This window comes from Procambarus clarkii, chromosome 3, assembly GCF_040958095.1.
Source record: "Procambarus clarkii isolate CNS0578487 chromosome 3, FALCON_Pclarkii_2.0, whole genome shotgun sequence".
Taxonomy (NCBI): domain Eukaryota; kingdom Metazoa; phylum Arthropoda; class Malacostraca; order Decapoda; family Cambaridae; genus Procambarus; species Procambarus clarkii.
The window spans coordinates 13986997-14059085 of record NC_091152.1 but is presented as its reverse complement, the minus strand read 5'-3'; the positions used below and the strand labels follow the sequence as shown (position 1 = coordinate 14059085).

Genomic DNA, 72089 nt, shown 5'->3' with positions numbered 1-72089 from the left:
AAGAGCAGAGCTCAACCCCCGCAAGCACAACTAGGTGAACATAACTAGGTGAATACAGACGCCTGTGTGTGTGTGTGTGTGTGTGTGTGTGTGTGTGTGTGTGTGTGTGTGGGTCCTTCTCACTAGTACTGTACTAAACCTGTTTACTGTATCTGTGTGTAATGATGCCAATTGCTTTATTCACAAAAACAATTCGATCAGTTAAAAAAAAATGATGCACGTACGAATGCGCATTCGGAGACATGCCAATATCTGCTCTGGTACAAATTATGGAAAACTCTACTAAAAGCGTCCAGGATTATATCAAATCCATCTAGATTTACAGCTAGCATGCGAATAGCATTTTCTGACATCCAGACGTAACTAAAATCGTGTAGATTTAGATGCAAAACATCCAAATTGACAACACTGCCAAGATTTCTGATCCACCAGGCTGTTCACACTGCCTCCCCCAAGTCTCCTGATCCACCAGGCTGTTTACACTGCCTCCCCCAAGTCTCCTGATCCACCAGGCTGTTTACACTTCCTCCCTCAAGCCTCCTGATCCACCAGGCTGTTCACACTGCCTCCCCCAAGTCTCCTGATCCACCAGGCTGTTCACACTGCCTCCCCAAGCCTCCTGATCCACCAGGCTGTTCACACTGCCTCCCCCAAGCCTCCTGATCCACCAGGCTGTTCACACTGCCTCCCCCAAGCCTCCTGATCCACCAGGCTGTTCACACTGCCTCCCCCAAGCCTTCTGATCCACCAGGCTGTTCACACTGCCTCCCTCAAGTCTCCTGATCCACCAGGCTGTTTACACTTCCTCCCTCAAGCCTCCTGATCCACCAGGCTGTTTACACTTCCTCCCTCAAGCCTCCTGATCCACCAGGCTGTTCACACTGCCTCCCCCAAGCCTCCTGATCCACCAGGCTGTTCACACTGCCTCCCCCAAGCCTCCTGATCCACCAGGCTGTTCACACTGCCTCCCCCAAGCCTCCTGATCCACCAGGCTGTTCACACTGCCTCCCCCAAGCCTCCTGATCCACCAGGCTGTTCACACTGCCTCCCCCAAGCCTCCTGATCCACCAGGCTGTTCACACTGCCTCCCCCAAGCCTTCTGATCCACCAGGCTGTTCACACTGCCTCCCTCAAGTCTCCTGATCCACCAGGCTGTTTACACTTCCTCCCTCAAGCCTCCTGATCCACCAGGCTGTTTACACTTCCTCCCTCAAGCCTCCTGATCCACCAGGCTGTTCACACTGCCTCCCCCAAGCCTTCTGATCCACCAGGCTGTTCACACTGCCTCCCCCAAGCCTCCTGATCCACCAGGCTGTTCACACTGCCTCCCCCAAGCCTCCTGATCCACCAGGCTGTTCACACTGCCTCCCCCAAGCCTCCTGATCCACCAGGCTGTTCACACTACTCTCCAAAGAAGCCACGCTTCGTTCCTTTGACGCTCTGGGTTGAGGATTAAAACTTGAGTCTCTTCTTAAATTTCCAGGTCGAAAATTTCCAATTCTAATGTGTATAATTGGCCCCTAATCTTATTAGGATGCTAATGTAATGATTCCGGAGGCTGTGGTTCCCATCCTCCCCCCTCTTCCACCCCCTCTTCCATTGTCCCAGAATATGGTTTGTGTTCGTCCCCCTTCCACCTGTCCCATTGCTTCTGGAACAGAGTAGTTATTGATTTCTCTTAGACTTCGTATTTATCACAAATGGAAGCGCTTCGAAGGGTCCTCAAACGCTTTCTGGGTACACAATCCCCTCCAACACAACTCCCTCACAATCCCCTCCTACACAACTCCCTCACAATCCCCTCCAACACAACTCCCTCACAATCCCCTCCAACACAACTCCCTCACAATCCCCTCCAACACAACTCCCTCACAATCCCCTCCAACACAACTCCCTCCAACACAACTCCCTCCAACACAACTCCCTCCAACACAACTCCCTCACAACCTACAACCCAGCTCAACCCCGACACAAATTACACTCGGCCGAGCTTCGTCGCCGCCGACAGAGAATTACCTCAGGAATAGTTTGGAGGAAAACAAGAATTTATCCCGAAGTTTGGAGGGCCTGAAAGTGGGTTTCCCGTCCGTGTTCAGTGGTCCGAGTCTTGACCGGGTTTGGTCGGGGCGCGACTCGTGCGTTCACAGAAAACCAGGGGACGTTCCTGATGGCGTTCCCTGCCGCCGGCGTTCAGGAGAGATCCTTGGTGGACGTTTTTGGTCTCCTGTGGGTTATTCTGTTCCTCTGGGTTGATAAGCACGTCTAGGGCCGGGTACTAGTACTGGTACTCACTGTGTAGCGCCGGGTACCGGTTATCTTGAGGTTATCTTGAGATGATTTCGGGGCTTTTTTAGTGTCCCCGCGGCCCGGTCCTCGACCAGGCCTCCACCCCCAGGAAGCAGCCCGTGGCAGCTGACTAACACCCAGGCACCTATTTTACTGCTAGGTAACAGGGGCATAGGGTGAAAGAAACTCTGCTCATTGTTTCTCGCCGGCGCCTGGGATAGAACCCAGGACCACAGGATCACAAGTCCAGAGTGCTGTCCGCTCGGCCGACCGGCTCCCGACCAGTACCAGTGAGTACCGGTACTGGTACTCACTGTGTATATCTGGGGCCAAGGACTGGTCGCATTCCATCAGTGTTCCATGTTTTTTTAGGCTCGTAATTGTTATTCCGAGCATTGTTTCGGCGGCTTCCAGCCTGAAGGCATGGCACTGGATTTTCTTCAGGGGACCAGAGGGCAGGTAGACCAATCTACCCCCAGCCTTCCCTGGAAGGGTAGATTGCAAAGCCTTGTGGCTGTATTTACTTGGCTTGTGACTCCTGTAGTTCACTTTAGGAGTGAACTACAGGAGTCACTGGTAACTACGTTGTTCCTCCTGTAGAACAACAGGAAAATGTTAGAAATATTGCCTTAACTCTTCAGGAGGAATTAGTACAGTAATTATTAAATAAGGCGTTAATGATGCTAAATATAAATTGGTTTATTTTGTACGTTTTTGGCATTAATAGATTCCGTGCGTAATTTTGGAATAATGTGTTCCGTATCATTTATTAATCCAGACCGTAATTGCTTTTTGCGCGCGCGCGCACACCCACACACACACACACACACACACACACACACACACACACACACACACACACACTATGGGGGCCTGGTAGCCTGGTGGATAGCACGCTGGACTCGTAATCCTGTGGCCTTGGGTTCGATTCCCGGACTAGGCAGAGACAAATGAGCAGAGTTTCTTTCACCCTGAATGCCCCTGTTACCTAGCAGTAAATAGGTACCTGGGAGTTAGTCACGGGCTGCTTCCTGGGGTGTGTGTGTGGTGTGGAAAAAAGTAGTAAACAGTTGATTGACGGTTGAGAGGCGGGCCGAAAGAGCAGAGTTCAACCCCCGCAAGCACAACTAGGTGAATACAACTAAGTGAATAAACCCTCCCACAGGAAGCAGCCCGTAACAGCTGTCTACCTCCCAGGTACCTATTTACTGCTAGGTAACAGGGGCATCAGGGTGAAAGAAACTGCTCATTTGTCTCTGCCTAGTCCGGGAATCGAACCCAAGGCCACAGGATTACGAGTCCCGCGCGCTGTCCACTTGGCTACCAGACCCCCTGTGTGTGTGTGTGTGTGTGTGTACTCACCTAATTGTGCTTGCGGAGGTTGACCTTTGGCTCTTTGATCCCGCCTCTCAACTGTCAATCAACTGTGTGTGTGTGAATGAATGAATGAGAATTCATTCATTCATCCCAGACAAACTCCAGCAAACAGAGGTATGAAAAATGGACATACCTGGGACCAGATAACGGTACTCGTATGATAAGACACCCTCAAGTCTCTCCAAATCTACGGGGAAATAGCCCACAATGGAACGTCTAACGAACGGCCACCAGAGACCCTGTAGGCTGCTCTTCCCACTATGATACCCCACGAAAAATCAATCCATAACACGAGAAAACAAAATCCATGTCGACATCGACTCTGCTAGAAACAGTATTACTCTCCAAGATTTATTTAACCCTTTGGATCATCCCTTTTCCAGTTAACATAATATTAAGAATATATTTGGTTAAGCCCCCAATAAATACTAATAAGAAACGAGAGGCTGCAAATAGGAACCAACTTGTTGACCAGACCACACACTAGAAATTGAAGGGACGACGACGTTTCGGTCCGTCCTGGACCATTCTCAAGTCGATTGTGTTCAATCGATTGTCAGACGCAGCTGACAATCGACTTGAGAATGGTCCAGGACGGACCGAAACGTCGTCGTCCCTTCAATTTCTAGTGTGTGGTCTGGTCAACATACTTCAGCCACGTTATTGTGACTCATCGCCTGCAGGGACCAACTTGTTGCTAAGGGTGAAAATTCCCTTCGTGTTTTCCCGGAGTAATGCAATTTTAAGGAAGATGTTTTGCCGGAAGGAGACAACTTACTCTCCTGCAATGGGGTTTATGCTCCACTTTTAGCACATTTTAAATTGCTATTCACATTTGCACAAGACAGGAAAGTTGTCGAATATGGTAGGACGCGCAGGAGCACCTGCAGACCTCAGACGCAGCTGACGCAGAACAGCTTCAGACCCCAGACGCAGCTGAGGCAGAACAGCTTCAGACCCCAGACGCAGCTGGGGCAGGACAGCTTCAGACTCCAGATGCAGCTGACGCAGAACAGCTTCAGACCCCAGACGCAGCTGGGGCAGAACAGCTTCAGACCCCAGACGCAGCTGGGGCAGAACAGCTTCAGACCCCAGACGCAGCTGACGCAGAACAGCTTCAGACCCCAGACGCAGCTGGGGCAGGACAGCTTCAGACCCCAGACGCAGCTGACGCAGAACAGCTTCAGACCCCAGACGCAGCTGGGGCAGGACAGCTTCAGACCCCAGACAGATGAGGCAGGACAGCTTCAGACCCCAGACGCAGCTGACGCAGAACAGCTTCAGACCCCAGACGCAGCTGGGGCAGGACAGCTTCAGACCCCAGACAGATGAGGCAGGACAGCTTCAGACCCCAGACGCAGCTGCCGCAGCACAGCTTCAGACCAAGACAGATGAGGCAGGAGCACCTGCAGACCCCAGACGCAGCTGACGCAAAACAGCTTCAGACCGCAGACAACTGCTGACAGAGCGTGTGAACCCCCGAGCTAATCTTACACACGACTCTGTTATTAAGTAATATTCTGATACGGTTTCCAGGCTTTAAGACTGACAGATTTATTGATGGTAGTTCATGATGATCGTAAATTCGACGATAACCTTCATTAAGTCTTAAAAACGATCATCTAATCTGAAGACATTTGTGAGGTAATTGTGTTTTTTTTTTTTTTTTTTACTATTTTTGTCTGTTGGATCGGGCTGTTAGCTCTTGGGCCCCGCCTTTCTAACCGTCTGTTGGGTATTATACTGTCTCCAGACCTATTTTTTTTCTATCATATCCACTACGTATATTTCTAAGACACACACACACACACACACACACACACACACACACACACACACACACACACACACACACACACACACTGAATTGAGAGGGTAGATAAAGATAAACTGTTTAACACGGGTGGTACGCGAACAAGGGGACACAGGTGGAAACTGAGTACCCAAATGAGCCGCAGAGACGTTAGAAAGAACTTTTTGCAGTGTCAGAGTAGTTAACAGATGGAATACATTAGGCAGTGATGTGGTGGAGGCTGACTCCATACACAGTTTCAAATGTAGATATGATAGAGCCCAGTAAGGAATCTCTATACCAGCTGATTGACAGTTGAGGGGCGGGACCAAAGAGCTACAACCCCCGCAAGCATAGCAAGGTGACTACATCCTCAAGATGCAGTCCGTAGCACATGAAGACACTCCTTCAGTCGTTTCCTCTGAAAAGAACGCGTGCCAGTGGCATAATTCTCCGTGCAGCAGCTGTTTGGGCAGTCGGGTGTCAGGCGCCCTGACATCGTGGCCTGCCCATCTGCCCTGAGGTTTGTGTAAGAGGTTATCTTATCTTGAGGTTATCTTGAGATGATTTCGGGGCTTTAGTGTCCCCGCGGCCCGGTCCTCGACCAGGCCTCCACCCCCAGGAAGCAGCCCGTGACAGCTGACTAACACCCAGGTACCTATTTTACTGCTAGGTAACAGGGGCATTCAGGGTGAAAGAAACTTTGCCCATTTGTTTCTGCCTCGTGCGGGAATCGAACCCGCGCCACAGAATTACGAGTCCTGCGCGCTATCCACCAGGCTACGAGGCTCCTGTGTGAGGGTGTGAGATGCTGGAAATACGACCCCTTCCAAGACCTCAGTGTCTGGGAACTTGTCCTGCCATCTGAGGTGTGGACGTCTGTGGGGACAGCTCAAGGGGAAAGTGATTGAGGTGCTTGGTGTGTGTGTTGTAGACAGACGTGGGGCTAGATTCACGAAGCAGTTACGCAAACACTTACGTACCTGTACATCTTTTCTCAATCTTTGGCGGCTGTGTTTACAATTATTAAACAGTTAATGAGCTCCGAAGCACCAGGAGGCTGTTCATAACAATAACAACAGTTGATTGGCAAGTTTTCATGCTTGTAAACTGTTTAATAAATGTAACCAAAGCCGTCAAAAATTGAGGAAAGATGTACACGTTCGTAAGTACTTGTGTAACTGCTTCGTGAATGTGGCCCCGGGTCACGCTGGCGTAGAGAAGGGTGGCAAGGACTACTAAACGATAGACCTTGTGTTTGGTGGTAAGACTGAGGCCCCGAACCTCCCAAATATCCTCTCGGAATCTTCCGAAGGCAGTGCTGGCCTTGGCGAACCTCTTGTACATATTTACTGCTTGGTGAACAGGTGCATCAGGTAAAAACAAAAATGCCCATTTGTTTCTGCCTCTGCTGGGAATCGAACCCGGCCCTTAGGGCTACGACACCTGAACGCTATCCGCTCGGCCTCATGCTCTCATACCTAATTGTATTCGCCTAATTGTGCTTGCGGGAGTTGAGTTTCGGCTCATTGGTCTCGCCTCTCAACTGTCAATCAACTGGTGTATAGGTTCCTGAGCCTACTGGGCTCTATCATATCTACATTTGAAACTGTGTATGGAGTCAGCCTCCACCACATCACTGCCTAATGCATTCCATTTGTTAACAACATTCAAACTAAAAAAAAATGCTTGTTACTGTCTCTGTGGGTCATTTGGGTACACAGTCTCCACCTGTGTCCCCTTGTCCCAGTACCTTCCGTGTTAATTAATGTATTTATCTTCCTCTATCAGTTCTTCCTAGAATTTTGTATGTACTAATCATGTCTCCCCTAAGTCATGTGTCTTCTTGCGACGTGAGATGCAGTTCACGCAGCCTTTCCTGGTAACTCAGGCCTCCTGGTTCAGAAAGGAGTTGGGTGACATACCTTTAAACCTTCTCCAGCTTCGTCTTGTGCTTGACTAGGTATAGACCACATGCTGGAGCCGCATACTCCATGATTGGTCTGACATATGTTGTATACAAGGTTTTAAATGAGTCATTTCTCAGGTTTAGACAAGCAGTTATGATGTTAACCAGCCTTACATACGCCATTGATTATTTGTTTTCGTGGACTTCTGGAGGACAGGTTCAGTGTGATGGAGTGACATCAACTCCTAAATCCTTCTCTCTGTTCGTTTCGTATAGGACCATGTCTCCCATTTGGTACATTGTGTCTGGCCGCCTCTCCCCACATAGTTTCATTACTGTACATTTACTTGAGAGAGAGAGAGAGTGTGTGTGTGTGTGTGTGTGTGTGTGTGTGTGTGTGTGTGTGTGTGTGTGTGTGTGTGTGTGTGTGTGTGTGTGTGTGTGTACTTACCGAGTTGAGCTCTGGATCTTTGGTCCCGCCTCACAATGGTCAATCAACTAATGTACAGGTTCCTGAGCCTACTGGGCTCTATCATATCTACACTTGAAGCTGTGTATGGAGTCAGCCTCCACCACATCACTGCCTAATGCATTTCATTTGTCTACTACTCTGACACTGAAACAAATTCTTTCTAACGTACGTGTGTGTGTGTGTGTGTGTGTGTGTGTGTGTGTGTGTGTTTTGATGTTCGGGTACTACATAATGGATTGTAATGGTATTCCCTGAGTTAATCGTGTTACAGAGAAAGGGGATTAACACAGAGCGAGGGGGTCAAGTTGTCGATTGTGGCGAGTAGTTTTAGTAATTGTGGTTGTGGTGGTAGTTAGTTTAAGATTTAAGTTAATTAATCTCTTTATCACTTTTTTCATTAAAGTGTAAAATTGTATTTATCCATTTTTACTGTTTTTTAGTCGCCTAGTTGTGCTTGCGGGGGTTGAGCTCTGGTTCTTTGGTCCCGCCTCTCAACTGCCAATCAACTGGGGTGTATAGATTCCTGAGCCTACTGGGCTCTTATCATATCTATATTTAAAACTGTGTATGGAGTCAGCCTCCACCACATCACTGCCTAATGCATTCCACCTGTTAACTACTCTGACAATGAAAAAGTTCTTTCTAACGTCCCTGTGGTTCATTTAGGTATTCAGTTTCCACCTGTGTCTCCTTGTTCGCGTCTCACCCGTGTTAAACAGTTTATCCTTTTGTGAATTGAGAATTTGAGAATTTTGTAGGTAGTGATTATGTCTCCCCTTACTCTTCTGTCTTCCAGTGTCGGTAGGCGCATTTCTCGCAGCCTTTCCTCGTAACTCATGCCTCTTAGTTCTGGGACTAGCCTTGTGCCATACCTCTGAACTTTTTCCAGCTTCGTCTTGTGTTTGACAAGGTACGGGCTCCATGCTTGGGCTGCATACTCCAGGATTGGTCTTACATGTGTGGTTTACAGGGTTCTGATTGATTCGTTACCCAGGTTCCTAAAGACAGTTCTGTGTGAGGTGGAGAGTGCGCGGAGGGAACCTTTCCCATCATGTTCCTGATCTTCAGTTGTCGAGATGAGTCTGTAACAGTCACACGAATTATAATTAAGTCTTTCCACCAGGTGCCAGAACCGATCGAAATTGTATGCCACCAAGCAACTGCCTGGTGGACCAAGCTTTCTCAAGTCGAGCCTGGCCAGCCGGTCGGCCGAGTGGACAGCACACTGGACTTGTGATCCTGTGGTTCCATGTTCGATCCCGGGCGCCGGCGAGAAACAATGGGCAGAGTTTCTTTCACCCTATGCCCCTGTTACCTAGCAGTAAAATAGGTACCTGGGTGTTAGTCAGCTGTCACGGGCTGCTTCCTGGGGGTGGAGGCCTGATCGAGGACCGGGCCGCGGGGACACTAAAAAGTCCCGAAATCATCTCAAGATAACCTCAAGATAACCTCGGGCCGGGCTTGGGGAGTAGAAGAACTCCCAGAACCCCATCAAGCAGGTATATGTGGGCCTGCGGGCCGCTCCAAGCAACAGCCTGGTGGACCAAACTCACAAGTCAAGCCTGGCCTCGGGGCCGGGCTTGGGGAGTAGAAGAACTCCCAGAACCCCATCAAGCAGGTATATGTGGGCCTGCGGGCCGCTCCAAGCAACAGCCTGGTGGACCAAACTCACAAGTCAAGCCTGGCCTCGGGGCCGGGCTTGGGCAGTAGAAGAACTCCCAGAACCCCATCAAGCAGGTATCAACCTGGTACCTTTCTCTCTCCCCCTTTATATGTGTTCTCATTGTGTCTTGATGTTTCTTGCTGTTTCCTTCCTCACCTCCATGCCATCGTTGATGCAATCTCTCTCAAACCCTCTTCCCCTCCATCATTCAATTCCTAACTTTCCTTTCCCTGTCCCATGCTTTTCCTCTGAATCCTCTCACCCTCTGATGTTGACGGCGTCAGAAATTTCCATATTGACGCGAACGTTCGGTGGGGCTCATCAAGCATGCAGGTGATTCGTCAGAGCTTCGGGGCACACTCAACCATTTTCATCTGTCGGAAAGTTCTAGGGGGACTTCTTGGGGTCACGCTGGGTCAAGGGGGCTCGTTATAGCAGACCTCAACCACCAGCTTGCCTCAATGTTGATCATTTCAGTCCACAGATCCTTTTGAGTCAGCTTTAAACTTTGTAAAGATTGCCATTAACGTGTTGACCAGACCACGCACTAGAAGGTGAAGGGACGACGAAGTTTCGGTCCGTCCTGGACCATTCTAAAGTCGATTGTCTTGAGAATTCACAATCGACTTGAGAATGGTCCAGGACGGACCGAAACGTCGTCGTCGTCCCTTCACCTTCTAGTGTGTGGTCTGGTCAACATACTTCAGCCACGTTATTGTGACTCATCGCCTTAGCGTTTTGGGGTTTGGATGTGATCTGAGGAGGCGCTTGCTGGCTGCAGGTAACTTAGAATCTGGCCAGAATTGAATTTGTTTACGACTGTCGATGAAATAAAGGTGACTGGATAAGTAACTTTTGTTTTACTTGAGCTGATCTTCATGACCTGGGCCACGTGTCCCCCCGACCTGGGCCCACGCGTCCCCCCGACCTGGGCTCACGCGTCCCCCCGACCTGGGCTCACGCGTCCCCCCGACCTGGGCTCACGCGTCCCCCCGACCTGAGCCCACGCGTCCCCCCCGACCTGGGCCCACGCGTCCCCCCGACCTGGGCTCACGCGTCCCCCCGACCTGGGCCCACGTGTCCCCCCGACCTGGGCCCACGTGTCCCCCCGACCTGGGCCCACGCGTCCCCCCGACCTGGGCCCACGTGTCCCCCCGACCTGGGCCCACGTGTCCCCCCGAACTGGGCCACTCAGAGCATGAACCGGGTTGGTGTTTGTCTAGGTAACATGTAAATAAGATTAAGACCTAATTTTAGGTTGCAAATAAAAGTTAAAAACCATTTAGAGCTCAAGTTAGCTGAAGACAGCGTCTGTATCAATCAAAAATAAGATCGAAATCTTTATCGATCTGAAAGGTCTTGAGGAGTGTAGCCTAATGATAAGATTAATCAAATCATATCTACGACTTCACTCATAAATGATTGTACATTTATAATTGGGAAAGTTTGCATAAAAGTAGAGTACAGTCACGATAACAGCACATCTCGTTGATATTGTCATTATCAAGTTGTTGTTGTTCAAGATTCTCTACCTGGAACAAAAAGTTCCAAGCAGCACGGGCTATGGTGATCCCGTTGGAAATTATCAACAACGTTCTTCGTAGTAATTGGAACAAATCATTGCAATACTCAATGACTGAACAGATGTATAACAATCTTAATCAAACTTACAATTTAGACATAAATTATAAGTTTAAGTAACAACTTGAAAGGTGATTAATTGTGAAGACAAAGTTCAGGTTTAATATTAGAGCTTTAAGACATTTTTTGTCGCAATTTATATCACAAAATTTGGATAATGAGACAATTTGAAGTAGAATATAAACAGAACTAATATAAATTAATCATGACTTTGTAGATATGTGTATACCAACAGCATTCTACGTCAGCAGATTATGGGGCATTGTTCAAGCCCCAGAATCCATCGGAATCGGCCCCAGAATCCATCAGAATCGGCCCCCAGAATCCATCGGAATCGGCCCCCAGAATCCATCAAAATCGGCCCCAGAATCCATCAGAATCGGCCCCAGAATCCATCAGAATCGGCCCCAGAATCCATCAGAATCGGCCCCAGAATCCATCAGAATCGCCCCCAGAATCCATCAACGTTAGCCCCAGAATTAGCCCCCAGAATTAGCCCCCAGAATCGCCTCTCAGGAACCTTGTGGGTACCCTGGGCACCTGCCCAGTTTGCCCACACGTTAAGACAGCCCTGCTAACAAGCTCTAGGAAGTTGTAACGAGAACTAATCAAAGTTTTAGGTAAAGTTGGCTCTAAGCTCAAGTACTTTACTTTGGTGGGTATTACCAAGATAATGCACTGTCAGAATTACTATATAACCCTTGGCATGGACATGAGCTGGGATACGAGGACGAGGAGCTGGGATACGAGGACGAGGAGCTGGGATACGAGGACGAGGAGCTGGGATACGAGGACGAGGAGCTGGGATACGAGGACGAGGGGCCGAGATACGAGGACGAGGGGCCGAGATACGAGGACGAGGGGCCGAGATACGAGGACGAGGGGCCGAGATACGAGGACGAGGGGCCGAGATACGAGGACAAGGAGCTAAGATACGAAGACATGAAACTGAGATGTGTTTCCTGGGAGCTAGGCAATAAGCCCAGTGTACAGAAACGACTCCCAACCACCTGGGACCATCGGGGATCGATCGCAGATCCTGCAATCCAATGCAAGCAGAGCTGGCCAGCCTCTGCTGCAAGTGACGCGTCGAACGCCCTATATAGCAGCCACTGGTGCCGAGAAAATAATCTAATATATAAAAAAACCGATTCCCTCAATTTGCGTGTTTTGCGTGTCCCCGGTGAAGGGGAACAGCACTTCGTGAGCGTAATGCGTAATTGTTGTGACGCAAATAGATTCGACAGAATATGAAGAGACGGGGGCGTTTGAGACGATCACAGGTGGAACAGGACGAGATGGTGGTGAATATATTTTTCCAACCTGGCGCGTCTGTCATTGGTGGGATGGGAGGGGGGTGGTGGGGGGGGGGAGAAGTGGGGGTGTTGTGTGGGGAGATGGAAGGGGGAAGGGGAGGAAGGGGTTGTGTGAGAGGGGGGAAGGAAGGTTTAAAAATGGTTCGGGGGTTAGGAAAATGGTTTGTGGGATGGGAATGGAAGGGGGATGTGTGTGTGTGTGTGTGTGTGTAGATTGGGAGTGTAGATTGGGAGTGTGCAAGAGAGAGAGAGAGAGAGAGAGAGAAAGTGGGTGAGAGAGAGAGAGATGGTGAAATGTAGGAGAATGAAAAGTAAATAATGTCGGACAGAGACGGAATAAACGTCTTGGAAAGATTCATAAAAAGACCATTTTCCTCTGTTAGTATATTTGATTTCACACACTTTTTTGTTTAATTTCTACAAAACCCATCAACCTATAACCCTTCCCTTTGAACCCCCCCCCCCAATATACATAGGGGACAGGCCTAGAGGCACGAAAATAAAAGACCACTTTTAGGTCTGTCGTGGACCATGTTGACTTTAATAATGGTCCAGACCGGACCGAAACGTCACACTTCAGATGGCTGGATCGAATATCTAAACTGTCAACCCCGTTATCGTGACTTACAGTCTGTAGTTCTACGGTGGGATTGAACACTCGACCACATAATCTAACTGAACAGCTTATACAATGCAAAACTACAATTGTAACCGGTTTACATGTATACCAGTGTCGTAGGTGATGAGGGGCCAGGCAGCTGCTACAGTTTACAGTGAGTTATTGAGCACTCGTCCACTGAAAGTGATTAAAGTGCTTTTACAAGCTCAAGTTATAATTACATCATATAATTGGGATGGGAATAGGGGTGGAAGGGACGAGGAGACGGTAAGGGGAATAGGTAAGGGTGGCCCTGAGGGTGGTAATATAAGAAGGGGAAAAGTGTGTGTTTTCAGGAATAAATGTAATGGGAGCACGGTAATGTTAAGGGTAGGAGAGGTTAGGGGAGGAGAGGTTAGGGGAGGAGAGGTTAGGGGAGGAGAGGTTAGGGGAGGAGAGGTTAGGGGAGGAGAGGTTACGGGCAGGCAAGTGAGGTAGGGGGGCAGGCAAGTGAGGTAGGGGGGGCAGGCAAGTGAGGTAGAGGGGGCAGGCAAGTGAGGTAGGGGGGCAGGCAAGTGAGGTAGGGGGGCAGGCAAGTGAGGTAGGGGGGCAGGCAAGTGAGGTAGGGGGGGGCAGGCAAGTGAGGTAGGGGGGGCAGGCAAGTGAGGTAGGGGGGGGCAGGCAAGTGAGGTAAGGGGGCAGGCAAGTGAGGTAGGGGGGCAGGCAAGTGAGGTAGGGGGGCAGGCAAGTGAGGTAGGGGGGCAGGCAAGTGAAAGATGGAGGTAAGTAGAGAAGGTAATGCCAAGAGAGAAATATTGAAATAGATGAACAGAGACAAAAATAAAAGCAATAAATTAAAAACATGTAGATGAAAATAAAAGATAGGGAAGAGAGACGGTTAAGAAAGAAGAGAGGAAGAGAGACAAGGAAGAGATTGTGTATCATTATTTTTTCTACCACAGACATGGTCACACATTTACAATGCTAACCAGCAAATATACATTCTCTTCTATCCTCTATAAATACGCTTAGAGATCTGTTAGAAACACACAGTTCAGTGATTAATTGAACAATCAAACCACAGAAGGGGATTGTAGTGCCTTTAAGAGGGTGGAGCTACAATCACAGTGCTTCCGTGACACTGGCGGCCATGTTTAACTAATTTAACCTTCCATAACCTTACCCTAACTAATTAACTCAAAAACTTTTTTTTACCGAAGAGAAAATCCACAGGAGCCGTGATAAGGACTCGAACCTAAGCGTTGGGTATTCCCAGATGCACGCTCTAGAAGGTGACTACGCCACGACATAGTCAAAAGAATCACAACCTGCGGACACTTCTGTACCCTCGAGGGTTGCTGAGGCTTCCACTCAAGCCGCACCGGGGTTTCACTCAATTCCCCGCTGTGCACTCTGGCTCTGTCGTCCGACCTCTTTCAATTCACGGAGACAGACGGGCTCACCATAGCCCGTGCTACTTGGAACTTTTTGTTCCAGGTAGGGAATCTTAAACAACAACAACACGGAGATATCATATGATCACCGTAATGTGATATCTCAGTGTAGTTATCTAACCAAACCTAACCTAACTTTTATATCCGAAGTTTATCATTCTAAACTAATTCAACCAATCAAACCCAACCAATCTCATCTAACCTATCCACCATAGCCAAAACCTTACCAAACTACACCTAACTAATCCAACTTAACCTTCGCTAATCGACCTAACTTTCGCTAATCGGTTTAAATTTCGCTAATCGGCCTAACTTTCGCTAATCGGCCTAACTTTCGCTAATCGGCCTAAATTTCGCTAATCGGCCTAACCTTCGCTAATCGGCCTAACCTTCGCTAATCGGCCTAACCTTCGCTAATCGGCCTAACCTTCGCTAATCGGCCTAACCTTCGCTAATCGGCCTAATTTTCGCTAATCGGCCTAACCTAACCTTCCTCATGCTGTGTTTCAGCCACGAATACTGAACTACATGTGGTGTACAGCGTCACATGGCTCTCTAGGGTGGTGGCGAAGGGAACACCCAGGTGAGAACAGGTGGTGGAAATAATTCCTCATTGACCCAAGGTCTGTTTCTGTCGTGCGCGGCTGGTTCTGTTTGGGGACATGAGCTCGTATAACCCGTTCTCGCACTTTCGTATAGTCAATATTGACTTATTAAATACGTGCTTATGTGACATACTAAACATACTAGTTTACCTTGAAAAGCTTCATAGAAAACACCGACCTTACCTAACCTTCTTAGTATGTTAATATTAACTGTAAAAAAGTGCGAGAACTGGTTGGCTCGTAATTGTGTTTACCTAGTTGTGGGTGTGGGATTGAGAGATGTAGCTCACGGGCCCCGCCTCGTACCTACTGTAGCGGCTACATTTGATCATGAAGACATGTTTTACATCTGACTAATTTGCTTCTCAATTCCATCTGTATACCCTTCTGTTTTCTCATATTTGGGAAAAGATGCGCGGTTATCTTGAGGTTATCTTGAGATGATTTCGGGGTTTTAGTGTCCCCGCGGCCCGGTCCTCGACCAGGCCTCCACCCCCAGGAAGCAGCCCGTGACAGCTGATTAACACCCAGGTACCTATTTTACTGCTAGGTAACAGGGGCATAGGGTGAAAGAAACTCTGCCCATTGTTTCTCGCCGGCGCCTGGGATTGAACCCAGGACCACAGGATCACAAGTCCTGTGTGCTGTCCGCTCGGCCGACCGGCTCTCCTCGGTGGCCACGGTTCTTTTCCAGGATTGGCGTTCGATTCCCGATGGCCCTGAGTGGTTGGGCAGCGTTCCTTTACCGTGTCCTTATACCCCAGCTCGAATCTCAGCTCCTTGTCCACATTTCTTCAAACTGCTACGGTCATACTCTCTTAGCACTTCCTCCTGGTAATTACTTTACCTACCTAGTTTATTCCACGCTGTATCATGTATGTCATGGTCATATCTCCTCTAACCCTTCGTTCCGTCAGAGTCGTTAAATTGATTGAGGTGCTTTAACATGTCCTGATATGAAATATTTAGATTTTTTGTTCTTGCGCTACTCGTGATGAGCGATATCATGCTGGTGCTGCATATTGCAAAAGTGGTCTAGCGTATGTTGTGAACAATATATATATATATATATATATATATATATATATATATATATATATATATATATATATATATATATAATATGTGTGAGGGGGGGGGGGGGTTCCAACCACTCTGAGATCAATATAGATTTTTTTTCCAAGTTCTGCCGAGATCCAGAAAGTTTCCTGACCTCGCTCGTCTAATCTTCCGTGAGCCTTTAAAGCCTTAAGATTAGAGGTCACACGTCAAACTAATGAGGTCAGATGGTGATTATAAGTGACGGATGAAGGGAATCCAACACCTTGGCAGGAAGGTTCTCGTGTCCTTTATTACTCTGCAGCCATTTGAACCTTTCTGAGGGTCAGAGATCACTTAGGTCGAGTAAAGGTCACTAGGTCAGTAGTCGTTTGAGGTTGCTTAAGGTCATGGTCGTTCAGGGGTCATTTAAGGTTACGGTGGTACAGGGGTCACTTAAGGTCATGGTGGTACAGGGGTCACTTAAGGTCACAGTGATTCAGAGGTCACTTAAGGTCACAGTGATTCAGAGGTCACTTAAGGTCACAGTGATTCAGAGGTCACTTAAGGTCACAGTGATTCAGAGGTCACTTAAGGTCACAGGGATTCAGAGGTCACTTAAGGTCACGGTGTGGGGAAGATAAGGGCGTGGCATGGCATGCACCAGCTCTGAGATTGATGAGTCAAACAATCATTCGTTGCTCGTTAGACAGCGAAAATGTACTTACTGTGTGTGTGTGTTTGTCTCTCTTTGTCTTTGTATGTGTCTGTATGTGTGTCTGTGTACACTACTACACAGGATCGCAGGTTCGAATCCTCGTCACGGCCCTTGTGGATTTGTCTGTGGATTTACTATTCAATTTTTTGTCAATTCTGACACATCCTCAGGTTATGCAGCCCGTAGCAGCTATCTAACTCCCAAGTACCTATTTACTGCTAGGTGAACAGGCCCATCAGGGTAAAAGAAGCTGTGTTTCTACCTCGGCCAGGAATTGAACCTGGGCCTTTAGGACTACGACCTCCGAATCGTTTCATCTATGACCTACGGCCAAATGTTGGTGTTTTGAAATTTTATCTTTGCCTGAAATTCATGTTCACAAATCCTCAAAAATATCCGTTTTAATTTTATAACTTTGTAAATACTTTCAGAGTCAATGTGTTTTTATTATTATTATTATTATTATTTTCTACCACAAACGTGGCCAGACATTTACAATGCTAATCAGCATATATACATTTTCTTCTGTCCTCCATAGACAGGGTTAGAGATCAGTTAAACATATAGTTCAGGGATTTATTGAACAATCAACCACAGAAGGTATACAATGTGATATTTGGTGCAAGATAGTCTCCTGGGCTTGGTGCCTTCGTTTGGTAATTATATACTTTCCAATGACCTGTATTTAGTTAAGTTGATTGTGTTCAAATTTTTCATGGCAAAATATATAGCATAAAACAACATACCATGTGCAGGCGATGAGGCACAATAACGTGGCTGAAGTATGTTGACCAGACCACACACTAGAAGGTGAAGGGACGACGACGTTTCGGTCCGTCTTGGACCGAAAAATCCATTCAAATGGTCCAGGACGGACCGAAACGTCGTCGTCCCTTCACCTTCTAGTGTGTGGTCTGGTCAACAACATACCATTTAGTAAATCAACTATGGCCAGATTTTCTTCCAACTAAACAATATAAGTAATATAATATATAAATATATATATAAATATATAAATATATAATATGTAACTATATATCTATATATATATATATATATATATATATATATATATATATATATATATAAATATAAATATATATATATATATATATATATATATATATAAATATAAATATATATATATATATATATATATATATATGTCGTACCTAGTAGCCAGAACTCACTTCTCAGCCTACTATTCAAGGCCCGATTTGCCTAATAAGCCAAGTTTTCCTGAATTAATATATTTACTATAATTTTTTTCTTATGAAATGATAAAGCAACCCTTTTCTCTATGTATGAGGTCAATTTTTTTTTATTGGAGTTAAAATTAACGTAGATATATGACCGAACCTAACCAACCCTACCTAACCTAACCTATTATTTATAGGTAAGGTTATTTTAGGTAGCCAAAAAAAGCTAGGTTAGGTTAGGTAGGTTAGGTAGACGAAAAAACATTAATTCATGAAAACTTGGCTTATTAGGCAAATTGGGCCTTGAATAGTAGGCTGAGAAGTGCGTTCTGGCTATTAGGTACGACATATATATATATAATATAAAAATATAAATATCTTTAGAATTGGCCGATTTCTTTGAAATGGTTCCCAAAATAGCAAAAAATTTAGGTTTTGAAAGGGTAACAATTTAAAAAAATTATAGAATATAAAATGAATGAGTAACATTGTTGTTTTTACAATGATTTTTTGTTTGTAAAGAATACTTAAGATCAGGCCAAGCCGGACCAAGCCTGATTTCAAAATAAGTTTAGAAATACCCTTATTTCTTAGAAGACCTTATTCCTAAATAAGTTTCCAATTACAAAACAATCCATCACATTTCCTATTTTAAGAATTATCTAAAAAACAAAATATAATTTTCCAAAAAAATTACATTAGAAACTTCGGCTTGGTAAGTAATGTTGACATGACATAAATGAATCGAAGACTTAAAATGTAAGAACAGAAGCCACTTAGTTATTCTTAGCCATAAAGAATAACAAATATAACTTACTAAAGGGTCATCTTACCTGGGTACTAATCGACCCAGAAACCCGAATTACTTGCATACATTCAGACATTTACCTAGCAGTAAATAGGTACCTGGGAGTTAGTCAGCTGTCACGGGCTGCTTCCTGGGGTGTGTGTGTGTGGTGTGGAAACAAAAAAAAGTAGTTAGTAAACAGTTGATTGACAGTTGAGAGGCGGGCCGAAAGAGCAAAGCTCAACCCCCGTAAAAACACAACTAGTAAACGCAACTAGTAAACACATATCGCCATTTTCTGTGCATTGGTAGATTAGGTTAGGAGGGCTGCTTGGGTTTGTACATTTCTAAATAGGCAAAATAGTGGCATTTTTTTTAACGGAGTGGCGTGGCTTGACGCAGGCTAGTCTGATAGTCTTGGCATTGGAACAACAAGGCTGTAGCAGCCTGTGTCTAGCATGTAGCGAGGCTGAGCAAGGCTTTAGCACACAGCAAGGCTGAGTAGCCTTACTCTACTGTAGAGGAAGCTCTATAGAGGCGGCTTGAGAGGGAGCCTTATTAAAGCACAGAGCGAGGCAGTTCGTGTTGGTCGTTGTCATTACTGAGGGCTGTTAAGGCTTCCCACGTGGGCTTGTGGCCTTGTATCAGCTTAGGAATTAAAATGCGTTGCTTATATACAGTCCAGGAATGAGAAAACAAACACACCACACACACACACACACACGCACACGCACACGCACACGCACACACACACGCACACGCACACACACACACACACACACACACACACACACAGGAAGTGATGTGGTGGAGGCTGACTCCATACACAGTTTCAAGTGTAGATATGATAGAGCCCAATAGTCTCAGGAACCTGTACACCAGTTGATTGACGGATGAGAGACGGGACCAAAGAGCCAGAGCTCAACCCCCGCAAACACAACAAGGCGAGTACACACACACCACACACACACACACACACACACACACACACACACACACACACACACACACACACACACACACACACACACACACACACACACACTCTCTACCAGTGTGTGTGTGTGATTGACAGTTGAGAGGCGGAACCAAAGAGGCTAAGCTCATCCCCCCCCCCCGGCCCCCGCAAGCGCAACTAGGTGAGTACCCAGCTCACAAGCTGGGTACTCACTTGCTCTGGGTACTCATCTCCCACAACACATGTATACGCAGATAACCACAGGCATGCATATGTACATATGTACACATGTACACATAAACACACAGAAGGAAACTGAGTTTCCCCATCTGTTGCATAGATACAAACAAAACTCTTCCAGTGGCTTGTACACCGAACAATCCTTCCATCTCCAGTGGTCATTGCACCATTAATATATTTTATTTTTTAGGGGGTAAAAGGTTCATTTGGTTAATGGAGTTCAGATGACGCAGTTAAAACTGTTAATGATCTCTCTCTGCAATGTTGCCTCGGTTGCATGCAAGAGTCGCCCAATATGGTAATGGGGGAGAGGAGCTGGGGAGGGGAGAGGAGAGGTGGGGGTGTTGGAACAAGGGTGTTGATTGTGGGGTACTGTAGTGGGCTCGAATGGAAGGGGGTTGGGCAGTAGAGGGGGTATGTGGGGCGGGGAGGGAGAGAGGGAGGAGGGGGTAGTCATGATAGGGGGGGGGTCTTAGAGGGGTAGGGTGTAATGTATAGGTTGTTGGGGGTGTGTGTACCGGTGGTGTGTTGTGGAGGTGTGTGTGTACCGATGGTGACTTCTGGAGGTGTGTGTGTACCGGTGGAGACTTCTGGATGTGTGTGTGTACCGGTGGAGACTTCTGGAGGTGTGTGTGTACCGGTGGTGACTTCTGGAGGTGTGTGTGTACCGGTGGAGACTTCTGGAGGTGTGTGTGTACCGGTGAAGACTTCTGGAGGTGTGTATGTACCGGTGAAGACTTCTGGAGGTGTGTGTGTACCGGTGAAGACTTCTGGAGGTGTGTGTGTACCGGTGGTGACTTCTGGAGGTGTGTATGTACCGGTGAAGACTTCTGGAGGTGTGTATGTACCGGTGGTGAGCGTGTTTGGGGCGGAGGTTCAATGTATTACTGGGTTACATTATAGGTTACAGAGGTGTAGTGTATAGGGTTAGGAACACAGGGTTCAAGTCGAATTGGAATGTATAATGAAAGACATAGTTGCATCCCGGGTGTGAGGGAGGCAGTAGATGACGTAGAGAGGGATATAGCATACGTAGATTACTAGGTAGATGATGTAGATGTAGTATAGGACAACGTTGTTTGCGTAGAAATTGTATACATAATTTTCAATACGAGAATGCTGTATAAATTAAATAGCTGTGGTATACATAGATGTTGTATACGTTAGGTGTAATATACATAGCTCTAGTGTGTGTGTATATATATATATATATATATATTATATATAATATATATATATATATATATACACACACAACTAGACAAACTGACCGTAGTTACACGAACCTCTTTAGAACGGGACCTCGTTAGAACGAGACCTCTTCAGAAAGTAATCTGTTTAAGCTTTCTATAACCTCTACAGTACACTTGGGCAAATCATGAAATAATATATATTTTTTATTTTTTTCAGGTAAGTTGTCAGCCAATGAAGAGGATCGAACTTCCAGGTATAGTGTCGTGTTTGCTCCATACACACACTCCTGTGTGTGTGTGTGTGTGTGTGTGTGTGTGTGTGTGTGTGTGTGTGTGTGTGTGTGTGTATTTACCTACTTGTGCCTGCTGGATGGTGTTGCCAGCACAATGTCCTTGTAGCACGGGCTATGGCGAGCCCGTAATTAATTAAGTTCGGTTATTTGCGATAATCTTGTTACTATGATATTTGGGTCAACGTTTTAAATGGAGGTGGGGTTTCCTCCTTTTTCCCTGTTTCTTTTCTGCTTCTGTTTTAGCACACTGGTTTTTTAGTCTTGTTTTTAGTAACATTATGTTTGTGGCGGATATAGATGCATAGAAGGCCTGGTCGACGACCGGGCCGCGGGGACGCTAAGCCCCGGAAGCACCTCAAGGTAACCTCAAGGTAGTTTTCACTAGTGTGTCCAGTTCTTCAACTGCTTTTCTAATCATTGTAGTCGCTGTGGATTTTGCATTTAATGCAGCTGTTCTCGTTGGATTAATGTCTAGTTTGATGCTCAGGGCTTCAGTTGCTTCACATTGCGGTAAGTAGTGTAATAGTGGCGCCTCTACTTCTGTTCCACAGATATGACACTCTTTGCAAGCGATGAGTCACAATAACGTGGCTAAAGTATGTTGACCAGACCACACACTAGAAGGTGAAGGGACGACGACGTTTCGGTCCGTCCTGGACCATTCTCAAGTCAGAGAGAATGAGAGTGACTTGAGAATGGTCCAGGACGAACCGAAACGTCGTCGTCCCTTCACCTTCTAGTGTGTGGTCTGGTCAACATGACACTCTTTAACTATTGGGTTTATTACCTCCCAGCAGCACTTGTAGCCAAGTCTGAGTCTGTGCATGTCTACTGCAATGTCTCTGGATCAACCCTTTCTCGCACTTTCGTATAGTCAATATTGACTTATTAAATACGTGCATATGTGACATACTAATTTATTGTGAATATTTTAGTTTACCTTGAAAAGTTTCATAGAAAACATCGACCTTACCTAATCTTCTTAGTATGTTAAGATAAGCATTTTATTGCTTTCTAATTACAATTATTACTTAACCTATACTTATAATAGATTAAGTAATAATTGTAATTATGAAGTAATAAGATGCTTAACTTAACATACTAAGAAGGTTAGGTAAGGTCGGTGTTTTCTATGAAGCTTTTCAAGGTAAATTAAAATATTCACAATAAATTAGTATGTCACACATGCTCTTATTTATTAAGTCAATATTGACTTTAAGAAAGTGCGAGAACGGGTTGCTCTGGATATATTTTTGACAGGCTTGAAAGTGGAGTACCCAGTGGCTATTGCGTACCACATCGCAATGGCTCTTCCTTCCTCTACTATGGCTCTGTGGCGAGGATTAATAATTGGGAGTATTTTCGTTTTGATCAAGAGCTCTAGCTCTTGAACCCGACTTTTCTAGCCGAGGTCCACCCTTTCCCTAGGGTCTGGGGGACGGGTGCATGTCGTCGCCCCACGACACAAGTGTCTGGGAATGATGATTGGGTTAAATTATGTGCCTAATGTCGTGCTTAATGCTTGGAGGACCAGTGTTCGTGCTGACTCTTTGTTCAACAGTGATGGCTTCGTGTGGCCACTACTGATGGAAATGTTTTCTCCAGTATGTTGTGCCTCATTTATCACACACACACACACACACACACACACACACACACACACACACACACACACACACACACACACACACACACACACACACACACACAGAGGAACCTGTACACCTGTTGATTGACGCTTGAGAGTCGGGACCAAAGAGCCAGAGCTCAACCCCCGCAAGCACAACTAGGTGAGTACACACACACACACACACACACACACACACACACACACACACACACACACACACACACACACACACACACACACACACACACACACACACACTCTCAGGAACCTGTACACCTGTTGATTGACAGTTGAGAAGCGGGACCAAAGAGCCAGAGCTCAACCCCCGCAAGCACAACTAGACGAGTACACACGCACGCGCGGAGGGAGGGAGCAAGAGGTAGTAAGAGATATAAGAAGGAATGAATGGAAGGAGGAGCGTAGAAACTCACCATACAAGAGATAATCAATCATATGTTTAGCCATCCATCTCAACTCACAGCCAAAGGGGATTACAACCCGCCCTGACCCCCGACCTCCAGTAACCCTGGACCCGCCCACAGACGGCACAGACATAATTTAAGACTTAACACTACCAGACCTAAGTGGCAACAGATATGTAGGTTCCCTCGTGATTTTATATGACGTAATCATTTCTCACTGAACACCTCACTCAGTGTTAATGTGCATTTTTGTGATGTTATGTTAGTATTTTATTACTAAAACCATTGAATTTGCTTTAAGATTGCAACCATATATATATATATATATATATATATATATATATATATATATATATATATATATATATATATATATATATATATATATATATATATATAATATATATATATATAATATGTCGTACCTAGTAGCCAGCCAGAACGCACTTCTCAGCCTAGCCCGATTTGCCTAATAAGCCAAGTTTTCCTGAATTAATATATTTTCTCTAATTTTTTTCTTATGAAATGATAAAGCTACCCTTTTCATTATGTATGAGGTCAATTTTTTTTTATTGGAGTTAAAATTAACGTAGATATATGACCGAACCTAACCAACCCTACCTAACCTATCTTTATAGGTTAGGTTAGGTAGCCGAAAAAGTTAGGTTAGGTAGGTTAGGTAGTCGAAAAACAATTAATTCATGAAAACTTGACTTATTAGGCAAAATGGGCCTTGCATAGTAGGCTGAGAAGTGCGTTCTGGCTACTAGGTATGACATATATATATATATATATATATATATATATATATATATATATATATATATATATTATTGTAATCACTTGACACAGGAAGATAACGAGGCTATTGATAAGGGTTAACGCAGCATGACAGCTTGCAAATGCTTGCAGATATATGCAGTTCCATCAGCATTATTCAGAGTGTAGGAACTTTCTGATGAAAGTGTCTGTGATTTAAGATGAATACCCTAACCCATGACATGACATGGCATGTCATGTTCAAATAAGTGTATTGAGACAGTAAAATAGGATAAAATAGGATATTGAGACAACATAATACATCTCAAAAGGATAGAGTAGGTTAGTGCTGAACAAGCCAGGTGCTGAACAAGCCAGGTGCTGAACAAGCCAGGTGCTGAACAATCCAGGCGCTGAACAATCCAGGCGCTGAACAATCCAGGTGCCGAACAATCCAGGCGCCGAACAATCCAGGCGCCGAACAATTCAAGTGTTCAACGGGTGTAGGGGGGGGACAATAAGAACCACGCCCCCCCTCACACCAACCATCGTCACGGTCGATACAAGCAACTACACTTAAGTAACGTCAATTACCCGTCGTAGTGGGTTACCTGCTGTAACCCCCCCCCCCCCCCCCCGGAGACCAGGAGCGGGGCCCCGCGACTGTTATCAAGTGCGCGGCTGCATGAGCGGCTCACGTGCGGCGCACGACCGCGCACAACCGCGTCCGCTCTTTATCTTGTCGTCGTAGATATTGGGCCGTGTTATATACAATCTGAGTACTTATCCCTCCTTTCATTTTTTACTCCTGCTACCTCTGTCTACCTTCCCTTCCGTCTGTCCTTTGGATCTGACCGTCTCCTGTCCCTTTTGACATTTCGGCTCTTTCTGTTCCACATGACTCCCCACCCTTCCCTTCTCCATCCTCTCTCCCTTCTGTTCTCCCTCTTGTCTTCTCTCTGGGCTTCCCTCCCTTCTTCACTTCTCCCCCTCCCCTCCTCTTCCCCGCCACCAAAACGGAGCCTCTATATCATGCCTTGGTAATTTACGACGATTTTAGGGTGACTATATATAGCTAGTTGTAACAGTGGTGGGGGAGGCTAGGGAAGCAGGCGGGTGGGTGGACTAGCAGATAGGCAGCCAGGCAGGGAGGCAGGCAGGCAGGCTGGCAGGCAGGCAAGCAAGCAGGCAGGCAAGCAAGCAGGCAGGCAGGTAGGCAGGCAGGCAGGCAAGCAAGCAGGCAGGCAAGCAAGCAGGCAGGCAAGCAAGCAGGCAGGCAGGTAGGCAGGCAGGCAGGCAGGCAACAGTGCAACAGGCACGGTACACCATGCAACACAGCACAGTTGTACGGCACACAGAGAGGTAACGAGCAACAGATTGCACGAATCCTAAACAGTTTTTGTCTATGGAATTCACTGTATCAATCCCCGGCATCTATATCCACGCATTGGCCGCCATCTGTGGGACCACTGGTAGTTACATCCCAACCTTCCCGTCAGCAACCAATGGAAAAGTAGGTAGATGAGTAGAAAAGAGGGAGTGGGAAGGGTGAATTAAAGATCAGGGGGTGAGAGCAAGGAAGAGGAAAGGGTGAAGTGAGAGAGTGAGAGAGAGAGAGAGAGAGAGAGAGAGAGAGAGAGAGAGAGAGAGAGAGAGAGAGAGAGAGAGAGAGAGAGGGGGGGGAGGCCGGGCCTTGTAACGCCAGACATTCACCTCTCACAAGTAAATTAGGTGTCAGATCCAATTAAATTATCAACCTATTTAGGGTCCGCCTAACAAGGGAAGGAGGAAGTGGGTACATAGGTCGCTGGTGTACCCTATCCTGCAACCCTAGTCGGCTCCTCCGAGGACTTAGTTAACTGAATATTACATGTTGGCCAGAATTGGATACACACTGGCCGGGTAGTAGAAGCTCACTTAACGCGAATTTACGGTCGACGTGTACGATTAGGTTCCTTGTAGGACTGTGTTAAGTCTCTCCACAGACGGTTGAGCCTTTATTGACGGTACCAAGACGAAGACTTAAGGATCGTCTGTAAGACTTAAGTCTTACAGTGATCCAGGTTGTCTATTCTTGTCGATCTTGCCAGAATCTTACACCCCGTCTTGCACGATAGGCCTTAAATCCCTGAAGGTCGTATGGGGGTTTATTATTCCTTTACTTCATCGTTATATGCCTTCATAGTGTTATACCGTCATACTGTCTTCCTGCAAGATCGGCGTTCGATCCCCAATGGTCCAATTTCTCTCGTCGCACTGTTTCTTCTCACCGACGACATATCCTCGTTATGTACTTCATATGTTGAAGATATGCTAGCCTAGCGCTCTCTCTTAATACTTACCTTACATAATGTGCACTGAAGTTAAGAAACATGTGTTAAGTATTAACATTAACTTAACATTAACAGTTAAGAAACTACGTCTTGTAATCGTCTTGTAGTGATTATGAAATACTTATATAAAGACGCGCACGATAGGAAGGATATGTTCTCAAGATTTTTTTATTTATAAGAATATTAATGGTGCGTTATTATTAGTATTCGCATCTTTATTGACATTATTTAAAACTTTGCCTAATCTTAGTTATTCAATTAGATCTTAGAGTGAGGATAATGCGGGTATTCACTGTCACACAGGACAGAGGGCCATACACAAGACAATAGGTCTAAACTCTAGGCTGAAACACACATATAAATGTACTTAACATATGGTACATATATATATTTATCATGGTTACAATCACATTAGAGTATAGATTTTTCAGTTTACGAATATGTTAATACAACATTTCATTGTGCACTTCCACACAAGGGCAGGGATGGGTGTGTAAGAGATGCAGCTGAAAAATAAAATGTATCAAATTCTTCTTCATTCTTTAAAATGGACAAGCAAGTTGGCCTATTGTACCACCAACTGTACCACACAGTTGGTGGTACAATTGGCCATTAGGTCCAAAATCTTTTACAGCTTCCCATTCAATAATATAGTGTTCAAGTGAGTGCCTTTTGAGGTTTGTTAAAGAGATTAAAGATAAAGGCAAATTTATCTCGTGAGTCACTAAGAGAGTTCAAATATGGGTTACTTATAGAGCAAATATATATATATATATATATATATATATATATATATATATATATATATATATATATATATATATATATATATATATATAATATACCTTCACCCACACCCAAATGGTCTTAACAGAGTGATTAATTATAGGCCTACACGAATACTCGTGTGATCCCCGACTGATTATTATAAGTCTACATAAATAATATCACATTAAAAATATAAATTTTTATATCTTTCAACTAACAATAAAATTGTTAATTGATGAAACAAATGTTATCTGAAGATTTAAACTACCTTGGCTGATAGTACTGTCATAAGCTTCAAAATAGTCACGGGCCACCATTGGTAAATAGTACCTACACCATTGGTAAAAACAGGAATTTGCTGACTATTTAAAACAACTTTGATCGTTTTTTTCCAAGCAAACAATGCCTAAGTTTGAACCTGAAAGTATTTCAGACAAACACAGACACAGAAAAACTGTCACTTCTATACAACCGACACCTGATGCAGGTCGGCGTTCAATCCCCGACCGACCAAGCGGTCGAGCTCCATTTCTTTCACCCCCCATTCCATATCCTAATCCCTTCCAAGTGCTATATAGTCGTAGTGGTTTGGCGCTTTCCCCTCTTTAGTCACTCCCTTCCCTCCCTATTCCCTGATTCATATATTTTTATTCTAAATAGAATATCCGAAATTTATTGTAGAATATAATGATTTGTTTAAACCTAGACAGATTAGCTGATTATGTAATGTAATCAAAGCGTGTACATTTAATCTAAACAATTTGCATATTACCATAAAAGCAAAAACTCTGAATAAAGATGTAGTTTGGATATGTAAAAGAGGAATGAGGAAGAGCGAACAAGGCATTTGTTAACACGAGGAAGTGTAGATAAGGAACATAAAAATGAGTAAACAAGGAATTAAGAAACAGGATAAAGAGTATACAAGGAATTAGTAAACAGGAGAAATAAGTAAGCGAGGAAATACGAAATACGAAGAGTAAATAAGGAAATGGGGGAACGAGTGCGTGCGTGTGTGCGTACGTGTGTGCGTGCGTGCGTGTGTGTGTGTGTGTGTGTGTGTGTGTGTGTGTGTGTGTGTGTGTGTGTGTGTGTGTGTGTGCGTGCGTGCGCGTGTGTGTGTGCGTGTGTGTGTGCGTGTGTGTGTGCGTGCGTGTGTGCGTGCGTGTGTGCGTGCGTGCGTGTGTGTGTGTGTGTGTGTGTGTGTGTGTAAACAGCAAACAAAGGCGAAGATAATTAGACACAGACAAGGAGAAAGACACAGTTGACATAGAAGCAAGACACGAGGATAAAATACAAAGGCAAATACAGGAATAAACTTAGAAGGAACAAACAGCAATGATAGAGAGAAAAAGAGAGACAGAGAAAGATGGGAAGTGTTAATAATGAGGGTAAATAATTATTTGAAACTACACACACGTGAACACATTTAACAAGTCGATGTTCAACACAACTTGTGTGTCTGATGAACACAATTACATGCTGATATGTAATGAACATACGACAATGAACCCCAACTGAACACAAAGGTAAATTAGATTGAACACTTAAGTTAATCAGCATAAAAATAGATAACAGATGTATGGATAAGGTGAGCACAAAGTACACACACCTCCATAGACTCGTACACACACACACACCTTCATAGAGACTCGTACACACCCATTCATATATATACCCAGGTAAACATTTATCGTCTAGGACTCATTCATTTATCACATCGTACACACCCATTAACCTTCTCATGCATGCTCATTCATCCTGTAGTACACACCATTCATTACTCACCCAGGACTCGTAAATGTCACCTGGCTTCTCCACTGTGTTTACACTGGACTCCTGCCCCCTTCCTCTCCCTCTGTCTGTCACTCTCTCTCTCTCTCTCTCTCTCTCTCTCTCTCTCTCTCTCTCTCTCTCTCTCTCTCTCTCTCTCTCTCTCTCTCTGTCTTTCTCTCTCTGTCTCTGTCTTTCTCTGTCTCTGTCTTTCTCTCTCTGTCTCTGTCTTTCTCTCTCTGTCTCTGTCTTTCTCTCTCTGTCTCTGTCTTCTCTCTCTCTCTCTCTCTCTCTCTCTCTCTCTCTCTCTCTCTCTCTCTCTCTCTCTCTCTCTCTCTCTCTCTCTCTCTCTCTCTCTCTCTCTCTCCCCCCCCCCCCTCTCTCCCCCCCCCTCTCTCCCTCTCCCCCTCTCTCCCTCTCTCCCTCTCTCTCTCTCTCTCTCTCTCTCTCTCTCTCTCTCTCTCTCTCTCTCTCTCTCTCTCTCTCTCTCTCTCTCTCTCTCTCTCTCTCTCTCTCTCTTCCCCTCTCTCTCCCCCTCAAGCACTTACCCACCTGCCCTGACTGCTGGAAACTGGCGGGGATGAATGGCCTCGTTCAGTCTGGTTCCAATTTATCACTTCCATGTACACAAAGACGAAGTGAAATTCCTAACACAAGTTACACAAGGGTTGTGTAGAGGCGGGTGGGGGGGGGGGGGTAGAGGCATGTGGGGCGGGGGGTGTAGAGGCGGGTGGGGGGGGGTGTAGAGGCAGGTGGGGGGGGGGCAGGGAAGGATGGACAGGGGTGTGGGGGAGGACAAGGATGTATGGATGGAGGGGGTAGGGGTAGTGGAGGGGGTAGGGGGAGTGGAGGGGGTAGGGGGAGGAATAAAGTGAGGGGGAAGGAATAAAGTGAGGGGAGAAGGAATAAAGTGTGGGGAGGAGGAGGAAGATTTTCTACTGTTTGCTCGTAGCAGTCCCCGTGGCGCAGTGGTAACACACTAGCCCAGTGCTTCGCGAGCGATTTGGCCTGGGTTCGTATTCTGGCCAGGGAGGATTGACTAGGCGCCAATCCTTAACTGTAGCCTCTGTTCACTCAGCAGTGAATAGCTATACCTGTTTGTTAAACGATTTGGCGGCTCGAATTCCTTGAAAAATTAAGATTAAAGATATATATATATATATATATATATATATATATATATATATATAATATAATATAATATATATATATATATATATATATATATATATATATATATATATATATATATATAATATTATACTGATATCAGCTTTGTTGACAGATAACCATAATATATTCTTCCCATTCTCGAAATGTTTTCAACGACCCAAACCCGACCAATAAATAACATTATCCCCGTGCAGAGTTATCCTGTTATCAGTTTCACATCTTTGTTATCGCTTAAGACTAGATCAAAGAAAACGACTCTGGTATCCGTTCTCTATGACTCGCGGCTGATGTTTACAACATATACTGCCAGGAAATGGCCAGGAACTCCAAAATTAGTCCTGTACTGTAATTCATTTTCTGCCTCTAATGAGATTTTAATGCTATGGCCACTGTGTTCTATTTTGCAAATGTTATACAGTCGATAACTCGGTCAGTCAGGTTCAGGGCCACGGGCGGATGGGTGACTGTGGAGAAGCCTCGCTTTTGGCTATCTTGAGGTTATCTTGAGTTGATTTCGGGGCTTTAGTGTCCCCGCGGCCCGGTCCTTGACCAGGCCTCCACCCCCAGGAAGCAGCCCGTGACAGCTGACTAACACCCAGGTACCTATTTACTGCTAGGTAACAGGGGCATTCAGGGTGAAAGAAACTTTGCCCATTTGTTTCTGCCTCGTGCGGGAATCGAACCCGCGCCACAGAATTACGAGTCCTGCGCGCTATCCACCAGGCTACCAGGCCCCCTACGAGGCTAGGATCAAAATAAAAAAAAGCTTGATTTTGTGATAATAACAGTCTCATCTATCCTCGACTAGTCGAAGATAGATTCAGTATATTGCATATAATGCAGTGCCGACTCTGTAACATTTATATATTAAGCAGGTCATATCCTCTGAACGTGACATTAAACATATTTCAGTTGAACACACAAGGATATTCATCTGTTTTATCTGAGGGCCACTAACCCTAGTGGCCTAGACCAGGCCAGGAAGCCGGTGACTTGTCAAAGGTCCTCCCCCCCCTATATGATATATAGGGAGAGATATAAACATTACCGAGCCACAAACTTACGACCTAATGATAGGGATGCCTTTAAAGACAGCATCTTCATTTGATAACAAAAGAATGTTGGAGATTCCTTTAGGGGAATTTTAATCTTTAATCTTTTCATTTATATTTTAATATAGACTTAGTAAGCTAAGTAGGTATGGTTTCAACACACTTGGATTCGTACTTCTTAAACCGTCTAGAATCTAGAAACGAGATTCTATATCTATAGAATCTAAGAGTCACTAATGCAGTTACTACTTATTCAACTCTGTTAATCATAGCATTATAGTAATTCTCATTGTCGGGGACAGGAAGCCTGGACTTGTCCCGAGGTGCTTCCCCCCCTAACCCCTCCCTCTTCCACCCCTCCTCCCTCCCCCTTCCCCCCTCCCCCTTCCCCCCTCCCCCTTCCCCCCTCCCCCTTCCCCCCTCCCCTTCCCCCCCCTCCCCCTCCCCCCCTCCCCCTCCCCCTTCCCCCTCCCCCTTCCCCCCTCCCCCTCCCCCTTCCCCCTATTTCAAACTACTTACCTTCCCATAATCAAACCCACAATAGTTGGCTAACCCCCGCGTTTACTGGTAGGTGAACAGGTGCATCAGGTGATTGGAAACGCGTCCAACCATTTCTGTCTCTGCCGGGGGATCGAACCAAGGATCCCCGACTGTGAAATTGAGAATTTTAGATCATTAGACTACAGGACCCATACGCACTTTTGTAGATTCAGTTTATCCTTTTTAGTTTTGTATTATCTTATTTCTTGACCCAAACATTACTTTTCATATTTTCTAAACATATTTTCTTGACGCAAACATTCGTTAATGTTGTCAATCCCAGCTTGAAAAATGTTACGTCAGGCAATGGGACTAATATCTCGTCTTTATTTCAGAAATAAGAGTTTCCCTTAGTCTGTTGTTAAGCTTTCGTAGCTCTGGGACCAATCGTGTAGTACGCCTCTACACATTCTTCATCTACGATCTATGCCTCTATTGATGAGAGAGCCATGACGGCGTGGACCTAGAAAGATCCTTAAAAGCTTGATTTTTCTTCCGTTAGTTTCTCACTATATCCGTTGCTGGCTCCTTGTATAGACATATGCTAAGTTGACCAGACCACACACACTAGAAGGTGAAGGGACGACGACGTTTCGGTCCGTCCTGGACCAATGTTGACCAGACCACACACACTAGAAGGTGAAGAGGACGACGACGTTTCGGTCCGTCCTGGACCAATGTTGACCAGACCACACACACTAGAAGGTGAAGGGACGACGACGTTTCGGTCCGTCCTGGACCAATGTTGACCAGACCACACACACTAGAAGGTGAAGGGACGACGACGTTTCGGTCCGTCCTGGACCAATGTTGACCAGACCACACACTAGAAGGTGAAGGGACGACGACGACGTTTCTGTCCGTCCTGGGCCGTTCTCAAGTCGATTGTGAAAATGACTTGAAAATGGTCCATGACGGACCGAAACGTCGTCGTGCCTTCACCTTCTAGTGTGTGGTCTGGTCAGCATTCTTTAGCCACATTATTGTGACTCCTCGCCAGTATATGCTATGCTGTACAGCACGCCACTCAGCTATTTATCATGTTAATGGGCATTGTTTTAGCAGCATGACCGGAGGCCAGGATACCGCCAGGGAGACTCACTAAAACTTTACCGATCATCATAGGAACAAGACTTTCAATTCATCAGTGCAACATAGCAAGACCTGCACTGAAGCTATCACACCAGAATTCAATTTACGCAACACTAATGACCCTTCAGAGAGACTGAGTTTGACTAAAAAGCGCAATTAACTTTTATCTTGTATCTTATCTACTAGCACAGGTTTTAATTCTTGAGTGATGAGTATATATATATATATATATATATATATATATATATATATATATATATATATATATATATATATATATATATATTATATATATATAATATTGTCCTAATAAAGAGCTGAAGCATATTTCCATACACATCCAAAGATAAATTTGTATTTTGCTACAGATATATTAGCGCAATACTGATATTTAGATACCAGTTTATGTAACAGATATTGCCTCCTAATTATATAATTCAATTAAATGTCGCTTAGCCACCAGTGGACTGGAACACATTAATATCCCCCTCACATGGTAACGTTCTCTGTGAAGGTCGGGTCCTGTACGTTTTCTATGGCAGCTGCGGCCGGTAGCCACGGAGCAGAGAACAGGTTCCTTATCCACAATTGAATTCTGTTTCCCGGTGCATGGCCTTGTTGCATGGCCTTGTTGCATGGCCTCGGTGCATTGCCTCGGTGCATGGCCTCGGTGCATGGCCTCGGTGCATGGCCTCGGTGCATGGCCTCGGTGCATGGCCTCGGTGCATGGCCTCGGTGCATGGCCTCGGTGCATGGCCTCGGTGCATGGCCTCGGTGCATGGCCTCGTTGCATGGCCTCGGTGCATGGCCTCGGTGCATGGCCTCGTTGCATGGCCTTGTTGCATGGCCTTGTTGCATGGCCTTGTTGCATGGCCTTGTTGCATGGCCTTGTTGCATGGCCTTGTTGCATGGCCTTGTTGCATGGCCTCGGTGCATGGCCTCGGTGCATGGCCTCGGTGCATGGCCTCGGTGCATGGCCTTGTTGCATGGCCTCGGTGCATGGCCTCGGTGCATGGCCTCGGTGCATGGCCTCGTTGCATGGCCTCGTTGCATGGCCTTGTTGCATGGCCTTGTTGCATGGCCTCGTTGCATGGCCTCGGTGCATGGCCTCGGTGCATGGCCTCGGTGCATGGCCTTGTTGCATGGCCTTGTTGCATGGCCTCGGTGCATGGCCTCGTTGCATGGCCTTGTTGCATGGCCTCGGTGCATGGCCTCGGTGCATGGCCTCGGTGCATGGCCTCGGTGCATGGCCTCGGTGCATGGCCTCGGTGCATGGCCTCGGTGCATGGCCTCGGTGCATGGCCTCGTTGCATGGCCTCGGTGCATGGCCTCGTCGCATGGGCTCGCTGAATAGCTTCGTCGCTGAGACAATCAAGGTTTCTAATCGGACCTAAAAACTACTCTTATCTGGTCCCAAAGGTCCTGTTAACGGATTAAAGATTTTTAGTGTTGACTGTTGATATAAATTTTAGTTTTAAAAGTATTGAATATCTCTGTGTACGCCTGTAAGTGTAGCCTATGGTGTTGGCAAGAGTGAATCGAGTTGACTCTTGTCCTCTATGTTTAGGTTCTAAAGTATATTGGTTGATCATTATGATCAATTAGCCATTATCACGGCGTTTATTAATCGTCCAGAAGTTGATTGGTCAACAGGACAGAATATATAAGCGTGATATAGGCTTAACGTATATGAATATACTCGGTCTGGCCCTCTTTACACAACGAGTTATTATATAGGTAAATAGTGAACTGTAATCCCCTAGTTGTGCTTGCGGGGGTTGAGCTTCAGCTCTTTGGTCCCACCTTCGCCTCTCAACTGTCAGTCATAGGTACATATATACTGTACTGTTTATTGATACAGGAGTTAACTTTAATCATTTTATGTGTATTAATGGTCTAAATAATATAAAGTGTATATCAGGCAGTATATAATATATGGGTAAAAATTTCATATATATTATATATTTCATTATATAATATATGGGTAAAAATTTCACCCTTAGGATTTGTTCTAATATAATCCACAAGCCTAAGCAATTAACTAGCGAAGAATTCGACCATTTCCATTAATTTATGGCAAGTTAGTACACAGTTTAATGTTGATTTTTTAAATTAAACTGGACATTTTGGCGTGATTGCAATTATAAAGTTAAAAACAATAACGTGGCTGAAGTATGTTGACCAGACCACACACTAGAAATTGAAGGGACGACGACGTTTCGGTCCGTCCTGGACCATTCTCAATCGACTTGAGAATGGTCCAGGACGGACCGAAACGTCGTCGTCCCTTCAATTTCTAGTGTGTGGTCTGGTCAACAAAGTTAAAAACTTTATATAATTTCTTGATAATCCCCCCCATAGTATGGGTGCTGCTTGTCACCTATCTTGGTGCCGTAAAGCCTTAAGGAACCGGGTCAAGATGCTGTCGTGTTTGCTATCTTATCTTGAGATGATTTAGGGGCTTTTAGTGTCCCCGCGGCCCGGTCCTCGACTAGGTCTCCACCCCCAGGAAGCAGCCCGTGACAGCTGACTAACACCCAGGTACCTAATTTACTGCTAGGTAACAGGGGCATAGGATGAAAGAAACTCTGCCCATTGTTTCTCGCCGGCGCCTGGGATCGAACACAGGATCACAAGTCCCGCGTGCTGTCCGCTCGGCCGACCGGCTCCGCTGCTCTGTTTACTGTCAAAATTGTATAATTAGCTTGTTTACGACATCTATAATCGAGGTAATTAATATTCGATGTTTTTAATACAATGTTATATTTGTGTGTTTGTTCTTGTTATAGTTATTATTCATTTTCATAGTTATCATACCACTGTGATGATAATTATACCACTGATATAATTATTCTACCACTGACATAATTATCATACGACTGGTATAATTATTCTATCACTGACATAATTATCATACGACTGGCATAATTATTCTACCATTGACATAATTATCATACGACTGGCATAATTATTCTACCACTGACATAATTATCATACGACTGGCATAATTATTCTACCACTGACATAATTATCATACGACTGGTATAATTATTCTATCACTGACAAGTATGACAATGGTTTAATAATTATTCTACTGCTGTGAGAATTATTATATCACTAGCATATTGTAATATAATTATTATATCATTGACATAATTATTTTGCGAGTCATAGTATTTGGCTGTCATATTACACACACCTCAGTCATAATGATTACACCGCTGTCATTATCCTATCATGATTGTGTCCCAATCATGTGTTCATTGTGTTCATCATCTGCATGATTGTGTTCCACGCAATCATGCAGTTTCATCCCACACTAGAAGTTCATGCAATTTCTAGTGTGTGTGTGTGTGTGTGTGTGTGTGTGTGTGTGTGTGTGTGTGTGTGTGTGTGTGTGAATGTGTGTGTGTGTGTGTATGTGTGTGAATGTGTGTGTGTGTATATATATGTGTGTACTCACCTAATTGTGCTTGCGGGGGTTGAGCTCTGGCTCTTTGGTCCCGCCTCTCAACCGTCAATCAACTGGTGTACAGATTCCTGAGCCTATTGGGCTCTATCATATCTACATTTGAAATTGTGTATGGAGTCAGCCTCCACCACATCACTTCCTAATGCATTCCATTTACTAACTACTCTGACACTGAAAAAGTTCTGTGTGTGTGTATATATGTGTGTGTGTGTGTGTATATGTGTGTGTGTGTGTGTGTGTATATGTGTGTGTGTGTGTGTGTGTGTATATGTGTGTGACATCATCCCTCGGTATATAGAGATGATTCGCATTCATCGCTGCCGGAATAGTCTGCCATTCAGCACCATATCGAAGGGTTCAGATGAATTAAGGTTCAGTGTAGCACTTTATACCTCCCGTAGAAATATATTGCATAATAATATATACAAAAACTGACTGAAAATAACGCCTTGATACGATTGGTACACGGGGGAGCCGGGCGGCCGAGCGGACAGCACACTGGACTTGTGATCCTGTGGTCCTGCATTCGATCCCAGGCGCCGGCGAGAAACAATGGGCAGAGTTTCTTTCACCCTATGCCCCTGTGTGACGGTAACGCGTTGGTGTTCGGCTGTTTAAGGCTAGGGGTATGGCCTCGTCACATAGTTATAAAAAAAAATAGAAAAACTGGAACTTCGTCTGTGGTAAGGTAAGGAGAAGACACACAAAACACAAGTAAACTTTAACAATGAAATTTTAATTACGTTAAATAAATCAAAACATGAAAATAATGCACAAACAAATATGTATAATAAAATCAATGAATCAAAATAATAAGAATACTTAAATGACACAATGAAAAGTTACGTTAAGGCAAAATAACAAGAAGTGCAACACAAAAGTTTAAGTGGGAGGTGCTGGAATATTGGCTTAAAGCCACCACCTCTCTCAGTACACTCTAGAGTCTAGCTGGGAGGAGTGCTGGCTACGAAAGCACGGAACATTCTGAGGACTGATGTTGGGGTGACCCCAGACATCAGGTAGTATTGGGGGCGAGTGCAGGTGCAGCCAGACCGGCGACCAATCAGCGGAGCCGTAGCGATCAACGGGTAGTTTGGTGGTTGGAGTTCGAACAGGTGGCTGGATGCATACGTTTCTGCTCACCCTTGCAAGCCTTGCTGGTGCTGGTGTTGTTGGCGTTGTTGGACATTTCTTCCATAGTCTTTTTATATAATTGTGAAGACGTAATTTTGGAGGGAAGAGCAGGCTCAATCTCTTGAAGGAGATTATCGTCACAACTCTCCCCCGAAGCCTGCGGTTCTGGAAGAAGTACGTCGTTATGTGGTGGAGTAATGGATGGAGTCGCTTCTACTTCATAAACTCTGGAGAGGGCATCGGCTATGGTGTTGTCAGAACCCTTGATATAGCGGATCTCCAGGTTGAAGTCTTGTAAATACAGAGCCCATCGTAGAAGACGCTGGTTGGTGAATTGGGCTTGATGTAGGAAGCGGAGAGGGTTGTGGTCTGAGAAGATGGTGGTAGACCTGGCGCCTTGTAGGTACGGAGCGAAGTGTTGGAGGTTCAGGACGATGGATAGTAGCTCCTTTTCAATAGTGCTGTAGTTCCTCTGGTGTGGTTTCAGTTTGTAGCTGTAGTAGCTGACAGGTAGAACTTCCTCGCCTCGTTGTTGCATCAGGACACCACCAACGCCGGTACCACTGGCGTCGACATGAAGGACGAAAGGCTTGGTGATATCTGGAGAGGCGAGAATGGAGTTAGAACAGAGGAGGAATTTGAGTTGTTCGAAAGCAACGGTTTGCTGCATGGTCCAATTATACCGTTGCTTGGGACTGGTTAATAGAATTAGAGGTGTGGCGACTGTACTGAAATTCCTCACAAACCTACGGTAGTAAGAGGCAAGACCAAGGAAGCGCAGGAGCTGCTTCCTGGTGGTAGGCTGTGGATACTGTAGGATGGCTTGAGTGTGTGAGTCTAACGGAGCTATGCTGCCACTCCCAATAACATGACCCAGATAACGCACTTTACCTTTCGCGAAAGTGGACTTGCCCAGGTTGATGGTGAGGCCGGCTGTCAGGAGCTTGGAGAACAGACGTCGCAGCTGGAGCAGATGTTCACTCCAGGAGTTGGAGGCTACGACGATATCGTCCAGGTAGGCGTATGTGTTATCCAAGCCCTGGATGACACGGTTGACAGCTCTTTGAAAGGTGGCCGGGGCATTACATAGTCCGAAAGGAAGGCGTTCATATCTGAAAAGTCCAAAAGGAGTGATGAAGGCAGATATTTCTTTAGCGCGCTCCGTTAGACACACTTGATAGTACCCCTTAAGCAAGTCCACTTGGGACAAGTACTGGGCACTACCAATGGCATCAAGGATGTCATCTATCCTTGGCAAGGGGTAAGCATCCTTGACAGTGACAGAGTTCAGTTTTCGATAGTCAGTGCACAACCGCACCTTACCTTGGGGTTTGGGCACCAAGATACAAGGTGAGGCCCAGGGGGACTCACAAGGTGTAGCCAGTCCATGGTCCAAGAGGTACTGCACCTCAGCACGCATGACTTCCTTCTTGCTCGGGCTGATTCGGTAGAAGGGTTGACGAATCGGCCGGGTGTCGGGGAGCAGTTGGATGTCGTGCTGGGTAACATTACACTCTTGGGGATCATCTCTGAACAACTCTTGATGTTCTCTGAAGATCTTGACGAGAGGTGCACTATGATTATCCTGAAAGTATTTGGGAAGATCATTAAGGATTTCGGAATTAGAAAGCGCTGACTCCTTGTCAGTGCTTTCGGGAGGAGAAGCTGGGAAGGTCTCACTGTGGATGTAGGGTTCTGTGAATGTGGAATAATTAGTCAAGACAGTGGGAGGAGTACCATTATATTGCTTCAGGAGGTTGACGTGGCACAGCTGGGTCTTCCGCCGCCTATCTGGAGTCTCTATCACATAATTATTATTATTCCTGCACTCTTTGACGCAGTAGGGTCCTGAAAATCTGTTTTGTAAAGGTGAACCTGGGATAGGGAAATAAGCAAGGACGAAGTCTCCCGGCTTGAATTTTCTTACTTTGCTGGTCTGGTCGTAATGAGTCTTCATTCTCACCTGGGCTTTCAATAGATTATCATGGGCAAAGCGGTGGACTCTCTCTAGAATGTGCTGAAGGTTTTGAAGAAACTGGGGCACATTCTGATGCTCACTGAAGGTGGCATCTCTGAGAGAGTCTTTGAAAGCCTTAAGGGGAGTACGGCACTTACGGCCGTAGAGCATCTCATAAGGAGATACTCCTAGGGACTCATTGGGGAGACTTCTGAAAATACACATTATTAGGTCAATCTGCTTATCCCAATCCTTTGAGGTTTCACTACAAAACTTTTTCAAGAGTGCTTTGATGGTCTGATGACTACGTTCAAGAGAACCCTGTGAAGCAGGATGATAGGGGCTGGACAATACCTGTTTGATGTTGAACTCCTCCAGTGTTCTTTTGAAGAGATCACTGGTGAAGTTGGTGCCACAGTCACTTTGAATCTCCCTGGGAAATCCGTATTGAGAGAAGATCTTCAATAGATGTTTGATAACCGTAGCAGCCGTGATGTTCTTCACTGGAACTGCTATGGGAAATCTGGTGGTAGGACACAGGATGGTTAGGATGTAGGCGTTACCTGAACTGGTCCGAGGTAAAGGACCAACACAGTCTATTATGAGTCTGTGGAAAGGTTCCGCAGGCACCTGTATGGGAATCAGTGGTGCTCTGGGAATGGAGACGTTCGGTTTGCCTGCCATCTGACATGTATGACACTGTTTAACGTACTGTTTGACGTTGTTTACCATACCTGGCCAGTAGTAGTCTTGACGAATCCCATGGTAAGTCTTGTTGAAGCCGTAGTGGGAGAATGCTCCATGGGCCAGGTGTAGAATAGTGGGCCGCAGGCTGGTGGGAATCACAAGTTGTTCGGTGTTGGCCCAATCGTCCTCCTCCTTCAGTTTACTGGGTCTATATCGGCGGTAGAGCAAGTCGTTCTCTAGGAAGAACCCAGGAATACTGTCGGGTTGAGTCTCAGCCTGGAAAAACAATGGTGTTAAAGTAAGATCTTCCCTCTGCAACTTACGGAACTCCAACTTGGTCAGATGCGGGGGTAGTTTCTGAGGGTCTTGAGGGACAGCGGTAGCAGTAGAGTCAGCTGGCTGTGGACGTGCGGCTTGTGCACGGGTGGTCACGAGAACCGGAGGAGAAACTTCATCACTCTCTTGAACCTCTGCTGGAACATACTCGAGAATAGGGTTTCTGGGCACAGAGTTACACACCTGGGGTTTGTCCATGACGATCAGGTTGGTCGGTTGCAGGTCTTCTGCCAAGTCGTTGCCTAGGAGAAGTTGCACTCCAGGCATGGGAAAAGGCTTTTCCCTGACGGCGACTTGGACTTCCCCGTTCACGTAGGGACAATCCAGGTGGACTCTGGCGAGAGGGTATGGAGTAGTAGCAGTGAGGTCAGTGATGAAGACCGTTTCCCCGGTGTAGACTATGTTGGGCACAGCCGACTTCAAGATGATCGATTGTAGAGCCGCTGTGTCCCTCAAGATCTTCAATTTGAAACGTCCCTCCGGATTTGAACCGTTGGCAGAGACAGTTCCAGTATACAGGTGGTTACTGAAAAGAGAAAGATCATTAACATCAACACCAACATTCATCACAGGCTTACCGGACTTAGGAGGAGTTGGTTTGGGTCGTTGTTGGTCAGTGGTTCCCTTGTATTGAGACTTACCACACTTGTCTATGGTATGTCCATAGAGTCTACAATATTTGCAGTACAGTTGTGAACCAGCTTGATCGGGGCTCACCTTCTCGTAACTGTACCACGACTTCTTACTGGAGGATGGTTCAGGTGTCAGCCGGTGGATGAGGCTGTAAGTGTCAGCCGACTTAGCACACTTCAGGTAGTCGGTTTCTTCTTTATCTGCTAAGTAGAGGCGGACAGGAGGCGGCACACGTCTCAAGAATTCTTCAACAAGCATCAGGTTGACGAGTTCTGTAAAAGTAGAGACATGTGCTGCTTCCAGCCATTTCATGAAATACCTCCGTTTCGTGTTAGCAAACTCGAGGAAGGTAGTGGTACTTGCCTTCAGGTGGTCACGGAATTTCCTTCTATAACTTTCAGTAGAGAGGAGGTAGGCGTCTAACACTGCTTGTTTCAGAGTGTAGTAGTCATTCTCAGACGCCAAAGTACTGAGTGTGACTGCAGCTCTACCTGTAAGATGGACTCTGAGAAGTGTGGCCCATTGGTCGACAGGCCAACTGAGTTGATTAGCAAGGGTTTCAAAGGTGGTAAAGAACACATCAACTTCTGCTTCTACAAAGGATGGCATTAACTTACTTGCATGTGATATATTAAAACTGACGGGAAGATTGGCAGTAGCTTGCTGGCGTTGAGCGAGGTGTGAAGTTTCCAACGTGTATTCCCGTTGACGACACTCTAGAGCCAGAGTCGCTTGTTGCTTGTCATGTTCGCGTTGTATTTCCAACTCGCGTTGTTTGGTTTCAAGCTGTACTCTTTCACGTTCACGGAGTAATGCGACCTCGCGTTCGTGTTCTTCTCTCCTCAAGGCAGCTTCGCGTTCTTGTTCGTCTCTCCTCAAAGCAGCTTCGCGTTCGTGCTCTTCCCTTCGTATGGCAGCTGCTTCTCTTTGCTGCTCACGTTCAATCTTGGCCAGCTCTAGTTTAAGTTTCATCGTAGCCAAGTCAGTTTTCTCTGCAATATAGTAAGTTTCATGAGTTTCAGAGTCTATCTTACCTTGCTCTAAATAGTAATCCAGCAACAGGTTGTGTAGGTCATTTTTGTTGGCTTGGTAGGGAACTTCTAGTTGATACTCATGTGCAAGAGTTTGTAGTTCAGTCCTCTTGGCACGACTCAAAGTCCCTATTTCACCTGCTGGATTTGCACGGAAAGTTTGGAGACGAAACATGGTGAAATTAGCAAATAAAGGTACACGAATGTTCAATAATGAAATGTCAGAAACAGGACAACGTGGCAACTGGCACCTATCCTGTGTGATCTTTAACAATTAACGTTAAGTGAAAGATATTAAATGATTAAATTAAATCAAGGGCGCAGGAAATCTTGTACCCGGTACTCATGTAAGAGAATAAGGGCAAGAAAATCCTACTAACAAATGAAACAAAGTTTCGAAAACAAATGAAACAGTTAAATGCTTCAAAAGTAAAATTGGTAGTCCAAGGATGTAGGCATACCTTGCCAAGTCTCTATAGGACATAAAGCAAGTTTTTCCCACTGAATTTAATATGATACTTACAGAATTAGCGAACTTTTGTGCTCTGAAAAAATAAGCTAATTCCCTACCGTTGTATGTATCATCATCTCTGACTGACGTGTAGGGGTGCGAGGTGTCAACTTGTGACGAGAACTGCTGCTGAGGTCCCAATTCAGCAACTAAAGTTCGAGCTAGAGGAACTATGGCCCTCTTTGTCCTCCTACAGTCAGATTGCAGAAGATTGGGTACTCTTGACCCGGGGCAGACCACAGTACCAGGGTACCAATATGATGATCTGTCAGAATGAGAAATATTCAAGGGACATAGATGGTAAATACGAGTAATAACATGGAGGGAGAGATGACCAATTAAGAGTATGACTGCGGCCTACAGTCACCACGTAATCCAAAGTTGTCTCACCTTCACTATATGTTACTCTCGTAATGCACAATACCCCGCACCTTATAAAAAATGAAATTGAATGAAAAATAGTAAAGCTACGTTAACAGAGTTAAATACGCTTACCATAAATTACCACTTGGCACCAGTACCTGAGTGAGGCTCCTAGGACAGGCCCCCATATAACTTGTGACGGTAACGCGTTGGTGTTCGGCTGTTTAAGGCTAGGGGTATGGCCTCGTCACATAGTTATAAAAAAAAATAGAAAAACTGGAACTTCGTCTGTGGTAAGGTAAGGAGAAGACACACAAAACACAAGTAAACTTTAACAATGAAATTTTAATTACGTTAAATAAATCAAAACATGAAAATAATGCACAAACAAATATGTATAATAAAATCAATGAATCAAAATAATAAGAATACTTAAATGACACAATGAAAAGTTACGTTAAGGCAAAATAACAAGAAGTGCAACACAAAAGTTTAAGTGGGAGGTGCTGGAATATTGGCTTAAAGCCACCACCTCTCTCAGTACACTCTAGAGTCTAGCTGGGAGGAGTGCTGGCTACGAAAGCACGGAACATTCTGAGGACTGATGTTGGGGTGACCCCAGACATCAGGTAGTATTGGGGGCGAGTGCAGGTGCAGCCAGACCGGCGACCAATCAGCGGAGCCGTAGCGATCAACGGGTAGTTTGGTGGTTGGAGTTCGAACAGGTGGCTGGATGCATACGTTTCTGCTCACCCTTGCAAGCCTTGCTGGTGCTGGTGTTGTTGGCGTTGTTGGACATTTCTTCCATAGTCTTTTTATATAATTGTGAAGACGTAATTTTGGAGGGAAGAGCAGGCTCAATCTCTTGAAGGAGATTATCGTCACACCCTGTTACTTAACAGTAAAATAGGTACCTGGGTGTTAGTCAGCTGTCACGGGCTGCTTCCTGGGGGTGGATGCCTGGTCGAGGACCGGGCCGCGGGGACACTAAAGCCCCGAAATCATCTCAAGATAACCTCAAGGTGATGTTTGCCTCTTGTGGAGCAAGCAGAGGCCCAGCAATGACGTCAAGGAAATGGGATATGAGGACAAGGAGCTGAGATATGAGGACAAGGAGCTGAGATATGGGGACAAGGAGCTGGTGGAAAGTAGAGGAAAGAGGCAGTAATCGATTGCTATGAAGGTTCGACGGTCTACCCTTGACTGCGCATTTCAAGAAAGATCTCCTGGAATGTAGTTCACCCTGATGAAAGGTGGGGAGAAACGGGCCATCGGAAGGAGGAAAATGGTCTTATATATGACACTGGACTCGTATATTGGCGACGAGTAGCAGAGTGAGGCCTGTGAGCGTCCGGATCTAAATAGGTCTTAAGAATGATTCACAGGGTCGCCCAGGAGCATGAATCATGCAAGTTATGACGGAGATGAGAATGAAAGCGGACGGAACGACGGAAATATAGGTGGGCGAGTCTGGAGGGAGAGTCTGGAAGAGGTGGCTGGAAAGGGAAGCTGGTAAGAGATGGCTGCAAGAGGAAGAGGGAAAAGGCAGCTACAAGGATAGCTGGAAGTGAAAGCTCGAAGCGAATTGTTTAAGATTCGCTACTTGGCACAAAAAGTTCCAAGTAGCACGGGCTATGGTGAGCGCGTAGTCTGGAAGCCTCAATGTTAAGGGCTGGAACATCTAGGCGGTTAAAGGAAGGCCCTAAACTCCATCTTCCCCTTGGCACATCAGTATTCCATGCGAGGACCAGGCTGGCGTTTGTGAAGGGATACCAATTGAGATGGAGAAAAAATTCGAACGAGTAGAGAAAAGAAAAGGTCCAGGTTTAAAATGTATTTTTATCTAGTACAGAGCCGTGTTGATTTCAGTGTGTCCGCCCGTAACACGTGTCCTGAAATACTGGGTTACGTAGAAACATTTAAATATGAGCAGCATGAAAGCATTGGTATTAATGTATTATCAGATTGGGCTAAGTATGACTTTACAGCATAAGGAATGGATATGAAGAGGAGCTGATATGCTAGGAGGTAGTGAAGGAATGGCGTCCAGTTCTGGTAGCATCGGGGCATCGAACGCCGATCCTGCAGGAATCAAAGCGGAGCTAGCAACCAGGCTACGGGGATAGCCGTACAGGAAAAGTAGAAGTTTATTCACATTGTCAATAAATGCTTACAGAGAAATATCTTCAGAGCGTGCGACATTGAAACGGAACTATAGGCAGAAATAACAAGGAAGATAACCTGTGGGACTTGAGAAGGAGCACTAATATGCCAACAAGTTCTCAATATAACCTCAAACAAGAGGACGATAACAGCCATCGATATCAATACAATAGTTGTTGAAAGCTAACCTTCCATCACTACACGCTGACAACAGCCACCTGTCAAAGAGACTAGGGGGATATTGGGAAGCATATGAAGAAAGTTTGGAAAGAATATGATATCATGACTTCGTCGATGGCTGCCAAGATATAAAGATCAATGGAAAAAACATTCATCAAAGTTATCTAGAACAGAAATAGAAGGTCTGGGACACAATATGAAGAAAGTTTGCAAAGGAGAACATGGTTAAGGCTTTGACGAAAAGTCTTGAGATATCTGAAGCAATAAGAAAATATTCGCTGAAGTTTTCAAGAACAGTGACAAAAAAAATCGAGATGAATGAAAATGAAAATCTGCATGGGAAGGGATGCGATGAAATCCATATTGGATCCACACGATGGATTTTTTTTATTATATTTTCCTCAATGTTGGACATTTTCGTAAATAATTTTCGTAATAAATGCTTTTCAGATTAATTTTCTAGAGAATTCTGGGAAAATACAATGGAATATTTATTGTAATAGTCAATGTCTCCGTGGTGTAGTGGTAAGACACTCGCCTGGCGCTCCGCGAGCGCTATGTCATGGGTTCGTATCCTGGCCGGGGAGGATTTACTGGGCGCAAATCCTTAACTGTAGCCTCTGTTTAACGCAACAGTAAAATGTGTACTTGGTTGTAACAAGGATTCTTCGCGGCGGGGATCGTGTTCCAGGGACCTGCCCGAAACGCTACGCGTACTAGTGGCTCTACAACCATGTAACAACTCTTGTATATATCTCAAAAAATAATGTTATTTTTACAGAGGTTAGGAAAGGGGAGTTAAGAGCAGGTCTGAGACGGATCAATTACTGGTAAGAAAAGGAAAAAAATACATCAACGATTCTGTTATGAAAAGCCTTGATCTGAAAGACATGAATATTCGTAATGACCGAACTATCGTGATTCAACCTTGCTGTCGGACTTAGCTTCCTTGTAAATGGGAACCTTAAGTATGGATTCCATAGAAACGTTCTGAAGGTTAGGTTAGGTTCCCTTTCCCTTTCATCTTGAACAGTATTCAAGATTTAGAGATGTTCATGATATGATTGGGTTTGAAGGTGCTGTTGTTGATATCAGTCACGCTCTCTCTTGCTCTCTCTCGCTCTCTCGCTATCGTTATCTCTCTCTCTCTTGCTCTCTCGCTCTCTCTCGCTCTCGTTCTCTCTCTCTCACTCTCTCTCTCACTCACTCTCACTCTCTCTCTCTCACTCTCTCTCTCACTCACTCTCACTCTCTCTCTCTCACTCTCGCTCTCTCGCTCTCTCGCTCTCTCGCTCTCTCGCTCTCTCGCTCTCTCGCTCTCTCTCTCGCTCTCTCTCTCGCTCTCTCTCTCGCTCTCTCTCTCGCTCTCTCTCTCGCTCTCTCTCTCGCTTTCTCTCTCGCTTTCTCTCTCTCTCTCTCTCTCTCTCTCTCTCTCTCTCTCTCTCTCTCTCTCTCTCTCTCTCTCTCTCTCTCTCTCTCTCTCTCTCTCTCTCATCTCTTCCTTGTTCCCTATTCTATCAGCGTCCCACGAGGCCCCAAGAACCACACCTGTTGATCCTCTGGCTGGAAATTTGGCCTCCTTTGTGTTTCCTTGCTCCCTCCATTCTTTCCCATCTCTCCTTCCTTCCTTCTCTGCCTATTTCCTCTCTCTCTTATTTTTCACCCTCCCATGTGTTCCCTCCCATCTCACTCATTATCGCATTATTTTCCTCCCACCATTCTCAGCTATGGTTTCTATCTCTTCCCTTTCATCTTTCCATTCCCCCTTTTCTCTCCTTTCTCACTACTACCTCGTTTCCCTACCTCTCCTCCTTTTTTCACTCATCCACCAATTGCAACCTATTTTATCGCCACGACCCAGCTCCGTTATCGTGAATTGTTATTCCTCCTTCTTATGTATTCCTCCAATTCCCACATCTCCAATATTTATTAAATCTTTATCTATTTCACTCTCGCTTGTCCTCATGTCCAATTGTTTTGCTCTTTCTCTCCCTCTCTCCTCTCCCTCCTTCGGTAATATTCTATGTCTATCTTCTGCCTCTGTGCCCCCTTCCGCCCAACCTGTAGTACTCTTTCTCTGTCCCACATTCTGTACATCCTGTTCCTATACCAACCTCTGCCTAGCCCACCTTTGCTCCCCCCCCCCTCTCTCTCTCTCTCTCTCTCTCTCTCTCTCTCTCTCTCTCTCTCTCTCTCTCTCTCTCTCTCTCTCTCTCTCTCTCTCTCTCTCTCTCTCTCTCTTCCTCCCCTACGTCTCTCTCTCCCTCTCCCATCTCCCTGGGACCACAGACTGGGAACATATATTGGGGGAACTAAGTTACACTGGCCGGTAATGGCATGGACCGGACGCATAATATTGCGTGACTGATCTTCATATTCCACTGCCTCCTCCTTTCTTTACCCCCCTTGCCTCTTCTTCTTCCTTCTCCCTTCTTCCATCTGCTCCTCTCTCATTTGTCGCCCCCTTCTACCTTGCTTCACTTTTATTCTTCTCTATTATTGCTCACACTGACTTACCATCATCTTTCTCATTAAAAGATTTTTTTTTGGCTTTTTCTATTCCATTGTCTCATTGGTTCTCTCGTCTCCCCTTTATTGGTTTTTCCTCCATTCCCCTCACCTCTCCTTTACTTCTTTCTTCATTGTTCAGCTTAAGCAGTGATCGTGATGATTAGGCCAATATTGTAATAAGAAATTGAATCACCCCCCTTTTCCCCATTCGCCCCCCGTCTCCCCAATCACCCCCCCTCTCCCCAATCACCCCCCTCTCTCCCCAACCTTCCACGACATCATGTAAAAAGACACATCGAGTACTATTTATGTAAGGCAGACTTTAATCTGTGTATTCTTTCTTTCCTCCATTTCCCCCCCCCCATTCTCCCTCACTCTTCCCTACCTCACCCTCCCCTACCTCACCCTCCCTCTCACCTTCCCTTGCCTTTCCCCTCCCCCTTTACCTCCCCCCCCCCTGAACACTTATTTTCCATCCCCTCTACTACCCCCACTCCCCCCCTCTACTACCCCCACTCCCCCCCTCTACTACCCCCACTCCCCCCCTCTACTACCCCCACTCCCCCCCTTTACTACCCCCACTCCCCCCCTTTACTACCTCCACTCCCCCCTCTACTACCTCCACTCCCCCCTCTACTACCTCCACTCCCCCCTCTACTACCCCCACTCCCCCCCTCTACTACCCCCACTCCCCCCTCTACTACCCCCACTCCCCCCCTCTACTACCCCCACTCCCCCCCCCTCTACTACCCCCACTCCCCCCCCCTCTACTACCCCCACTCCCCCCCCCTCTACTACCCCCATCTCCCCAACCTCTACTACCCCCACTCCCCCCCCCTCTACTACCCCCCCTCTACTACCCCCCACCTCCCCATTGAGGCATTTGCGTGCTCGTCATTACACATTCATGGCCTTGTGATCGGGGGCGGCGCCCCCCCCCCCCCCCCCCCGCCTCTGTTTTCCTCTTCAGACCGCAATTGGCGAAGGTTAGATAATTTCCCCGGAGTCTTCTTATATCCCTTTTTTGTTGCTTGTTCGCCTGTGTCATCCATCTCGATGGCTCTGGCGTCTCCCTCTTGCTGGGGGAGGGAGGAGATGGAAGGAGATGGTGGGGGAAGAACTGTGTTGGGGTGGGGGTAAAAGGTCTGTTTTTCCCCTAAAGACTTTGGCAGGGAAGTACAGGAGATGGGACTAGTGTTTTTGGTCTGAAATCTCCCTGTTTTGATGGCTGTTGTTTGGGGGCAAGTTTCCAGCGTCTGGTTTTTATTTGACAGGATGATGGTGATGCTGGACATTAGGCAGCAATGTCAAACGGTGTAGGAGGGTTGACGGGAGGGATGGTGGAGGAGGGTTGACGGGTTGAGGGAGGGAAGGGTGGAGGAGAGTTGACGGGTTGACGGGAGGGAAGGGTGGAGGAGGGTTGACGGGAGGGAAGGGTGTAGGAGGGTTGACGGGTTGACGGGAGGGAAGGGTGGAGGAGGGTTGACGGGAGGGAAGGAAGAGGTGATAAAGAATGATAGAATGATAAAGCCACTTTGATGTTAATTAAGTGCAGTGAACGATATATATATATATATATATATATATATATATATATATATATATATATATGTCGTACCTAGTAGCCAGAACTCACTTTTTGGCCTACTATTCAAGGCTCGATTTGCCTAATAAGCCAAGTTTTCCTGAATTAATATATTTTTTCTATTTTTTTTCTTATGAAATGATAAAGCTACCCATTTCAATATGTATGAGGTCATTTTTTTTTTATTGGAGTTAAAATTAACGTAGATATATGACCGAACCTAACCAACCCTACCTAACCTAACCTAACCTATCTTTATAGGTTAGGTTTGGTTAGGTAGCCGAAAAAGTAAGGTTAGGTTAGGTTAGGTAGGTTAGGTAGTCGAAAAACAATTAATTAATGAAAACTTGGCTTATTAGGCAAATCGGGCCTTGCATAGTAGGCTGAGAAGTGCGTTCTGGCTATTAGGTACGACATATATATATATATATATATATATATATATATATATATATATTAGTATATTTTGGTAGCAGTCTTTCCTGTAGACATATATTATTAAATATGACCGAAAAAGTAAGATTAATAATTCTAACACGAATTTTCTCAATCTTTCGGACATTTCGCTTCACTGTTGGAGGTAAATCAAAAATCAATTCTCCAAAATTGATTGAAAATTCTCCAAATAAAAATGAATTTTGGAGAATTGATTTTTGATTTACCTCCAACAGTGAAGCGAAATGTACGAAAGATTGAGAAAATTCGTGTTAGAATTATTAATCTTACTTTTTCGGTCATATTTAATAATATATATATATATATATATATATATATATATATATATATATATATATATATATATATATATATATATATATATATATAAAAAATATTTAGTAGGCTACAGTGCCCTTACACCTGAGGTATGACTGTCAGGGGTTAGAACAGGTTAGTGGCTGGACATCCTACAAAGACCTCTTTGCAATAATTAATCTATTCCTACCTTTTTTCTTCCCTTCCTCTTGTCTCTCTCTTCCTTAGTCTCCTTCTTGTTCCTCTTTTTCTTGATGCTACATTTTTTCTTCCTCTTCTTCTCGTTGTTATTATTATTTGTATTTTCATTAATAGTAGCATTAAGATGTCTTTAACTTCCTCTGTAAACAATAATCCGGTTCGCAGGCGATGAGTCACAATAACGGGGTGAAGTATGTTGACCAGACCACACACTAGAAGGTGAAGGGACGACGACGTTTCGGTCCGTCCTGGACCGAAACTTTTCACAATCTCTCAAGTCGATTGTGTGAGAATTGTCCACAATCGACTTGTGAATGGTCCAGGACGGACCGAAACGTCGTCGTCCCTTCATTTTCTAGTGTGTGGATTGGTCAACAATAATCCGTTTCCTCTCTCTTTTTTCACATTAACAAATTATCGAGATCGCTCCAGTCAAGCACATCCTTGAAGATCTCTCCATGGACGGAGCCTAAGAGACTGAGTTTCCTTTGTTCCAAAGCTCAGTAAAATGCTCTTTGTCCAAGTACGTGCGTGCGTGTGTGTGCGTGTGTGTGTGTGTGTGTGTGTGTGTGTGTGCGTGTGTGCGTGCGTGTGTGTGTGTGTGTGTGTGTGTGTGTGTTTTAGATATCTTGAGATGATTTCGGGGCTTTAGTGTCCCCGCGGCCCGATCCTCGACCAGGCCTCCACCACAAGGAAGCAGCCCGTGACAGCTGTCTAACACCCAGGTACCTATTTTACTGCTAGATAACAGGGGCATAGGGTGAAAAACTCTGCCCATTGTTTCTCGCCGGCGCCTGGGATCGAACCCAGGACCACAGGTTCACAAATCCAGCGTGCTGTCCGCTCGGCTCCCCTAGATGCAAAATTCTCTTTTACACAGAATTCTATGATATTTTTCCTAAGGAATACCCGAGTTTGTTATCAATAACATTTCCATTTTGGGTGTTTTCAATGGCCAAAATCCCAGGCCTTAGATTCATTAAACAGTATATGTCAGTTACGCTAACGCCAAGGCGTATATTATCTTTTACGTCGTTGCCTTGGCAAAATTGCGTCAGGTGGTTGTCGGATAGCTCGGCCGTAGCAACATTTCCGTCCCTGCTTTCTGGTCTTTGGCGCCCCTCTCCACTTAGGCAGCTTTCAGGCCTTCAGCTCCTCCACTTAGCCACCTTTCAGCGCTCATAAACTCCTTGTGACGTCAACAAAGAAAGCTAAATTGAAGCTCATAGCCACCTCAATACCATTTTCCTTTGCATAGCATGATTCGTTTTCTGTGCCAAATTGAAGGGGAAACTAGTCTAATACCTCATTACCCGGAGTTCCCCCTGTAAAATGATGGCACGAAAACATGTTGTATCGAGGGCTTCGTTATAATAATAAGTGGATTATTAGATGGTTTTCATGCGTGCACTTTAATAGACATTGTGAGAGAAGAAATAAGATTTTAAATCAACATTTTATGCAGTGTGAGATAAATTGCTATAGTCTCGCATGTTCGTGGCACAGTAAATAATTTCAGAATATATATTTTTTCATTTTATTATGGATATTGTGTGTTCTGTCTCCTAAAATTATGCGAGATTGTAATTTCTCGGGTGTAGGAGAATTACAATGAACGGTGACAGGAAGATATATGCCCCCTCGTTTGTCTTGATATATGAGCTAGATGAGTATATATGATAAGCCACGGAGGATATATTATTTCGAAAGGGGCCTCAGATGTCGGTTCGTTCATAACTCTCACTCACTTCTCACATTGAAGCAAGCTCTAAACCTTCCTAGTAGTAAATCACATATTTTTAATTTCATATTTTTAATTATGTATTTGTGACAATATATCATTCAGGCTTCAGTACGTAACTGACGCTTGTAGTTAACTCTGGCACCGCGGATCCGTAGACTGAACAGCATCAAGCTGTTCAAGGCGAGATTGCCCCAGTTATTAGACCTTTCAGACCAGTTGGCATGAGGTACCTGGAGCTTTGCAATTACTTTATTCACTCTCGTATTCTTGAAGATATCCTCACAGTGTACCCAAAATTTACCAGTGCAGGCTACTAAACACATGGCTCTGTATGACTAACCATCCTGCGAGATGGGGACTTGTATTACCACTGCTACCTTATTCAATCTTGTGTTGTTGATATCCTCAAAATGCTTCCGGAGTCTGCCAGTGCAGACCGCCTATCACATGCCTCTGTATGACTAACAATCCTGTGTGATGGGGATTTTTTAGCATCACCTAGTTAGCTTTTTTTAACACACTGTACTCCACTTCATATAGTCTAGGGTAGCTGCACTAATGCACATGTACCTCATCTACTCCTAAAAAAAAAAGGCGAGATGGGGACTTTTAACGTCACTGCTATCTTATTCACTCTTGTGTTGATGATATCCTCGTAATGCACCCAGAGTCTGCCAGTGCAGACTACTGATTACATGCCTCTGTATGACTAACCATCCTGTGTGATGGAGATTGTTTAGTATCACGTAGCTTGCTTTTTGATACACTGTACTTCGTATGTTGACCAATCCACACACTAGAAAATGAAGGGACGACGACGTTTCGGTCCGTCCTGGACCATTCTCAAGTCGATTGTCTCGACTTGAGAATGGTCCAGGACGGACCGAAACGTCGTCGTCCCTTCATTTTCTAGTGTGTGGATTGGTGAACATACTTCAGCCACGTTAGTGTGACTCATCGCCTGCACACTGTACTCCCCTTCATATAGTCTAGGGTAGCTGCACAAATGCATATGTACCTAAATGTTTTAATAATAATAGGCATAAAACAGAGCCAGGTTTTATTACGCATTTATGCAACCAATTACGAAACCTGTACATCTTTCCTCATTCTGCAATGAGAGGGACAAAACATATATGACTATGAAATATAAAAATATGCATACTAGGGAGTTATCCCCGGCATTGCCCGGGGTCGGTGCGTCAATATGTCATTCCAATATCGTAGCAAAATATAATACTCACTCATGCTTGCATATATCAGTTGAATATATCCTTCACTGGGTTTTAAACATTAAATACAATTTTTCATTCATTATTTAAAAAATACAGAATGTAGTTTAAAATAATGAATGACATCCTGGGCCATTATTTTTGTTGTTTAAGATTCGCTACTTGGAACAAAAAGTTCCAAGCAGCACGGGCTATGGTGATCCCGTGGCCTAGCCCTTAGGCATATAGTCTGGGCCAAAAATATATAACTAGACATATACATATAGTCTAGGCCGGGGAAGGGAAGAGAGTTTGGAGCTCAATCTATAAGAAAAAAGAAGTTGTTGAATTAGAATTAACATAGTTAACACTACGAATGGCAACGGTTAAAGTGTTTTGATTGCAAGAAAATCAATACCAATCTCACTCGCTATAACTGGTTAGTGGATTTTTATATACCTTTTTCCTATAAATGATTAAAATGTTTCTTTCTGTTTTGATCCTGAGGTCAAAATGCCATGGCTGTGATCCTGTGATCACGTACCGCCTTGTGTGTGTGTGCGTGCGCGCATGTGCGTTCGTGTGCGTGCATGTGCGTGTGTATTAGTCGCTGCTGATGACGCACGAACACCACTACCCCATACCACCCGCCCTCTTGCTCCTTAATATTCAAAACTTATTTAAATGTAAATTGTCATTGGGTACCAACGGGAGATAAAGCCATTTATAACGGCCGCAAAATAGACAATTCACGCACTAGCGCCCAGGAAGGCGTAACGCATCCGTTACCAGCTATAACTTCCCGCCAAATTTTTCCCGCCAAAATACGGGTTTCGCGCCAAATTTTTCCCGCCAAAATACGGGTTTCGCGCCAAATTTGCTGCCAGAGACGTCACTGTACCTCTTCGCCGCACACCGCTGCCAGGCGCACGATGCTATGTCAACAGTTACATGATCAAGTCTCTCCTTCAGTCTCCGTGAATGAAGCGGAACTGTCAAGGAAAACGAAGGAATACGAGAATGAATGAAAGGTTGTAGAAGCAACCCGACAATTCCTCCGTGAATGAAGTGAAGCTGTCAAGGAAAAGGAAGAAATACGAGAATGAATTAAAGCTTGTTGAGGTTCTTTTCCTCTGGTTAATGGGCTTCATGAATATAGATGCTATGTGTGGTGCTATGCTCTCCCATGCGATGCTCTTTGCTGTGTTTCCTCCCCCGTGGACTAGTTGGTAGAGCGACGGCATCGCTTCCTGCAGACTCGGTCATCCTATGGTACAATAGGATGGGCTCCCTAGTGCCCTATTGGCTAGGCACCTAATTGGGAGAGGAAAATTAGAAAATTCAAGGTAGGTGAATTGGACTATAGCATGGAGGAGCGAGGGGCAAAAATGAGTTTGTTTTTTGCCTGGGTGTGTGTGTGTGAATGTGTTGTCGTGTATATATGATGTGTGTGATTTTGTGCTGTGTTTGAGTGCTTGCGTAACTAAGTGAACGACTTTTCTTCTCCAACGAGAACGGATGGACACGCACGCACGCGCGCGCATACGCATACACACACACACACACACACACACACACACACACACACACACAAAACACACACACACAAAACACACACACACAAAACACACACACACACAAAACACACACACACACAAAACACACACACACACAAAACACACACACACACAAAACACACACACACACACACACATACCTTTGCAAACACAAAACGCACATTTTCACATGTACACACATACGAATCTTCCTTCAACCCCAGACGCACTGACGCAACACAAGACCTGAGAGAGAGAGAGAGAGAGAGAGAGAGAGAGAGAGAGAGAGAGAGAGAGAGAGAGAGAGGCAGTAGCAGTAGCAGCCTGTTGTGTGGGTCGGGGGGCCACTAGGGATAATAGAATTACTTGTGTGGTCCAGCCGGTGGCTAACACGGGCTCACAAATGCCTTTCAGTTCTGTAGTCTTACTACCAGTACTAGACCACTACCACCACTACCACCATCAGCTACCATCACTCCTCCATCACTGTTGTCACCCTCATCACCATCACGCTACTATCACCCTGATCACCATTACGCTATCACTATCACGTTAGCAGTACAACAGCACAGTAGCAACAGTACCAACAGCACTTCAACAGTAGCAATTCAACAGTAAAACGGTAACAACAGTAGCAAACAGTAACATAAATTCAGGAACCTCAAACGGGGAAATAAATTCCTGCAAGTATTTCAATACAACAGCAGAGCAAGTAGCAACATTAATACAACAACAGGAGAGATAGTGCACACGCCTGGCAGATAGTGCACACGCCTGGCAGATAGTGCACACGCCTGGCAGATAGTGCACACGCCTGGCAGATAGTGCACACGCCTGGCAGATAGTGCACACGCCTGGCAGATAGTGCACACGCCTGGCAGATAGTGCACAAGCCTGGCAGATAGTGTACATGCCTGGCAGATAGCGTACATGCCTGGCAGATAGTGCCCACACCTGCAGGCAGTCTTACATGTATGTAATTTATGACAGGAAGTAATGTTCTAGAAGGAGTTCATGCTGGGCATAGCCCGATGCCTCAAGAGCACTGGAGAACCAATGGGAGAGGGAGAATATTTTGCGAGCCAATTACAATCCCGCTGGTTAAGTAAGCTGAGCTCTGGGGGGGGGGCGGTCGGTAAGTAGAGGCTCTTGTTAAGCAGTCTCTCTTGTTAAGCAGTTTCGCTATTGTAGTAAATTTGGTTCAAGACTTCTACACCACGTCGTTATATCCCAGTTCGTTATCCTGATATCCCAGCTTCATATCCTGATATCCCAGCTTCATATCCTGATATCCCAGCTTCATATCCTGATATCCCAGCTTCATATCCTGATATCCCAGCTTCATATCCTGATATCCCAGCTTCATATCCTGATATCCCAGCTTCATATCCTGATATCCCAGCTTCATATCCTGATATCCCAGCTTCATATCCTGATATCCCAGCTTCATATCCTGATATCCCAGCTTCATATCCTGATATCCCAGCTTCATATCCTGATATCCCAGCTTCATATCCTGATATCCCAGTTTCATATCCTGATATCCCAGCTTCATATCCTGATATCCCAGCTTCATATCCTGATATCCCAGCTTCATATCCTGATATCCCAGCTTCATATCCTGATATCCCAGCTTCATATCCTGATATCCCAGCTTCATATCCTGATATCCCAGCTTCATATCCTGATATCCCAGCTTCATGTCCTGATATCCCAGCTTCATGTCCTGATATCCCAGCTTCATGTCCTGATATCCCAGCTTCATGTCCTGATATCCCAGCTTCATGTCCTGATATCCCAGCTTCATGTCCTGATATCCCAGCTTCATATCCTGATATCCCAGCACCATCGACGGAGCCGGTCGGCCGAGCGGACAGCACGCGGGACTTGTGATCCTGGGTTCGATCCCAGGCGCCGGCGAGAAACAATGGGTAGAGTTTCTTTCACCCTATGCCCCTGTTACCTAGCAGTAAATTAGGTACCTGGGTGTTAGTCAGCTGTCACGGGCTGCTTCCTGGGGATGGAGGCCTGGTCGAGGACCGGGCCGTGGGGACACTAAAGCCCCGAAATCATCTCGAGATAACCTCAAGATAACCTTGTGTCCGCATCCGTTTTCCATGCTATATAATGTCATACCGACATAGTGCCTTCTGATAATTACCCTATCACACCTTCAAGAGGAAATGAAACACTATGATAGAATCCTTTGTGGAATCCCAAGGGTATGTTGATCTGTGCTAGGTGAATAGGGAGCCACTATGCCACAGTGTCGAAGCTCTTTAGCTTCCAATCTTCCAATCAGTGACGCTGGACTTGGGGAAGCAGTGAAATTCAAATGAGCTAATACTTGCTGGTCAAGGATTTCACTCCAAGGACGAGGTATTCGGACCTGAGGTCAGGTGTGTACTCAAGAAAGATGAGTCATTTAGATCAGGTGTGCCAGGTGTGTGTATTCGGGAAAGATAGTACCATGATAGTACATGTACCATGATAGTACATGTACCATGATAGTACCATGATAGTACATGTACCATGATAGTACATGGTTTCTTTCAAGTTTTTTTGTTTAATGTTGTATCTTCGCCTAATTTTATAGAAAACCATTACAAACTGTTAACTGTATTGCATCGAAATTTGGTGCAAAAGGGTTGATGCTGTGCACATATATAATATGATGAGTTACCTGCACAGGTAGCAGGGCACAGGTATAATATGATGAGCTAACCTGCACAGGTAGGCAGGGCACAGGTATAATATGATGAGCTAACCTGCACAGGTAGGCAGGGCACAGGTATAATATGATGAGTTACCTGCACAGGTAGCAGGGCACAGGTATAATATGATGAGTTACCTGCACAGGTAGCAGGGCACAGGTATAATATGATGAGTTACCTGCACAGGTAGCAGGGCACAGGTATAATATGATGAGCTAACCTGCACAGGTAGGCAGGGCACAGGTATAATATGATGAGTTACCTGCACAGGTAGGCAGGGCACAGGTATAATATGATGAGCTAACCTGCACAGGTAGGCAGGCACAGGTATAGTTTCCCGGAAGTCATTATTTCATGATTAAGTCATCATGATTGACGTTGACAAATAGCTTTACTCTAATTTAATGGGATTTATCTGTAATTGTATACATATGTATAGACTAATATTTACCTTATCACACACTAGCCTGGGTCCCCTATGGCTTCCTGGGGGATTGTAGCTCATTCTCTCTCTCTCTTATCACACGTGTCATATTCAAATGATACATCATACAGCATCCAACAATGAAGTAATATTCATATCAATACCAGTAATCATAAAAAAGTGCTCCAAACATCCACAAAAGCATCAATGGCATTTCGTTTATACAAAAGCAGCATTACTACATATGAGCCGTAACAATGGGTCACAGCTGGTTGATGTTCCCACCTGCCAGCTGGTCCATCACGGCCACCATAGAGGCCTCAGGCGGAGGCGAGTCATGGAGCGGGAGAAGGGAAAAAAATAGTGAGAGTGGAGACTAATTATATTGTGGCTATGAAGAAGGGTATAATTGGTTTGTTGGGCGGGAGAGGATGAGAGACAGGAGGGAGGGTGAGAGAGAGAGAGGGAGGGGAGAGCGAGGGGCAAGAGCAGGATGGATGATAAGAGTGATTAGGAGAAGAAATTTGGAATAGGGGAATAAGAGAGATTTGGGACGGAGGAAGACAGAGGGGAATAGAGAGAGAGAAATGAAAGCACACACATTGAAGGAAAATGTTGTTTGGGTTTGATAGTGACTAGCCTAGTGGCTGGCCTGTGTGTGTGTGTGTGTGTGTGCGTGTGTGTGTGTGTGTGTGTGTGTGTGTGTGTGTGTGTGTGTGTGTGTGTGTGTGTGTGTGTGTGTTAGTTGTGCTTGCGGAGGTTGAGCTCTGCTCTTCCGGCCCGCCTCTCAACTGTCAATCAACTGTTACTAGCTACCAATTTTTCACACACAAACACACACACACACACACACACACACACACACACACACACACACACACACACACACACACACCAGGAAGCAGCCCGTAAGAACTATCTAACTCACATTCTCTCTCTCTCTCTCTCTCTCTCTCTCTCTCTCTCTCTCTCTCTCTCTCTCTCTCTCTCTCTCTCTCTCTCTCTCTCCCCCCCCCTTTCTAGCGTCGCCAGGTTTAGTTCCTTCAGTCTATCTTCGTACCTCATACCTGACAATCCTAGGACGAGTCGCGTTACAAACTTCTGAACATTTTCGTGCATGTGTGTTTTTTAAATGGGGGGCTCCAGGATGGGGCTGCATGCTCTAAGACTGGTCTCACGTAGGCTGTTTACAGCGTTCTAAATGCCTCATTATCTCGATTCCTGACTTTCGCTAGGGTAGAGTATGCTGCTGAGGATATCAGGTGTCATGATTGGTCTCTTGGCACCTGTTCCCATATCCATCACCTTACACTTAATGGTGTTTGAACTCCAGTAGCCACTTCTCGGACCAATTCTGCAGCTTGTATAAGTCGTCTTGGAGAATCATGCAATCCTTGTCTGTCGCAACTCTTCTCACTAGTTTTACATCGTCTGCAAACATTAACATATAAGACTCAAATCATGTAGATAAGTTATAAATGAGAAATTGTGTGGGTCCCAGCACCGATCTGAGGTACTCCGCTTGTTACTCTCTGCCTCCTATCTGTCACTCCTGTCAGGTCATTATTGACCCTTGTTATGGATTGTGATCAGCGCCCATGGAAGGGTTAATATATATTTTTTTTATTTGAAGACAAGGGTCTTAAAGATAAAGGACTTGGGGTATTAATATCGGTTGGTAAGTGCGTTTTTTCGAAAGTATTTGGTATTCTGGAAAGATAAAACGCAATTAAAGATACTTGATTATGTAGAATTTTGCGGATAGTTTACGGAAGAATTGAAATAGGGTGATTAAACGGCGGTTACTATTGCAGCAGTTAATAGGGACCAATTACGGTAGTTACTATGGACCAATTACGGCAGTAGCTAGGGACCAATTACGGTAGTTACTATGGACCAATTACGGCAGTAGCTAGGGACCAATTACGGTAGTTACTATGGACCAATTACGGCAGTAGCTAGGGACCAATTACGGCAGTTGCTAGGGACCAATTACGGCTAGTACTAAGGTCCAATTACGGCGGTTACTAGGGTACTTTCTAGGATCTAAATATAATTTGAGAGGGAATCACAGAGACTTGGCTCCAGGTAGCTGTACCCTGTTACCACACACCACGCTCGGCTACACACCTGCAAAACAATGTGTGCTCCACTTGTGCAGCAACAACTCCATACCTGCGCCAGAATCACCACAATCTGCACACTTGGCATCAAATCATGTTCCACACGTGCACCGCTTCTCCACAGGCTCCACAAACAACGCCACACCTTCTCTCCAACATTTCCACACCTGCTCCACCAGCACTGTTAATTCCGAGACACAAACTGTACCTACCCCACGTCAAAAGCAATTTTAGCTCGACCCAGCCTATCTTGCTAGCAGCTTCGCGTCGCGGCAAGTGGTATCTGTCTGGCCTGCCCACCTCCGATCCCAGACTCGTTTTCCAGTAATGCCACTTTTTTTTGGCTCCCTTCCTGCCAACAGCCTGTCATCCAGAGGCTTCCAGCATTCCAGTCTTCTTCCGCCCAACTCTTGACTTTCCAGACCTTAACCCCTATCCTGCATACCAACACCATTCCCACCAGAGGGCCTTTCCTCGCTCATGCGTCTCTCTCTCGGTCTCTCTCTCTGTTTCTCTCTCTCTCTCTCTCTCTCTCTCTCTCTCTCTCTCTCTCTCTCTCTCTCTCTCTCTCTCTCTCTCTCTCCGTCTCTCTCTCTCTCTCTCTCTCTCTCTCTCTCTCTCTCTCTCTCTCTCTCTCTCTCTCTCTCTCTCTCTCTCTCTCTCTCTCTCTCTCTCTCTCTCCGTCTCTCTCTCTCCGTATCTCTCTCTCTCTCTCTCTCTCTCTCTCTCTCTCTCTCTCTCTCTCTCTCTCCGTCTCTCTCTCTCTCCGTATCTCTCTCTCTCTCTCTCTCTCCGTCTCTCTCTCCCTCCACCTGGGTAAGGGAGATGAATCTGTAGAGAGCGACAATATGGCAGCATCTCATTACATCCCACCACCAGATGTGAGGACAGTGAAGGCTTGTCAGCCTCCTCGCCCCTAATTACCATTTGGGCGTAATGAACGAGGCGACAATCCCAACGCTCCTGGTTCCTCTTGTTCGCTCGCTAACCGGGTCATCGGTTTAACGAGGTGGTCCGCGTAATCGCTTCTCATCATGATCGGGTCGAAAATGAGAATATATATATATTTTTCCTTGTGATAATTTTGTGTAGGGCGTGTGGGAGAGAGAGAGAGAGAGGGGAGAGAGAGAGGGGGGAGAGAGAGAGATCATCCTCTTGGAAATACCTAACTACTTAAGGCTTCTCTTCCTCTACTACACCACGTTCTTTAAAAACATCCCCCCCCCATCCCCAGCCCTCCCCCCCCCAATCCCCATCCCTCCCCCCCCCAATCCCCATCCCTCCCCCCCAATCCCCAGCGCCCCCCCCATAAAAAAACTCCATCTCTGAGTCATTGAGATTCAAGCTCTCGCAGCTTTCCAAAAAATAAAAGGACATAAAATAGAAATACAATCAAAATCTCTCCCCCCCCCACCCCCAGCTGGTGCGTTGTGGGCCCCCCCCCCCTAGCCAGGCGGGTGAGGGCCCCCCCTAGCCAGGCGGGTGTGGGCCCCCCCTAGCCAGGCGGGTGTGGGCCCCCCCTAGCCAGACGGGTGTGGGCCCCCCTAGGCAGGCGGGTGAGGGCCCAACCACACTTCGTATTCTGGTGGCGTCGGCGGGTACCAAACTCAATCTTAGGACACCGTCTTGGATTTCCATTCGACATTGCTTATGGATCGCCAGGTCAGACTCGAACCTTTTAAAGGAACGTTGTATCTTGTTTGAGGGGTCGGGCATTCTCTCTCTGTCTCTCTATCTCACTCTCTCTCTGTCTCTCTATCTCACTCTCTCTCTCTCTCTCTCTCTCTCTCTCTCTCTCTCTCTCTCTCTCTCTCTCTCTCTCTCTCTCTCACTCTCTCTCTCTCTCTCTCTCTCTCTCTCTCTCTCTCTCTCTCTCTCTCTCTCTCTCTCTCTCTCTCTCTCTCTCTCCGTGTGTGCTGGTTCTCACTTGATATATTGAGTATTTTCTCAGAGCTAATTTTCCCATCTTTGTCTTAAAATTTTTGTCTTCTGTGTAATAATTTTTGTATATTTTTTGTAATGGGGTTTTCCATAATTCTTTGAGTATTGTTACTAGTAATTATATTTATGTTCTTCGTTACTGTCCTCGTTCGTGTATTCTCTATTCTCGTATTTTCAACTTTTGTGAAATTCTTCGAAAAATTAAGAAAACATTCTTCTATATATCACAACTATATATCATAACTATATACTTTGCACTAATTCAACTCTTTCATTGTGTGATTGTTTAAGTTGTTGTTGAACGAGCGATGTAAGGAAGTTTTAAATATAATTAAATGTTTGTAATTGATCATTAAAGGTAGTTGCGGTGTGAATATCGGAATTAGCATTAGTAATGATGATAGTGATAAGGAGGATTTTTATGGTGGTGGGTGATGGTGCAGGCCTCCAGTGGTGAGAGGCAGGGCCCCTCCAGTGGTGAGAGGCAGGGCCCCCTCCAGTGGTGAGAGGCAGGGCCCCCTCCAGTGGTGAGAGGCAGCCAGGGCCTCCAGTGGTGAGAGGCAGGGCCCCTCCAGTGGTGAGAGGCAGGGCCCCCTCCAGTGGTGAGAGGCAGGGCCCCCTCCAGTGGTGAGAGGCAGGGCCCCCTCCAGTGGTGAGAGGCAGGCCACATCACTCCAGACTGCAGATAAATATGGCAAGTTCAATCAAGGTGGCGGGGAACAGCGCTCAGCTATTATTGCATCTGTCAGTTTTATGCCTTGCCTGTCGCCCACACCTGCTGCTGCTGCCTTTGTTTTGCAGGTGTGGGCCACACCCCCCCTCCAACCCTTCCCTTCCCCTCTCCTACCTTTCCTTCTACCTCTCCCACCCAACCCACTTCCTCCTATCCTTTCACCTGTTTTCTCCTTTTTATGATCTCTTTCCCTTCCCATTCGTTTCCTCTCCCATCCCTTCCGGCTGTCCACACACGCCCAACCACCTGGGCTGGGCGGTAGAGCTTCATGCAGGTCGGCGTTCAATCCCCCAACTGTCTTAAGTGGTTGGGCACCAGTCCTTTCCCCTATCCTAAATACTTATCCTCATATCCCTCCCAAGTGCTACATAGTCATAATGGCGTAGTGCTTTATCCTGATGATGACCGTTTCTGACTTCCATTGGTCGGTTATCTGGCTTACAAAGTCTGGCTTGTACAGTCTGGCTTACGAAGCCTGGCTTGATCAATCTGGCTTCAGGTGTGGCCTCATGTTAACTGACCTTTACTCTCTCTCCATCTTTCTACTGTCTCTTTTTATCGTATTTTACTCCCATTTTTACTGTATTACCATCTTTTGTTATATATCTATTGCTGTCTTTTTTAATGGCTTTTTGCTTTATTTTAATCCTACTATCTTGTAAATATAATATACTAATCTTTGTACAATCTTTACTTGTTGTTTAAGATTCGTTACTTGGAACAAAATGTTCCAAGTAGCACGGGCTATGATGAGCCCGTTAAAATCTTTAGTGTGTCCAGGTTTTTTTTTGATCTGGCTTAATGAGAAATTGAATTACCAGAGAAAAAGCCATCCCGGGATCTTGGCGTGGGTTACCTAACATTGGGCCCGTGTGGATCCTAGGAGCTTAGCGTGGCTTGGGTAATGGTTCAGCCATTGTGGTTGTCTAAGCCTGGCTTAGCTTGTCCACGATCCGGCTTAAACTAATCTATGTAGAATAAAATGTATGCTGTTCAGTTGACCAATCCACACACTAGAAAATGAAGGGACGACGACGTTTCGGTCAGTCCTGGGCCATTCACAATCGACTTGAGAATCGGTCCAGGATGGACCGAAACGTCGTCGTCGTCGTCCCTTCACCTTCTAGTGTGTGGTCTGGTCAACATACGTCAGCCACGTTATTGTGACTCATCGCCTGCATATGCTATTCAGTGGTTACATTTTTGCCTTTTTTGTTATTTGTGTGTTTCTGTGATCTAGTTTTCGTCTACTGCTCTTCCGTCTTTCTCTCTTCCAATCTGTTGCTGGCTTTGTGTTTTCATTCCCCTCCTGTGTCTGCTTCACTACTCCTAATTCTTGTCCGTTGTTTCATTCTCTCTCTCTCCCTTCCTCTCTTGTTATTCCTGTTTCCATTTCCTCTCGTCTCTTGTACATTTCATTTACATTTTTTTCTTCAAATGTCTCGCATCTCTTCTCCCCGCTCCTTCTTTCAATTTATTCTTCTTTCCCCTCTGCTTTCTCTTTATCCGGCCTTTTCTCCTCATTCCAGTATTTCTGTCTCCTCTTCCTTCCCCCATTTCATTCCTTTACCACTGTTCTCCATTCCTTCAGTTCATCAAGACTTTAAACTGGTGGCGCAGCGGTAGCAGATTCGTCCCGCGCTCCACGAGCGATTTGATTTGGCTTAGAGTCCTGACCAGGGAGGATTGTCTGGGCGACAGTCATATTAACTCTTCTCCTCCCTATTTACCCAGTCGCAATTAGCTACCTGGTTGCTAACCAATTTAGCGGGTCACGTTCCAGGGAAAACTAGTAGGGTAAAGGCTTACCATGAGGTAAGGGCAAGCTCTCAGCTTGCTAACAGGAGTCAGAAGTCATCTGTGTACTCACTTATGTAAATAAAGGCGTCAGACGTCTGTGGCTCAGACATTGCTTATAATTGGAACTTTCAGTTTTCTAAGCTTTCACACACACTAAGTAAGCTCTCTGGGTCTAATGGGTCACTTTGATCTGTGTTTGTGAGCTAGCCAGTGTGTCGGCAACCCGTTCTCGCACTTTCGTATAGTCAATATTGACTTATTAAATACGTGCATATGTGACATACTAAACATACTAGTTTACCTTGAAAAGCTTCATAGAAAACACCGACCTTACCTAACCTTCTTAGTATGTTAAGCATCTTATTGCTTCGTAATTACAATTATTACTTAACCTATACCTATAATAGGTATACCTATAATTGGTTAAGTAATATATAGTATAGGTATATAAGTATAGATATACCTATACCTATAATAGGTTAAGTAATAATTGTAATTAAGAAGCAATAAGATGCTTATCTTAACATACTAAGAAGGTTAGGTAAGGTCGGTGTTTTCAATGAAGCTTTTCAAGGTAAACTAGTATGTTTAGTATGTCACATATGCACGTATTTAATAAGTCAATATTGACTATACGAAAGTGCGAGAACGGAATGGTCTGAGAGATGGTCAGAATGTGTCTGAGAGCGCCAGTATGCCTATGTATGCCAAAACGATAGCTGTGATGCTGATGCCTCCAAGAGCCAGCATCTCTGATCTTGAGTAAAGTAAAGATTCTCCTGTCTATATAAAATCGCGAGAAAACTAAGCTTGAAGCTTCCGCCGCTCATAAGACGTAATGAGATTTCCTCTCTGGAAAAATTGTCACTTTAGCGAATAATAAAAAGCTTTGAACTCCTTGTAAATAAAAAAATAAATAGCGTTGTCATCTTTTTATCCGTTTTTAAGACTTTGGGGAGCTGGTCGGCCGAGCGGACAGCACGCTGGACTTGTGATCCTGTGGTCCTGGGTTCGATCCCAGGCGCCGGCGAGAAACAATGGACAGAGTTTCTTTCACCCTATGCCCCTGTTACCTAGCAGTAAAATAGGTACCTGGGTGTTAATCAGCTGTCACGGGCTGCTTCCTTGGGGTGGAGGCCTGGTCGAGGACCGGGCCGCGGGGACACTAAAAGCCCCGAAATCATCTCAAGATAGGTAATTGACCGGGCATAGTTGCCAAATTGTGTTGAATCCGCGAATATTTTAAGTACTGTAGATTTTTTATTTGTACGGTGTTGAAGTGAGTTGTATACAGTGCAGGGGCTGTGTTAGAGTAAGGTAGATTAACTCATGTTAACCGAGGAGTATCAATAAATCTGGTCAAGCCTGATTAGGATTCACAATCGACTTGAGAATGGTCCAGGACGGACCGAAACGTCGTCGTCCCTTCGCCTTCTAGTGTGTGGACTGGGGCCAGATTCACGAAAGCACTTACGCAAATACTTACGAACGTGTACATCTTTCCTCATTCTTTGACGCTTTGGTTACATTTATTAAACAGTTTGGCAAGTGTTCATGCTTGTAATCAACTGTTGTTATTGTTATAAGCCGCCAGAGATTGAGAAAAGACGTACAGGTTCGTAAGTGTTTGCATAAGTACTTTCATGAATCTGGTCCTTAATCAACAATCCCGATTACATCGGATTAATTTTAAGTTTACGTTAGATTAGGACAATATGGTCAAACCAAAAGCATGTTTGGCTACACCCACCCGGAGCCGGTCGGCCGAGCGGACAGCACGCTGGACTTGTGATCCTGTGGTCCTGGGTTCGATCCCAGGCGCCGGCGAGAAACAATGGGCAGAGTTTCTTTCACCCTATGCCCCTGTTACCTAGCAGTAAAATAGGTACCTGGGTGTTAGTCAGCTGTCACGGGCTGCTTCCTGGGGGTGGAGGCCTGGTCGAGGACCGGGCCGCGGGGACACTAAAGCCCCGAAATCATCTCAAGATAACCTCAAGATAACTACTCTATGCCCCCTGTTACCTAGCAGCAAATAGGAACCTGGGTGTTAGTCAGCTGTCACGGGCTGCTTCCTGGGGGTGGAGGCCTGGTCGAGGACCGGGCCGCGGGGACACTAAAGCCCCGAAATCATCTCAAGATAACCTCGAGATAACCCACAGTATGACGACGCGTCGGCTGACGTAAGATTAGATCGTATTTAATCAAAGACAGAAGAGTGTTTTGGTTATGGTAATGTCGTCGACCAGGCCTCTCAGTCCAGCAACCAGGAGGCCTGGTCGACGACCGGGCCGCGGGGACACTAAGCCCCGGAAGCACCTCCAGGTAACCTCAAGGTTTGTTATTCAGTCCGGTAAGACAATGAAATCCTCTCACAGCGACTCTGAATTCTTGCGAGCACATTTTCTCTCCCTGTCTCCTCACCACGGCGCTCATCTTCCCTGGTTCCTCTTGTATAATGAGGACAGGGTTTCCGTGATGGGATTTATAATGCATAATGGTGGTACCGGTAATCCCTCCGACTCACTCACGTGCACGCACGCACACTTCTACACCCCCTCTCAGACACACACACACACACACACACACACACACACACACACACACACACACACACACACACACACACACACACACACAACCTTCATTCACACACTGACACACAATTAGGTGAGTACAATCAGGTGAGTACACACACACAATTAGGTGAGTACACACGCAATTAGGTGAGTACACACAAGCACACCTTCCCCCCAAACCCACCACCCCCACCCCCCACACACATTATGGGAGCTGCAGGTGGCTGAGTGGACAACACGCTGGATACGGAGTCCTTTGTGCGGGGTTCGATGCCCGGTGCCAGCGGAAACAGATGGGCAGAGTTTCTTTCACCCTGATGCCTCTGTTACCTAGCAGTAAATAGGTACCTCGGAGTTAAGCAGCTGTTAGGGGCTGACTCGGGGGGGGGGGTTGGACAAAAAATAGTTAGTAACAGTTGATTGATTGACAGTTGAGAGGCGGGCCGAAAGAGCAGAGCTCAACCCCCGCAAGTACAATTAGGTGAATACACACACACACAATGACAGATATTAGAAAGAACTTTTTTAGTGTCAGAGTGGTTGACAAATGGAATGCATTAGGGGGTGATGTGGTGGAGGCTGACTCCATACACAGTTTCAAGTGAAAATGTGATAGAACCCAATAGGCTCAGGAACCTGTACACCAGTTGATTGACAGTTGAGAGGCGGGACCAAAGAGCCAGAGCTCAACCCCCGCAAGCACAAATAGGTGAGTACATACACAACACCCACTGACTCCCTTTGTGAAAGAAAAAACGTGCACTCTCTTGAACATTATATTGTAGAATGTCCCATATTGACTGACTTTCGCCCTCCTGGGCTGAGGTATGCTGAACTCTGTAACTACTATATGAGTACTGGAACACTTGATGATATATTGGACTTGTACCCATGACTGACCATGTAATGTATCAAGTATACAATGTATATATGTGACGTAACTATATAATCTGAGCTTGTAAAAGCACCTTAATTACCTCCAGTGGTTAAGTGCTTAACAACACACTAGTTTCTCTATCAGCTATCTTACCCTCTCAAAGTAGGAGAGCCATAAATGTATGTGTATGTATGTATATGTATATAACTATATGTATATTTTCAGTTGCATATTGTCCTGGGGACCATTCAGGCTTGTTCGCACGTATATGTATATGTATATGTGTGCATGTATATGTATGTGTATAAAGTATATGTGGAAGCTGATCATAATTACATTTCACCTTTGTAAATGCACATTAATGATACTAAAGAACACATCGACCACTTTAAGTAGGGCAGACGTAACTCTGTATATCTATGTATTTATGTCTGTAGGTTACATTAGCATTTTAAAAGCACTACAATCACCTTCTGTGGTTGATTGTTCAATCAATCCCTGAACTATATGTTTAACAGATCTCTCCATGGAGGACAGAAGAAAATGTACATATGCTGGTTAGCATTGTAAATGTGTGGCCACGTCTGTGGTAGCGCTTGCCTATCTCTGCTTACGTATCATTGTCTTCGGAAAAAAAATAAAATTTAGGAAAGACCTGGGGTAAATACTGGTTTGGAAATACTGGTACTCGTCTAATTTTGCTTGCGGGGGTTGTGCTTTGTCTCTTTGGTCCCGCCTCTCAACTGTCAATCAACTGGTGTACAGGTTCCTGAGCCTACCGGGCTCTATCATATCTACATTTGAAACTGTGTATGAAGTCAGCGTCCACCACTGCCTGCCTGCCTGGTGTTGATTTATGGGAGAGATTGCCGTGTAGTATGGTAGACATGGGATCACTTTACTGTTTCAAGCGTAGGTTAGACATATGAAGGAGTTTGGGTGCGTATAATCAAGAGCTGCAAAATATGGGCCAATAGGCCTCCGGCAGTTTCTTTAATTCTTATGTTTTTATTGGATTTTGACAGTTTGAGCCCCCTGTTGGGCCTCTGTTGTTCAACAGAGGTTCTGTTGAGCCTCTGTTGTTCAACAGAGGTTCTGTTGAGCCTCTGTTGTTCAACAGAGGTTCTGTTGAGCCTCTGTTGTTCAACAGAGGTTCTGTTGAGCCTCTGTTGTTCAACAGAGGTTCTGTTGAGCCTCTGTTGTTCAACAGAGGTTCTGTTGAGCCTCTGTTGTTCAACAGAGGTTCTGTTGAGCCTCTGTTGTTCAACAGAGGTTCTGTTGAGCCACTGAACAATTTTCGTTTTTCTTCGGGTTTGAATATTCCTGTTTAGAAGATGAATACAAATTTATTTACCTAGAGTCAACGATACCTGATCAACCAGGCTGTGACTCATACGTCAGGCTGCGAGCAGCCGCGTCCAACAGCCTGGTGGACCTGTCCAGCAACCAGGAGGCCTGGTCGACGACCGGGCCGCGGGGACGCTAAGCCCCGGAAGCACCTCAAGGTAACCTCAAGGTAAGGAGTCAAACATTAGACGAATCACGTCGTCATAGAGGTTCAGCGACGTCGTTGACATGGCACTTTTTAATCGACTAAGAAAGAACCAATCGCACTTGAATAAGAGAGTAATGATTTCGGCAACTTCGCTATCTCTGACTGCCTCAAAAATTGTTACAGGAAGTTTCTTTTATCGTGTTATCGCGTCGCGTCAGAGTATAAGTAGTGGTACTTAAGAGTTACTAAATGTTACAGGGGGAACGAGTTTAACAACCATGCAGGTTGTTAACGACCCACACGGCCGTGGCTCGTCCGGTGGCGGGAATTCTATTAGCCAATCAGAATCACCGGGGCGAGGCAATGAATACAGGTCAGAACATAGTCAGGGCAGTAGTCGACACTTTTCCGCCCTGTCGACATGGCCGAGTTGTGCGATCAGCCGTATGGCGAAAGTGTGACGAGGTGATCCACTCTCTTCTGAAACTACGACCCGTGGAAGATGGTGACTTGTCAGCGCCGTGGGGAGTGTTAGAGATCTACCGTCGACATCAGGATGATAATATTGAGCCACGAGAAGGTAGAAAAGTTTTACAGACGTTTGCGTTAGCTGTATATGTATATACCGTCGTGTCGGTGTAGTTGGCTGATGGTCACAAGAACTATCTTGCTGTTACGTAGTGGATACTGGTAAGAGAAGTAAAAGGGCTCAGAAGAGAAGCATTTTCACTGCTGAGTAATGCTTCTCTCTTTGTTATTGTACTCATATATATATATATATATATATATATATATATATATATATATATATATATATATGTATATATATATATATATATGTCGTACCTAGTAGCCAGAACGCACTTCTCAGCCTACTATGCATGGCCCGATTTGCCTAATATGCCAAGTTTTCATGAATTAATTGTTTTTCGACTACCTAACCTACCTAACCTAACTTTTTCTGATACCTAACCTAACCTATAAAGATAGGTTAGGTTAGGTTAGGTAGGGTTGGTTAGGTTCGGTCATATATCTACGTTAATTTTAACTCTAATAAAAAAAAATTGACCTCATACATAATGAAATGGGTAGCTTTATCATTTCATAAGAAAAAAATTAGAGAAAATATATTGATTCAGGAAAACTTGGCGTATTAGGCAAATCGGGCCTTGCATAGTAGGCTGAGAAGTGCGTTCTGGCTACTAGGTACGACATATATATATATATATATATATATATATATATATATATATATATATATATATATATATATATAACTGTACATCTAATGTACAGTGTCCAGTAATTTGTATATATAACTCAACATATAAGATAACCTCAAGATATTACCCAAAAATGTGGTTATCTTGATTTCGGGGCTTTAGTGTCCCCGCGGCCCGGTCCTCGACCAGGCCTCCACCCCAAGGAAGCAGCCCGTGACAGCTGACTAACACCCAGGTACCTTTTTACTACTAGGTAACAGGGGCATAGGGTGAAAGAAACTCTGCCCATTGTTTCTCGCCGGCGCCTGGGATCGAACCCAGGACCACAGGATCACAAGTCCAGCGTGCTGTCCGCTCGGCCGACCGGCTTCCATATAGATAAATATCCATGATAAAATTTTACCTATATTTTATTTTGTCCTTAGGGCTCAGTGATGTACCTGTGTCGTACCTGACAACAGGTCAGGCAGAGAGGACTACATATAGATAATACCAGATTTATCTATAAACTATAGTTATCAGAATATACACTAGAAAAGAATAAATTAAATGTGTTGGGCTATGTAATCGACAGTTCGATCCCAACACAATGCAACATAGAATCTTGTACAAAGTTATTCCGGCAGTGCATGAGGTCTGTGCAGCCCCTCCGAGACCACAGACGGTGAAGGGCAGCCACGACTCTTGTCTGAACCTCCGCTATCTTTACCTCCTCCTGAATTGATCATTGAAACCTGAATGTGCAAACGCATTCCTGAATTTCATGAGCCAGTGCTGTAAACATGCACGCGCGCGCGCACACTCCTACAGACACCTACAGACACCTACAGACACCTACAGACACCTACAGACACCTACAGACACCTACAGACACCTACAGACACCTACAGACACCTACAGACACCTACAGACACCTACAGACACCTACAGACGCCTACAGACGCCTACAGACGCCTACAGACGCCTACAGACGCCTACAGACACCTACAGACACCTACAGACACACACACCTACACACACCTACACACACACACACACACAAAGTAGATATGCTTGAGGAAAAAAACAGGTTGG

General features: G+C 45.3%; 2 protein-coding genes across 2 annotated transcripts; both read right to left on the bottom strand.

Moving 5' to 3' along the window:
• Nucleotides 1–33659: 33659 nt before the first annotated feature.
• On the bottom strand, nt 33660–34394 carry LOC138368170 (DNA-binding protein HEXBP-like). The gene has a single exon (XM_069330543.1). It carries the CDS (start codon nt 34392–34394, stop codon nt 33660–33662), a length of 735 nt encoding a protein of 244 aa, XP_069186644.1.
• Nucleotides 34395–56319: 21925 nt separating this feature from the next.
• On the bottom strand, nt 56320–56958 carry LOC138368169 (golgin subfamily A member 6-like protein 22). Its single transcript, XM_069330535.1, has one exon. It carries the CDS (start codon nt 56956–56958, stop codon nt 56320–56322), a length of 639 nt encoding a protein of 212 aa, XP_069186636.1.
• Between the last annotated feature and the right edge of the window lie 15131 nt (nt 56959–72089).

Excerpts from the sequence above, each read along its gene's own strand:
- LOC138368169 (XM_069330535.1), bottom strand. The coding sequence starts at position 56,958 with ATGGTGCTGGGATATCAGGATATGAAGCTGGGATATCAGGACATGAAG.
- LOC138368170 (XM_069330543.1), bottom strand. The coding sequence starts at position 34,394 with ATGCAACGAGGCCATGCACCGAGGCCATGCACCGAGGCCATGCACCGA.